The 63,727-nt window shown below is 43.4% G+C and overlaps 4 protein-coding genes and 1 non-coding gene across 6 annotated transcripts in view; 2 read left to right on the forward strand and 3 right to left on the reverse strand.

Moving 5' to 3' along the window:
* Positions 1–1,236, reverse strand: part of LOC124648969 (importin subunit alpha-1b) — a 4,054-nt gene extending 2,818 nt beyond the window's left edge. The window contains exons 1-3 of the mRNA XM_047188651.1: positions 942–1,236; positions 758–854; positions 89–180 (exon numbers count right to left, since the gene is read on the reverse strand). Of these exons, the coding sequence (XP_047044607.1) occupies positions 89–180; positions 758–854; positions 942–1,172 (420 nt within the window). The 5' untranslated portion in view covers positions 1,173–1,236. The remainder of the gene's footprint in view (positions 1–88; positions 181–757; positions 855–941) is intronic.
* Positions 1,237–25,342: 24,106 nt separating this feature from the next.
* On the reverse strand, positions 25,343–25,416 carry TRNAT-AGU. The gene has a single exon. It is a non-coding gene; the product is annotated as a tRNA-Thr (tRNA).
* A 98-nt stretch (positions 25,417–25,514) lies between these two features.
* LOC124707954 (heparan-alpha-glucosaminide N-acetyltransferase-like) lies at positions 25,515–31,321 on the forward strand. 2 transcript variants are annotated; one of them, XM_047239643.1, is made up of 13 exons: positions 25,515–25,737; positions 25,831–25,968; positions 27,813–27,894; positions 28,007–28,083; positions 28,178–28,284; positions 28,887–29,019; positions 29,645–29,761; positions 29,888–29,979; positions 30,146–30,212; positions 30,306–30,384; positions 30,462–30,553; positions 30,773–30,916; positions 31,100–31,321. In XM_047239643.1, the coding sequence occupies exons 1-13, from the start codon at positions 25,537–25,539 to the stop codon at positions 31,238–31,240; spliced, it is 1,470 nt and encodes a 489-aa protein (XP_047095599.1). In that variant the 5' UTR covers positions 25,515–25,536; the 3' UTR covers positions 31,241–31,321. The 2 variants fall into 2 exon arrangements, with proteins under 2 accessions (XP_047095599.1, XP_047095600.1); XM_047239644.1 differs by lacking the exons at positions 28,178–28,284; positions 28,887–29,019.
* Positions 31,322–33,982: 2,661 nt separating this feature from the next.
* Positions 33,983–36,638, forward strand: LOC124646651. The gene is made up of 3 exons (XM_047186744.1): positions 33,983–34,251; positions 34,585–34,682; positions 35,945–36,638. Exons 1-3 carry the CDS (start codon positions 34,096–34,098, stop codon positions 36,636–36,638), a joined length of 948 nt encoding a protein of 315 aa, XP_047042700.1. The 5' UTR covers positions 33,983–34,095.
* Positions 36,639–39,593: 2,955 nt separating this feature from the next.
* On the reverse strand, positions 39,594–43,487 carry LOC124708478 (protein disulfide isomerase-like 2-1). The gene is made up of 11 exons (XM_047240166.1): positions 43,289–43,487; positions 42,144–42,228; positions 41,909–42,006; positions 41,763–41,818; positions 41,165–41,282; positions 41,048–41,075; positions 40,842–40,933; positions 40,466–40,622; positions 40,261–40,385; positions 40,040–40,139; positions 39,594–39,955 (listed from the first exon to the last, which is right to left on the reverse strand). The coding sequence occupies exons 1-11, from the start codon at positions 43,462–43,464 to the stop codon at positions 39,884–39,886; spliced, it is 1,107 nt and encodes a 368-aa protein (XP_047096122.1). The 5' UTR covers positions 43,465–43,487; the 3' UTR covers positions 39,594–39,883.
* Between the last annotated feature and the right edge of the window lie 20,240 nt (positions 43,488–63,727).

Below are 63,727 nucleotides of genomic sequence, written 5' to 3' on the forward strand. Positions count from 1 at the left end.
AAGCAAACCAAAGTATTTTTAGTCAGTTTGAGTGATTGAATGTAACTACAGGCAAATTAGCCCAACTTCTCATTCGAGTTGTTCTCACCTGGAGTTGGGGATAGTCCTCACGTGTAAGGAACACAATGAAGCGAGGAACAACACCAGTGCTGATCACTTCCTCAATTGGAGGGCTCCGCTCTGCAAACATTGAGAAACATATCAGCATGTAAAACCTCTACAGTTTTGATGCGGGAGCGAAATTGATCACTGGAACAACTGGCTATCAAACTCTGTCCAAAAATATCCGTGAATCAAACCTAAGATAATCTACTGCTGGATGGTTTAACAGATGGCGTACAACGAAAGAAGCATGTGATGTCCGCCTAATTATTGAAATTCGAAGTATCGCAGGATTACTGAAACAAGTATTTCCTAGATCGAGTAAAAGTTGACCCAGAAGATCATCAGCGGAGTATTGAGGGGAAAAAGGCAGTTGCAGAATCGAAGCTCCAGATAATAAATTGAATTAAAGTATGAATTAAATTTTAATTTCCCAGCAGAGAACACGGGGAAGCAATAGATCTTGAACCTAAGATATTAACCTAATCCGCAAGTAAACTAAGACTCACGAAAAACAAATCTACAACCGACCAAGTTCTCACGCTATTAGTCCTGTACATAATTAACCCTAGAATCATCTTAATTTCATCCTGTATACTCCAACTAAGGCAAACAATATCGAGAGACGTCAGGTCGATGTAAATTAAAGTCTCACCGATGGATAGCAGCTTCCGGAACTGCGTGGTGGCCTCGAGCTGCACGGCCCCGTCGTCCGAGAGCACCGCCTGCACCATCGCGGGCAGGCCCTCGAGCTGCACGCGAACACAGATCCAAAACAGTCAGATCGAGAATCCCGCACCTGCGCCGAGACGAACATACCAGATCGAGAGAGCGCAAACCTTCTGCTGGAGCGCCGAGGAGTGGCCCATCTGCGGCGCGCCGCCGGCGAGGGAGGCGGCGGAGGCGGGGTAGCCGTCGCGGCGCTTCTTCTGGAGGCTGGCGTCGCGGCTGGCCTTGCGGATCAGCACCATCCCGTCCTCGCGCCGCCGCCGGCCGTCCTCCGCGTCGACGGAGGTCTTGTAGCCCTTGCGCCGGAAATCGGCCTTCTCGTCGGGCTTGAGCGACGACATCGCCGGAGAAGCTCGAAACCCTAGAGAGGGGCGTGCGGTTCGGCTGGATTCGAAAAGGGGGAACTACGGGAGGGTGGAGATGGGAGGCGAGGTGGGGGATTTTATAGTGGGGTGTGCGGGGCTGGGGTATGACGGTTGTTGAGCTGGATGCACACGGTTCCGCAGGGAAAGGAAATTGAGTAATTCAAATTTTGTAATCTTAGAATCCTTGGCTTGCAAGTTTGATGTGGTATACTCGGTATTTGCTCTCGCTTTTTTATGAATGGTTTAATTTAGTAAATAAAGTAAATAAACTGATTTTATTGATTTTTTAATAAGGTACTTCAAATGGAATAAATTAAAAATTACATGAACTACCAAAGACCCTTGGTACAAGTTACATCAAATATCTTTAAACCCGACGTTCTACCTTCACCTTTTGGAACTTACCATTTTTTCAAAAGTTAAGAACAAGTATAAGTGTGTGGTATTTGCGAGCCCTCTAGGGCTATCCATGATAGCACCTATCACGCTACGAGAAAACTCAGGGATGGACGAGCAAGAGAGACAAAAAGGCGGGGCAAGTAGGGAAAATGAGGGTCAAGCGGATTGGCCAAGGAGTTGCATTTCCTCCATCCGCACGCAACCTCCCCCAACCTTCCCTATCTCTCACGTCCAAGTGGCGGCTCCCCACGCCCTCCTATTTCCCAGGGCATGGCACCATCCGCACAAGGTGGACTTAATATCAAAGATTTTGAAGAGTAACTTAAGGCCTCACCCCATAATTTAGAAGATTGGATTGTTGAACTCGTTATAGTCGCAACACAGCCTTACACGACAGATTTTCAAACCGTTGATTCATCATGATACTATCCGGGCAGAAGTTTGTGAGAACCAAGAACATAACAAGAGGATGGTTAACACCATCACGATTGTTGTCAGCACTGCCCAAGTAGGTCAACGTATCGAACAATAAATGCCAAATGCGGAGCAATGATCACATGCTCTTCGATGTATACCATGTTGACCACAACGGTTCCACAAAAGGACAGAACTAGCATGTACTGATCGGTGTCAAAGTGACACCAACAATTTTTACTATTTCTCTGCAAATGAAGAAATAATATTGAATATATGAAGTGATGGTGCGTAAATCGGAGGAATGATGCCAATCATAATTTTCCCTAGTTTGGAATCTGGTTACACCAAGACCGTATAGAGTTGTGGGGCTTTTTATTCGTACCGTCATTGTTCTCACCATCAAAACATATCACAAAGGGAGAGACAAATATATCCCAATCAAAAATACTTAGAAGTAAGTCCAATTGTCTCCTCGTCTTCTGATGTCAAACATCCACGGGAGACGAGGGGAACCGAACTCGTGATGGGTCATGGTTTTCGCGGATGCTAGGTTTCCCTTAGCTCTTTTTGTTTGCATGCATTTTCTGGTGGAAGTTATTATTTAGTAATATGATAGGTGCGACACAATAACCTGGCATCTGGCGGTGAAAAAGAAAACTGTCAAAACATATTAAGATGGAATCTTATTTTGAAGTCATCGTTGAGGCGAAACTAGCAGTGAAGACAGATCATCAATTGAATTAACAATTTAAAATATAATTTAATTTAAAATTTCAAATATAGAAATATTCCTTGCATACATAGAGGCGTTAGTTCCTCCAGCCGAAGGCTCACTCAATGCATTGTAACTTTTGGGGCACGTTGCCCTCGCATAATGAACGATTAATGAATCGTTATCATCCAATCAAATCTAATCTAATGACTTGAAAGAGACATTTAGAAAGAAGGAAGCAAAACTAGTATCCTCTAAAACTGAAACAATGGCAATTCTAGCTTTGAAATGCCAATATAGTACCTTTGTTTTGATGAATAAGGCACACACATATTTTAAGGTGAACTTTGACCGAAAAATAAGCAACAAAATCTTACTTATATTTTACGTAATTAATATCACTGGATTTGTATTAAAAAAATACTTTCTAATGATGTTAATTTTATATCAGTAATCTTTATATAATCAAAGTAATTTTTAGCTAAAGAAAAAAACAAAAAATGAGGACGCATGGAGTAGGAAAGAAGAGACCGAATGGTTGTCGCTAAGATGAGTTGATGATGTTTTGAACGATTCTATACAACATGAAGCTGGCATAGTGTAAGGGTACATTGCCCCTATGTGTGGTTTTGGTAATTAATGACAACCCCTATGGACTAATGTTTTCATTGAGTTTATATGAAGGAATATTCCATAAGTACTACTTGTACTCCATGTGTTGGATTCAAGTACGGATGCCATGAAGATAAAGGTATATCTTGTGTATTGGCATCAAGATCATCGGTATGAAGATACATATGTGATATGATCAAGAAGAAGAAATGAAGATGGAGTTCTTATGTGGAACTCAATATTAGCCATGCTCTATCTTATGTGAGTATGAGAAGATACAAAGATTGAGTTGGGCAAGTTCAAGATGAGCATCTCAAGTGGATCACATGCTTGAAGCTTGCCGTCCATTTGGTGATAATGGACATGTGAAGATGTGCATCAATGGAGCTTTCCCATCATAGTGTATGGGGGAGTATTTGTGAGTCTTCACGAAGCAACATTGATCAAGTGAGGCATTCCGGCTTGTGTAGAGCTTGAAGAGTTATCATCAAGATCAAGCGGAATGCGCAAGGCAAAGGTATGGCCTTGCTAGGTTTTCCTTTTACCGGTCTCAAGGTGGATGTTGGGAGACCGGATTATAGGATAGATAGCCGCACTATTAAGAGGGGCTTTCGGTTGAGTAACTTGATCACATCGTCTTAGGGAGCTCAATCATTTGCATAGTTTGCATATCCTTATTGCTTCTTGGTGTTTCTCTGTGTGAGGTTCTTGTGCTTGTTGCTAGCTTTACAACAAGCCCAAGTTCATCGAAAACGGAATCCGCATGCATCTTCTATTGCGTTTTCGAGTTTGGACGTCTTCACCGTTTCTTGACGGTGGGAGACTCCCTCTCTAAAATCATCTAAAAATGTTATGTGAGGAGTCTCCATATTTCCAGTTTTTGTTGGGGTTCTATTCGTCGTTACCTTTCCAACAAAATTGGTTTCATGTCATTCGGGGTTCGGGAGCAATAGTTATTAAAGAAAAAGGAAAAAGGAAATGGAGAAAAGAATAAAAGAAAAAAAAAGGGAATGGGGCAGCCGGCCGGACCCGGTCGAAGACCGGCCCTGGCACCGGTGCCATCCGGCCGGGATCCAGGGGCATTTGGCCTGTGACCGGCCTCAGGCCCGGTCCGCAACCGGCCTACCCGGCGCTGCCCCCGGCCCAACCGGGCGCGCGGCCCGCTCGCCTATGCGCCGCCCACGCGCCGCGCGGCGCGGCCTGCTCGCCCGGCGAGGCCCGCTCCGCCCGCGCGGCCCACTCGCGTGGCATGCTCCCCCGCGCGGCCTGGCTCCGCGCCGCCCGTACGCTGCTGGGCCGCCGCCGGCCCACGCGGCCTGGCTGCCCCCGCGCGGCCTGAAGGATTTTGGCCGCCCAGCGCACTATCTGCAGCGCCCGGTCGGTGGGCCGGTCCGACCGGGCAGGCCACCGGCCTCTCCGGCCCAGGCTCCGGTCGGCCGGCCTGCTGACCGGCTGGGCTCTTTTTTAGCTCGTTTTTTATCCGTTTTTCACCTGGTTTTTTCCCCAACGGTTATTTTTCTTCCTAGACTATAAATAGCTCTTCTTCCACCTTGAGCAACTACTTCTTCCCTTTCTCTCACCTCCATTGTTGCATTTGAAGAAGTTGCTCTCTCTCTTGTTCCCCCCTATGATTCTTGCTCATTCTTGAGGGATCTAAGAGAGGAGATCTAGATCTACACTTCCACCAAACCAATTCTTCTCTAAGTGAGAGAATCTCTTGGGATCTAGATCTTGGAGTCTTTGGTTGACTTTCCCCTTTGTTCTTCCTCTCCAATCTCATCCTAGCATTCGTTGCTTTGGTGGGATTTGAGTGTGAAGGACTTGAACACCTCCGGTGTTCTTGCTTTGCATCATTGCATAGTGTTGAGCTCTCCACCACGATTTGTTCGAGTGAGAGACCGTGAGCTTGTTACTCTTGGAGGGTGACCTCCTAGTTGGCTTGGTGATTGGTGCTCCGGTGATCTCTTCAAGAAGATTGTGAAGAGGCCCGGGCTTCTCCTTCGTGGAGCTTGTGAAGTGGTTGTGGAGCTTGCCATCTCCGGAGCGGAGGAAAAGCTAACCATAAGGAAAGGGCCATTATCCTTCGTGGGTGTGGTTCGGAGAATAGGGTGAGCCTTCGTGGCGCGGGGAATCCTTCGTGGGACCTCCACTCCTCCAAACGTGACGTACCTTGTTGCAAAGCAAGGGAACACGGGAATACATCCTCGTCTCCGCGTGCCTCGGTTATTTCTATACCCGAGCTCTCTTTCCTTGTGATAGCCATCGTGCTTGAAGTACATATATCTTGCTATCACTTGTGCTACATATATCTTGTGCCTATCTTGCTTAGCTCTAGTTGCTATTGTTACACTTAGTTGAGCTTAGCATATTTAGGGTTTGTGCTTGTAAACTAAACGATAGTTTAATTCCGCATTCATACAAAACAAATCCGCAAGAGTTTGTAATTGCCTATTCACCCCCCCACTCTAGGCGACAGCTCGATCTTTCACATAGATATAGACAATAGAGAAAATGAAGGGATTAAACTATTATTGTTGAATTTGTATTAAAATATCTTCTAATTATGCTAATTTTATATCAATAATTTCAATATATTTAGAGTAATTTTTAGCTAAAGAAAAAAACATGAAAAATAAGGACGCATGGAGTATTTTTTTTAGAGAAACAAAAGATTTATGCTGTGAGACTTTATTAATTATCAATAATAATTAAATCATCCAGAAGTTTGCTAAGAATAAAGCTAGGAGGCTCATCGACCCTATTACAAAGAAACTTTATTTGCAAAACACTGTCTAGCTAGCTCATGAGCAACTTCTTTGGCTTCTCTTGGAAAATGCTTGAACTTGACGCATCCTATAAGAGACACCAAATCAATACAATCTGCAAAGATAGCCGAGGCGTCACCCCACCACACTTCGTCGCCTGAACATGCTTCGACGATTTTAGTCGAATCCGATTCCATCAACATGTTGTTGTATCCTAGACGGTTAGCGAGGGCTAACCCCTCCCACGCCGCCAAGGCTTTAGCCGTCGACACAAATGCTATACTTGTAATATAAATAGTTGATGCCGCTACAAAGTTTCCCAATGTGTCCCTCAAAACGGCTGTAGTGACCCTGCATACCACTGCATGTTGTAGTATGCTGGCCGTAGATATAACATGCGCGAAGTACCAATCCGCAAATATCACATCCCTCAGAGTGGTACAACAGAAACATAGCTGGTCCAAATTTACTCACTTAATATTATTACAATCCAGAAATGTACATCATAAGGAAGCTTCTCTTGGGTCCGCAGAGGATAACTCGGGAGTTTCTGTCGAACTCCACTAAGCCTACGAACGATAGGTACGACTAGACTTAGAACCATGACTACTACTATAGTAATCTACTAAATTATGCCTCCTCTTCAGTCTCTTCGGCTCCGAACTCGATCAGGTAGTCCTCTCCTTCAACGCCTCTCGATAGATCTGGCTCCTCGTAGTAGACGCCCTCCGCATAGTCTGCCTCCTCGGGATTCCCCCATGTGCTGTTCTGGTAATCTAAGCATGGGATTTAAAGAGGGATGAATACGAGTGTACTCAACAAGTTCATTATAGGAAAGAAGTGTTTTATGCACTAGCTACGACCATGGACCAGAAAGTCCAAGGCAATGCAGGTTTTTGTAAATCTTTCTTCAAAAGGTTGCTTTTATTCTTAAGAGCTATGTCCGTCAACCTTCACCAGTTGATAGAACTTCATGGAGTTCTTTTCCAGCAGCGTTCGCAGTTCCAATCCCGGAACAGGGAGTGACAAGCCACAATTTGATACACTATGCAGAGGTGTGTTACTGTACTCATAAGAGAACTTAACCTTGTTACCAGCCGAGTCTAGTTCTCGTCCACACTTCCTTGGTGTGAGGCCAGGTATAAGTCATAGACTCATAGCCAATCACTGGGCCTTCCCGCGACCCCGCATACCCACCCTTTTGTAATCCACTGGCCTCGATCGACTCTATGAGCAATCCCTGGGTCAGCCCGTTACAATCCATCATAGGTACATCCCGCAGTAGAAGCAATGGGCTTTGTCCCTCGGGGATTCCTCCCTGCCTAAGCATATTCTGGCTGGCCACCTGCGGTTGTACCCGTTGATATGCGAGAGGAAAAAAGAACAGCTGACTACTCTGTCCCACTCCGGATTTTATGGTAAACACGGTTATTACGGCGCAAGAATCACTGAACGATAATTGTTGTTAATCCTATGTGAATATACACTCATTTTCAATGGAACCTCCACCGAACTCATACCATGGTTCCATTGCCCACCACATAGTCATATTCATAATTATGAAAATAATCTTTTGTTTTTTATGCAAGAGTGATAAGTATAGTACTTTGCAAGTAATTTGATAAAAATACTCAAGGTGACATGAACAGGCGATGAACTTGCCTGAAGACTGCAAGGTATTGCAGTTGGATGGTGTGGAATGACCCTTGTCCTCGGTTTCTAAAAGATGACATCATTGTCCGATAAGGGCAATGGTTAAAGATCCAATTGATGCATGCTTTTGGTGTTTTTATGTTGGCCCCCCCCCCCCAGCTGGTGTTTTAATTTAGTTCTCAGAGTTTTGGAATAAGAACTATTAATTTTTTCTCCTTAAGAGTAAAAATAATTCTTGGAGTGTTTGTCGGAAATAAGTGACCGGATGTTTGTCGCCAGGGGCGGAGCTCCCCTTTGGGCAAGGTATGGCAGCTGCCCTACCTTGATTTTTTGCAAAAAATCGCATATATATATATATATATGCATCTATAGACATACAATCAGTTTTGTACAAGTTATGTTTGTTTCCACTGCTGCTATGTTGTTGTCGATAGAAAATGGGCACAATGGACTATCTCTGCTGCCATGTAGCGAGCTGGGCTACATGTACGTGTATACCGAATGGGCTGCATGTGCGTGTATACCGAATGGGCGTGGCCAGGTCCTAGGACGATCGAAGGGATGGGCAGGGATCGTATACGTATATGGAACGGAGTCGCGATCGCGTGCTCCAAGAAAACCACCTGCGCCCGCTTGCCTGTTCATCTTGGACGCGATCGCGGCAGTGCGCGACGCTGCGACGGGATACGACACTCCGGCCTCATCGTCTTTCACTGCGCCGCGCTGCCGCCCGACGTCTTGCCCTGGTGGCTTCCTCCGAAGTGGATCCCTCCAAATTTCCCTGCCCGCCAGCACGTCCCTAGCCCTGTCCTGTAGGCTGCAGATCACCTGCCGCCGGTCTAGGTTATCTACCAGATGAATAAGAAAGAGAAGAACGCTGCAGTTAAAAGGGAAGGTAGGGATCATACTTTCACTAGTGGACACTCTCAACATTGATCACATAACAGAATAAATAGATAGATGCTAGACTCTACACCCTCTTGTTGGATGATGAACACCACTAACTGTGTAGGATTACACGAACCCTCAATGCCGGAGTTAACAAGCTCCACAATATTCAATGTTCATATTTAAATAACCTTAGAGTGCATAACGGATCAACATAACCAAACCAAGTACTAACATAGCATGCACACTGTCACCTTCACACTACGAAAGGAGGAATAGATCACATCAATACTATCATAGCAATAGTTAACTTCATAATCTACAAGAGATCACAATCATAGCCTACGCCAAGTACTACACGATGCACACAATGTCACCATTACACCGTGCAGGAGGAATAAACTACTTTAATAACATCACTAGAGTAGCACACAGATAAATTGTGATACAAAACACATTGCAATCATAAAGAGATATAAATAAGCACTTCACTATGCCATTCATAACAACGAATAAGTATTCTCGTGAAATATAGCCTAAGAGACCCACACGGTGCACACACTCGTCACCTTTACACACGTGGGACAAGGAGTCTCCGGAGATCACATAAGTAAAATCCACTTAACTAGCATAATGACATCTAGATTACAAGCATCATCATATGAATCTCAATCATGTAAGGCAGCTCATGAGATTATTGTATTGAAGTACATAGGAGAGAGATTAACCACATAGCTACCGGTACGACCCGAGCCTCGATGGAGAACTACTCCCTCCTCATGGGAGACAACAGCGTTGGTGAAGATGGCGGTGGTGTCGATGGAGAAGCCTTCCGGGGGCACTTCCCCGTCCCGGTGGCGTGCCGGAACAGAGACTCATGTCCCCCAGATCTTGGCTTCGCGATGGCGGTGGCTCTGGAAGGTTTCTCGTACCGTGGCTTTTCCGTATCGATGTTTTAGGTCAGGGACCTTTATATAGGCGAAGAGGCGGAGTCGGAAGGTCGACGAGGCGGTGACACAACAGGGGGGCGCGGCCCAGGCCCTGGCCGCGCCGCCCTATCATCTGGGCCCACCAGGGCTCCCCTCTGGTGGCTCTCGGGTGTTCTGGAAGCTTCGTGGAAAAATAGGATGTTGGGCATTGATTTCGTCTGATTCCGAGAATATTTCCTTACTAGGATTTACGAAACCAAAAACAGCAGAAAACAGCAAGCGGCCCTTCGGCATCTCGTCAATAGGTTAGTTTCGGAAAACGCATAAATATGACATAAAGTATGCATAAAACATGTAGATATCATCAATAATGTGGCATGGAACATAAGAAATTATCGATACGTCGGAGACGTATCAGCATCCCCAAGCTTAGTTCTCGCTCGTCCCGAGCAGTAAACGATAACAAAGATAATTTCTGGAGTGACATGCCATCATAACCTTGATCATACTATTGTAAGCATATGTAATGAATGCAGCGATCAAAACAATGGTAATGACATGAGTAAACAAATGAATCATAAAGCAAAGACTTTTCATGAATAGTACTTCAAGACAAGCATCAATAAGTCTTGCATAAGAGTTAACTCATAAAGCAATAATTCAAAGTAAAGGTATTGAAGCAACACAAAGGAAGATTAAGTTTCAGCGGTTGCTTTCAACTTATAACATGTATATCTCATGGATAGTGTCAATGTAAAGTTATATAACAAGTGCAATATGCAAGTATGTAGGAATCAATGCACAGTTCACACAAGTGTTTGCTTCTTGAGGTGGAGAGAAATAGGTGAACTGACTCAACATAAAAGTAAAAGAAAGGTCCTTCAAAGAGGAAAGCATCGATTGCTATATTTGTGCTAGAGCTTTTATTTTGAAAACATGAAACAATTTTGTCAACGGTAGTAATAAAGCATATGTATCATGTAAATTATATCTTACAAGTTGCAAGCCTCATGCATAGTATACTAATAGTGCCCGCACCTTGTCCTAATTAGCTTGGATTAACACGGATTATCATTGCATAACATATGTTTCAACCAAGTGTCACAAAGGGGTACCTCTATGCCGCCTGTACAAGGGTCTAAGGAGAAAGTTCGCATTGGATTTCTCGCTTTTGATCATTCTTCAACTTAGACACCCATACCGGGACAACATAGACAACGGATAATGGACTCCTCTTTTAATGCTTAAGCATTCAACAGGTTAATATTCTCATAAGAGATTGAGGTTTTATGTCCAAGCTGAAACTTCCACCATGATTCATGGCTTTAGTTAGCGGCCCAATGTTCTTCTCTAACAATATGCATACTCAAACCATTTGATTGTGAAAACCGCCCTTACTTCAGACAAGACGAACATGCATAGCAACTTACATGATATTCAACAAAGGTAAAAAGTTGATGGCGTCCCCAGAAAACATGGTTACCGCACAACAAGCAACTTAATAAGAGATAAAGTGCATAAGTACATATTCAATACCACAATAGTTTTTAAGGCTATTTTGTCCCATGAGCTATATATTGCAAAGGCGAATGATGGAAATTTAAAGGTAGCACTCAAGCAATTTACTTTGGAATGGCGGAGAAATAACATGTAGTAGGTAGGTATGGTGGACACAAATGGCATAGTGGTTGGCTCAAGGATTTTGGATGCATGAGAAGTATTCCCTCTCGATACAAGGTTTAGGCTAGCAAGGTTATTTGAAACAAACACAAGGATGAACCGGTGCAGCAAAACTTACATAAAAGACATATTGTAAACATTATAAGACTCTACACCGTCTTCCTTGTTGTTCAAAACTCAATACTAGAAATTATCTAGACTTTAGAGAGACCAAACATACAAACCAAATTTTAGCAAGCTCTATGTATTTCTTCATTAATGGGTGCAAAGTATATGATGCAAGAGCTTAAACATGAGCACAACAATTGCCAAGTATCAAATTATTCAAGACATTTTAGAATTACTACATGTAGCATTTCCCGATTCCAACCATATAACAATTTAACGAAGAAGATTCAACCTTCGCCATGAATACTATGAGTAAAGCCTAAGGACATATTTGTCCATATGCAACAGCGGAGCGTGTCTCTCTCCCACACAATGAATGCTAGGATCCATTTTATTCAAACAAAAACAAAAACAAAAACAAACCGACGCTCCAAGCAAAGCACGTAAGATGTGATGGAATAAAAATATAGTTTCAGGGGAGGAACCTGATAAGTTGTCGATGAAGAAGGGGATTGATGTCTACGTTCCCCCTCCTTTCCTGTAGACAGTGTTGGGCCTCCAAGAGCAGAGGTTTGTAGAACAGCAGCAAGTTTCCCTTAAGTGGATACCCAAGGTTTATCGAACTCAGGGAGGAAGAGGTCAAAGATATCCCTCTCATGCAACCCTGCAACCACAAAGCAAGAAGTCTCTTGTGTCCCCAACACACCTAATAGGTGCACTAGTTCGGCGAAGAGATAGTGAAATACAGGTGGTATGAATATATATGAGCAGTAGCAACGGTGCCAGAAAAGTGCTTGGCGCGTAATTGATGGTGGTAGTATTGCAGCAGTAGTAACGCGAGTAAAACATAGAACAAGCGAGTAGTAACTCAGCGAGTAGTAACGCAGCAGTAGTAAACAAGCAAGTAGTAACTCGAGCAGTATTTAGGAACAAGGCCTAGGGATTACACTTTCACTAGTGGACACTCTCAACATTGATCACATAACGGAATAGATAAATGCATACTCTACACTTTTGTTGGATGATGAACACATTGCGTAGGATTACACGAACCCTCAATGCCGGAGTTAACAAGCTCCACAATAATGCTCATGTTTAAGTAACCTTTAGTGTAAGATAGATCAACGCTACTAAACCAAGTACTAGCATAGCATGCACACTCTGTCACCTTCATGCATATGTAGGAGGAATAGATCACATCAATATTATCATAGCAATAGTTAACTCCATAATCTACAAGAGATCATAATCATAGCATAAACCAAGTACTAACACGGTGCACGCATCGTCACCTTTGCACACATGCAGGAGGAATAAAACTACTTTAATAACACATCACTAGAGTAGCACATAGATAAATGGTGATACAACATGCTGCAATCATAAAGAGATATAAATAAGCACCTCACTATGCCATTCAATGAGTAAGTATTCTGTGAAATCTAGCCTAAGAGACCCACACGGTGCACACACTTGTCACCTTTACACACGTGGGACGAGGAGTCTCCGGAGATCACATAAGTAAAACTCACTTGACTAGCATAATGACATCTAGATTACAAGCATCATCATATGAATCTCAATCATGTAAGGCAGCTCATGAGATTATTGTATTGAACTACATAGGAGAGAGATGAACCACATAGCTACCGGTACATGCCCCGAGCCTCGATGGAGAACTACTCCCTCTTCATGGGAGCAACAGCGGTGATGAAGATGGCGGTGGAGATGGCAGCGGTGTCGATGGAGAAGCCTTCCGGGGCACTTCCCCGCTCCGGCAGGGTGCCGGAACGGAGATCCTGTCCCCCGCATCTTGGCTTCGCGATGGCGGCGGCTCCGGAAGGTTTCCGTGGGTTTCGTCAATTGCGTCGATGTTTTCGATCCGGGGGCTTTTTATAGGCGAAGAGGCGGCGCCGGGGGTCGAAGGGCTGGCCAAACCCTAGGGGGCGCGGGCCCCCCTAGGCCGCGCCGAGGTATGGTGTGGTGGGCCCGTGCCCCCCTCCGGTCCCTCTCGTGTGTTCCGGATGCTTCCGGGGATTCTAAGATCTTTGGCGTTGATTTCGTCCGATTCCGAGAATATTTCGTTACTAGGATTTCGAAACCAAAAACAGCGAGAAAACAGAACCGGCACTTCGGCATCTTGTTAATAGGTTAGTTCCGTGAAAATGCACGAATATGACATAAAGTGTGCATAAAACATGTAGATAACATCAATAATGTGGCATGGAACACAAGAAATTATCGATACGTTGGAGACGTATCGGCATCCCCAAGCTTAGTTCTGCTCGTCCCGAGCGGGTAAAACGATAACAAAGATAATTTCCGGAGTGACATGCCATCATAAACTTGATCATACTATTTGTAAAGCATATGTAGAGAATGCAGCGATCAAAACAATGTGTATGACATGAGTAAACAAGTGAATCATAAAGCAAAGACTTTTCATGAATAGCACTTCAAGACAAGCATCAATAAGTCTTGCATAAGAGTTAACTCATAAAGCAATAATTCAAAGTAAAGGTATTGAAGCAACACAAAAGAAGATTAAGTTTCAGCGGTTGCTTTCAACTTGTAACATGTATATCTCATGGATATTGTCAACATAGAGTAATATAATAAGTGCAATATGCAAGCATGTAAGAATCAATGCACAGTTCACACAAGTGTTTGCTTCTTGAGGTGGAGAGAAATAGGTGAACTGACTCAACATTGAAAGTAAAAGAATGGTCCTCATAGAGGAAAAGCATCGATTGCTATATTTGTGCTAGAGCTTTGATTTTGAAAACATGAAACAATTTTGTCAACGGTAGTAATAAAGCATATGCATCATGTAAATTATATCTTATAAGTTTCAAGCCTCATGCATAGTGTACCAATAGTGCCCGCACCTTGTCCTAATTAGCTTGGACTACCTGGATTATCACCGCAATACATATGCTTTAACCAAGTTTCACAAAGGGGTACCTCTATGCCGCCTGTACAAAGGTCTAAGGAGAAAGCTCGCATTTGGATTTCTCGCTTTTGATTATTCTCAACTTAGACATCCATACCGGGACAACATAGACAACGAGATAATGGACTCCTCTTTTAATGCTTTAAGCATTTGACAACAATTAATTCTTTTCTCATTAGAGATTTGAGGATATTTGCCCAAAACTGAAACTTCCACCATGAATCATGGCTTTAGTTAGCGGCCCAATGTTCTTCTCTCACAATATGCATGCTCAAACCATTCAACTCGGTGTAGATCGCCCTTACTTCGGACAAGACGAACATGCATAGCAACTCACATGAAATTCAACAATGAGTTGATGGCGTTCCCCGATAAACATGGTTATCGCACAACAAGCAACTTAATAAGAGATAAAGTGCATAATTACATATTCAATACCACAATAGTTTTTAAGCTATTTGTCCCATGAGCTATATATTGCAAAGGTGAATGATGGAATTTTAAAGGTAGCACTCAAGCAATTTACTTTGGAATGGCGGGAAAATACCATGTAGTATAGGTAGGTATGGTGGACACAAATGGCATAGTGGTTGGCTCAAGTATTTTGGATGCATGAGAAGTATTCCCTCTCGATACAAGGTTTAGGCTAGCGAGGCTTATTTGAAACAAACACAAGGATGAACCGGTGCAGCAAAACTCACATAAAAGACATATTGAAAGCATTATAAGACTCTACACCGTCTTCCTTGTTGTTCAAACTCAAAACTAGAAATTATCTAGACCTTAGAGAAACCAAATATGCAAACCAAATTTTAGCATGCTCTATGTATTTCTTCATTAATGGGTGCAAAGCATATGATGCAAGAGCTTAAACATGAGCACAACAATTGCCAAGTATCACATTACCCAAGACATTTATAGCAATTACTACATGTATCATTTTCCAATTCCAACCATATAACAATTTAATGAAGAGGAAACTTCGCCATGAATATTATGAGCTAAGAACACATGTGTTCATATGAACCAGCGGAGCGTGTCTCTCTCCCACACAAGCATGATGTAATCCAATTTATTCAAACACAAATAAAAACAAAAGCACACAGACGCTCCAAGTAAAGCACATAAGATGTGACCGAATAAAAATATAGTTTCAAGAGAAGGAACCTGATAATTTATCGATGAAGAAGGGGATGCCTTGGGCATCCCCAAGCTTAGACGCTTGAGTCTTCTTGATATATGCAGGGATGAACCACCGGGGCATCCCCAAGCTTAGACTTTTCACTCTTCTTGATCGTAGTATATCATCCTCCTCTCTTGACCCTTGAAAACTTCCTCCACACCAAACTCGAAACAACTCATTAGAGGGTTAGTGGACAATAAAAATTAACATGTTCAGAGGTGACACAATCATTCTTAACACTTCCGGACATTGCATAAAGCTACTGGACATTAATGGATCAAAGAAATTCATCCAACATAGCAAAAGAGGCAATGCGAAATAAAAGGCAGAATCTGTCAAAACGAACGATCCGTAAAGATGGATTTTATTAGGCCACCAGACTTGCTCAAATGAAAATGCTCAAATTGAATGAAAGTTGCGTACATATCTGAGGATCACTCACGTAAATTGGCATAATTTTCTGAGTTACCTACAGAGAATTAGACCCAGATTCGTGACAACGAAAGAAATCTGTTTCTCGCGCAGTAATCCAAATCTAGTACTTACTTTACTATCAAAGACTTTACTTGGCACAACAAAACACAAAACTAAGATAAGGAGAGGTTGCTACAGTAGTAAACAACTTCCAAGACACAAATATAAAACAAAGTACTGTAGCAAAATAACACATGGGTTATCTCCCAAGAAGTTCTTTCTTTTTAGCCATTAAGATGGGCTCAAGCAGTTTTAATGATGCACTCGCAAGAAATAGTATGTGAAGCAAAAGAGAGCATCAAGAGGCAAATTAAAAACACATTTAAGTCTAACATGCTTCCTATGCATAGGAATCTTGTAAATAAACAAGTTCATGAAGAGCAAAGTAACAAGCATAGGAAGATAAAACAAGTGTAGCTTCAAAAATTTCAAGCACATAGAGAGGTGTTTTAGTAACATGAAAACTTCTACAACCATATTTTCCTCTCTCATAATAACTTTCAGTAGCAACATGAGCAAACTCAACAATATAACTATCACATAAAGCATTCTTATCATGAGTCTCATGCATAAAATTATTACTCTCCACATAGGCATAATCAATTTTATTAGTTGTAGCGGGAGCAAATTCAACAAAGTAGCTATCATTATTATTTTCATCAAGTGTAGGAGGCATATTGTAATCACAACAAAATTTACTCTCCATAGTAGGTGGCACAAAAATACCACTATCATTATCATCATCAGAAATAGGAGGCAAAGTATCATCAAAGAAAATTTTCTCCTCAATGCTTGGGGGACTAAAAATATCATGAAAACCAGCTTCCCCAAGCTTAGAACTTTCTATATCATTATCAACAATGGTGTTCAAAGCGTTCATACTAATATTACTACCAAGCATGCAAAGAAGATTTCATAGGTTTTTTAATTTTCGCATCAAACAATCCATGTTTTAAATCAGGAAATAGAATAAGAAGCTCACTCTTGTACATTATGCCAAACTAGTGTAAACAAGAAACAAAAAGATGCAATTGCAGGATCTAAAGGAAATAGCTTTGAGCACACACACAACGGCGCCGTAAAAATACTTTACCCGAGACCGTAGTATGAGTGCCTTTTACCTTTCCTCCCGGCAACGGCGCCGGAAAAGTGGCTAGTTGCCGGGGTTGCCGTGTGTGTGTGCCGTTTACCTTTCCTCCCCGGCAACGGCGCCGGAAAAGTGCTTGATGTCTACGTTCCCCTCCTTTCCCGTAGACGGTGTTGGGCCTCCAAGAGCGAGAGGTTTGTAGAACATCAAGCAAGTTTCCCTTAAGTGGATACCCAAGGTTTATCGAACTCGGGGAGGAAGAGGTCAAAGATATCCCTCTCATGCAACCCCGCAACCACAAAGCAAGAAGTCTCTTGTGTCCCCAACACACCTAATAGGTGCACTAGTTCGGCGAAGAGATAGTGAAATACGAGGTGGTATGAATATATATGAGCGAGTAGCAACGGTGCCGGAAAAGTGCTTGGCGCGTAATTGATGGTGGTAGTATTGCAGCAAGTAGTAACGCATAGAAACAATAAACAAGCAAGTAGTAACTCAGCAAGTAGTAACACGACAGTAGTAAACAAGCAAGTAGTAACTCGAGCAGTATTTAGGAACAAGGCCTAGGGATTACACTTTCACTAGTGGACACTCTCAACATTGATCACATAACAGAATAGATAAATGCATACTCTACACTTTTGTTGGATGATGAACACATTGCGTAGGATTACACGAACCCTCAATGCCTGGAGTTAACAAGCTCCACAATAATGCTCATGTTTAAGTAACCTTTAGTGTAAGATAGATCAACGCTACTAAACCAAGTACTAGCATAGCATGCACACTCGTCACCTTCATGCATATGTAGGAGGAATAGATCACATCAATATTATCATAGCAATAGTTAACTCCATAATCTACAAGAGATCATAATCATAGCATAAACCAAGTACTAACACGGTGCACGCATTGTCACCTTTGCACACATGCAGGGAGGAATAAAACTACTTTAATAACACATCACTAGAGTAGCACATAGATAAATGGTGATACAACATGCTGCAATCATAAAGAGATATAAATAAGCACCTCACTATGCCATTCAATGAGTAAGTATTCCGTGAAATCTAGCCTAAGAGACCCACACGGTGCACACACTCGTCACCTTTACACACGTGGGACGAGGAGTCTCCGGAGATCACATAAGTAAAACTCACTTGACTAGCATAATGACATCTAGATTACAAGCATCATCATATGAATCTCAATCATGTAAGGCAGCTCATGAGATTATTGTATTGAACTACATAGGAGAGAGATGAACCACATAGCTACCGAGTACAGCCCCGAGCCTCGATGGAGAACTACTCCCTCTTCATGGGAGCAGCAGCGGTGATGAAGATGGCGGTGGAGATGGCAGCGGTGTCGATGGAGAAGCCTTCCGGGGGCACTTCCCCGCTCCGGCAGGGTGCCGGAACAGAGATCCTGTCCCCCAGATCTTGGCTTCGCGATGGCGGCGGCTCTGGAAGGTTTCTGTGGGTTTCGTCAATTGCGTCGATGTTTTCGATCCAGGGGCTTTTTATAGGCGAAGAGGCGGCGCCAGGGGGTCGAAGGGCTGGCCAAACCCTAGGGGGGCGCGGGCCCCCCCTAGGCCGCGCCAGGGTATGGTGTGGTGGGCCTGTGCCCCCCCCCGGTCCCTCTCGTGTGTTCGGATGCTTCCGGGGATTCTAAGATCTTTGGCGTTGATTTCGTCCGATTCCGAGAATATTTCGTTACTAGGATTTCGAAACCAAAAACAGCAGAAAACGGAACTGGCACTTCGGCATCTTGTTAATAGGTTAGTTCCAGAAAATGCACGAATATGACATAAAGTGTGCATAAAACATGTAGATAACATCAATAATGTGGCATGGAACACAAGAAATTATCGATACGTTGGAGACGTATCAGGGATGCCTTGGGCATCCCCAAGCTTAGATGCTTGAGTCTCCTTGAAATATGCAGGGATGAACCACCGGGGCATCCCCAAGCTTAGACTCTTCACTCTTCTTGATCATAGTATATCATCCTCCTCTCTTGACCCTTGAAAACTTTCTCCACGCCAAACTCGAAACAAACTCATTAGAGGGTTAGTGCATAATTAAAAATTCACTTGTTCAGAGGTGACACAATCATTCTTAACACTTCTGGACATTGCCCAAAGCTACTGGAAGTCAATGGAACAAAGAAATCCATCCAACACAGCAAAAAGGCAATGCGAAATAAAAGGTAGAATCTGTCAAAACAGAACAGTCCGTAAAGACGAATTTTAAAGTGGCACCAGACTTGCTCAGATGAAAATGCCCAAATTGAATGAAAGTTGCGTACATATCTGAGGATCACGCACGTAAATTGGCAGATTTTTCTGAGTTACCTACAGAGAATTCTGCCCAGATTCGTGACAGACAGAAATCTGTTTCTGCGCAGTAATCCAAATCTAGTATTGACTTTAGTATCAAAGACTTTACTTGGCACAACAATGCAATAAAATAAAGATAAGGAGAGGTTGCTACAGTAGTAACAACTTCCAAGACACAAATATAAAACAAAGTACTGTAGTAAAATAAAACATGGGTTATCTCCCAAGAAGTTGTTTCTTTATAGTCATTAAGATGGGCTCATCAATTTTAATGATGCACTCGCAAGAAATAAGAGTTGAAGCAAAAGATAGCATCAAGAAGCAAATTCAAAACACATTTAAGCCTAACATGCTTCCTATGCATAGGAATCTTGTAAATAAACAAGTTCATGAAGAGCAAAGTAACAAGCATAGGAAGATAAAACCAGTGTAACTTCAAAAATTTCAGCATATAGAGAGGTGTTTTAGTAACATGAAAATTTCTACAACCATATTTTCCTCTCTCATAATAATTTTCAGTAGCATCATGAACAAACTCAACAATATAAGTATCACATAAAGCATTCTTATTCACATGCATAAAAGTATCATTACTCTCCACATAAGCATAATCAATTTTATTAGTTGTAGTGGGAGCAAATTCAACAAAGTAGCTATCATTATTATTCTCATCATCAAATATAGGAGGCATATTGTAATCATAATCAAATTTATCCTCCACAACAGGCGGTACTAAAAGACTACTATCATTATAATCATCATAAATAGGAGGCAAAGTATCATCAAAGTAAATTTTCTCCTCAATGCTTGGGTGACTAAAAAGATCATGCTCATCAGAACCAGCTTCCCCAAGCTTAGAATTTTCTATATCATTAGCAACAATGGTATTCAAAGTGTTCATACTAATATGTTCCATGGGTTTTTTTAATTTTCGCATCAAACCATCCATGTCTTAAATCAGGAAATAGAATAAGAAGCTCATTGTTGTCCATTATGCCAAACTAGTGTAAACAAGAAACAAAAAGATGCAATTGCGGGATCTAAAGAAAATAGCTTCGAGCACACACACAATGGCGCCGGAAAAGTACTTTACTCGGGACCGGAGTATGAGTGCCTTGTACCTTTCCTCCCGGCAACGGCGCCGGAAAAGTGCTCGATGTCTACGGGTGCTTCTATTCTTGTAGACGAGTGTTGGGCCTCCAAGAGCGAGAGGTTTGTAGAACAAGCAGCAAGTTTTCCTTAAGTGGATCACCCAAGGTTTATCGAACTCGGGGAGGAAGAGGTCAAAGATATCCCTCTCATGCAACCCCGCAACCACAAAGCAAGAAGTCTCTTGTGTCCCCAACACACCTAATAGGTGCACTAGTTCAGCGAAGAGATAGTGAAATACAAGTGGTATGAATGAATATGAGCAAGTAGTACGTCGCTGGAAAAGTGCTTGCCGGCGTGCGGTTGATGGTAGTAATATTGCGAGCAGTATAAATGCGAGTAAAACAATAAACAAGCAGCGATAGCGATATTTAGGAACAAGGCCTAGGATCATACTTTCACTAGTGGACACTCTCAACATTGATCACATAACGAGAATAAATAGATAGATGCTAGACTCTACACCCTCTTGTTGGATGATGAACACCACTAACTCGTGTAGGATTACACGAACCCTCAATGCCGGAGTTAACAAGCTCCACAATATTCAATGTTCATATTTAAATAACCTTAGAGTGCATAACAGATCAACATAACCAAACCAAGTACTAACATAGCATGCACACTGTCACCTTCACACTACGAAAGGAGGAATAGATCACACCAATACTATCATAGCAATAGTTAACTTCATAATCTACAAGAGATCACAATCATAGTCTACGCCAAGTACTATACGATGCACACACTGTCACCATTACACCGTGCAGGAGGAATAAACTACTTTAATAACATCACTAGAGTAGCACACAGATAAATTATGATACAAAACACATTGCAATCATAAAGGGATATAAATAAGCACTTCACTATGCCATTCATAACGGTGAATAAGTATTCTGTGAAATATAGCCTAAGAGACCCACACGGTGCACACACTGTCACCTTTACACACGTGGGACAAGGAGTCTCCGGAGATCACATAAGTAAAATCCACTTGACTAGCATAATGACATCTAGATTACAAGCATCATCATATGAATCTCAATCATGTAAGGCAGCTCATGAGATTATTATATTGAAGTACATAGGAGAGAGATGAACCACATAGCTACCGGTACAGCCCCGAGCCTCGATGGAGAACTACTCCCTCCTCATGGGAGACAACAGCGTCGATGAAGATGGCGGTGGTGTCGATGGAGAAGCCTTCCGGGGGCACTTCCCCGTCCCGGCGGCGTGCCGGAACAGAGACTCCTGTCCCCCAGATCTTGGCTTCGCGATGGCGGCGGCTCTGGAAGGTTTCTCGTACCGTGACTTTTCCGTATCGATGTTTTAGGTCAGGGACCTTTATATAGGCGAAGAGGCGGAGTCGGAAGGTCGACGAGGCGGTGACACAACAGGGGGGCGCGGCCCAGGCCCTGGCCGCGCCGCCCTATCATCTAGGCCCACCAGGGCTCCCCTCTGGTGGCTCTCGGGTGTTCTGGAAGTTTCGTGGAAAAATAGGATGCTGGGCATTGATTTCGTCCGATTCCGAGAATATTTCCTTACTAGGATTTCTGAAACCAAAAACAGCAGAAAACAGCAACTGGCCCTTCGGCATCTCGTCAATAGGTTAGTTCCGGAAAATGCATAAATATGACATAAAGTATGCATAAAATATGTAGATATCATCAATAATGTGGCATGGAACATAAGAAATTATCGATACGTCGGAGACGTATCAGTAGTCTGGCCGTAGTATGTGGTTAAACAATGCTTGATTTGTGTGCCTTGTGTGAGCCATATGCAGCAGATTCAGTTTATGAGTATCAAATAAATATGTGGCTAAACAATGATTGTGTCAAATGGATTACAGTTTTTCCATCAGGTTTGAAAGCTCCCATAGAAGCATCATATTTCAGCAAGTCTTTGTAAATTGACATGAATCATCCATTGCAGCTTAGTTTTCAGTTCTTACTCGAGTGAAGACACTGCAAAATGTCCCTGAACAATTTACTTAAGTACTTGTTTAATAAGTACTGCAAAAGCATGTCACTATATACCGGAGTTTTTGTTTAATATAAGTACTGCAAAATGTTTCTGAACACTTTACCAAAGCATGTCTATCTTTTTGTTTTAAGGATCTCCTGATCGATTCATATAGAATCTGCTGCATTTGGCCATTTTTGTGGCATTTCTATTGATATAATCTTATTGGGTCTGTACCCGGAAACGTCAGTGAAACTAGTGCGTAATTTTGCTTACAGAAGTGTGTGAACTTAAATTGAATGAATTCATCTACGGAGTATCATTTTTTGGGTAGTTTCAAGTGAACATCTATGACACGATTCATAAAATAGAACATAGCTGTTGTCTGTTAACATACCAGCTTGTTACATATAGAACTATAGAAGCTTCTTACATAGAAGCAGCAGTCCAGACCTCACAATTCAAAAAGAGAACTTTATTTATGAACAACATGAATGTGATTGCAATCACTTAACATCCCCTGTTTCTAGTATACACCACTAACTCGATGACTTGAACTTCCGGAAGTACATCGCAGATTAACCTATTTTCTATGTCAATGGTAGTACATTATCTAGAAACATCGAGGCCTTTTTCGGGATTGATGACACCGCGGTAGCACAATCAGACTCAAGAATCACTGGACTATTTGCCAAGCCAGACCAAGTTGTAAACATACGAGGGAGAGGTAAAACCATCCAACAATCAAACTATCCAACAACCCATTGCCTTTGCTTCCTCGGCGCCGGAACAATCTTCCAGAACTGAGCTAGAATAGACCATCAGATGACCAACATCGATCATCACAATCTGCAGTTTAATTGGTACAAAAATTCCGTTAAATACCACACATGCAGAAGCAATGCTGCCCAATTCGAGGTCGTCACCTGCAGCACCGACGGTATGCCGCTGGGTCTGAAGTCTAGCTTGGCGACATGTCGCTCCATCGCGTGCACCCTCCACCGGATAACCTTGCCTTGGATCTTCGGCTCCCTGCAGCAGCGGAGGTACTTGCAGAAAATGTCTGGAGGCGTCGTCCTGGAAGTCGCGCGCGCAGACGAACTTGAGGAGAACGGCGGCGGGCGGCCGTGGTCTCCTCGCCCTTGGTCGGCTGGGGAAAACGAGGCCATGACCCCAAGATCTGGAGCACGGCTGGGGTTTCGGAGATTAAGAGATAGGGGGTATTTTGCAAAAGAGACGTTGGTTAAAGCTAGAAGCGGGCATGTAAATGTAAATTTACTTTTGACTCGACGTGAGCCACATGATTTTAATCATTGGACTAGATTGCAGGGATGCAGGGATACACGAATGTCACGGATTCATAAGATACGACCCCCGTGAGGTAAGAAACCGTTTAAAATATCTTCAATTCATAAGATACGACGCCTAATTATAGTTTCCTGCTAGAAAGTAGAACAAAAGCCTAATTATAGTTTCCTGCTAAAAGTACTCCCTCCGGTCGATTTTAATCGACGCGGGAGGTAGAGGCGAGCACGCGAGAGTTAGACGAGATCACGCGTCAATTAAATCCGACCTGAGGTAGTAGAACAAAAGTAAAATGCTCGATAAGATGAGTTGAAGATATTTTAAACGGTTTCGTACATCACGAACCTGGCACATATTGAGAAGGGAGAAAATAAACGGATTACTAAAAAGTAGAACCAAAACGAAATGCTAAAAACGAGGCCATGACCCCAAGATCTGGAGCACGGCTGGGGTTTCGGAGATTAAGAGATAGGGGGTATTTTGCAAAAGAGACGTTGGTTAAAGCTAGAAGCGGGCATGTAAATGTAAATTTACTTTTGGCTCGACGTGAGCCACATGATTTTAATCATTGGACTAGATTGCAGGGATGCAGGGATACACGAATGTCACAGATTCATAAGATACGACCCCCGTGAGGTAAGAAACCGTTTAAAATATCTTCAATTCATAAGATACGACGCCTAATTATAGTTTCCTGCTAGAAAGTAGAACAAAAGCCTAATTATAGTTTCCTGCTAAAAAGTACTCCCTCCGGTCGATTTTAATCGACGCGGGAGGTAGAGGCGAGCACGCGAGAGTTAGACGAGATCACGCGTCAATTAAATCCGACCTGAGGTAGTAGAACAAAAGTAAAATGCTCGATAAGATGAGTTGAAGATATTTTAAACGGTTTCGTACATCACGAACCTAGCACATATTGAGAAGGGAGAAAATAAATTACTAAAAAGTAGAACCAAAACGAAATGCTAAAAACGAGGCCATGACCCCAAGATCTGGAGCACGGCTGGGGTTTCGGAGATTAAGAGATAGGGGTATTTTGCAAAAGAGACGTTGGTTAAAGCTAGAAGCGGGCATGTAAATGTAAATTTACTTTTGACTCGACGTGAGCCACATGATTTTAATCATTGGACTAGATTGCAGGGATGCAGGGATACACAAATGTCACGGATTCATAAGATACGACCCCCGTGAGGTAAGAAACCGTTTAAAATATCTTCAATTCATAAGATACGACGCCTAATTATAGTTTCCTGCTAGAAAGTAGAACAAAAGCCTAATTATAGTTTCCTGCTAAAAAGTACTCCTTCCGGTCAATTTTAATCGACGCGGGAGGTAGAGGCGAGCACGCGAGAGTTAGACGAGATCACGCGTCAATTAAATCCGACCTGAGGTAGTAGAACAAAAGTAAAATGCTCGATAAGATGAGTTGAAGATATTTTAAACGGTTTCGTACATCACGAACCTGGCACATATTGAGAAGGGAGAAAATAAACGGATTACTAAAAAGTAGAACCAAAACGAAATGCTCTCGTTGAGAGTTGAACTCAAGACCTCCCGCTTACTAACCGGGTGCTCTAACCAACTGAGCTACGAGAGCTGCTACGATTTCAAATTGCTTACAGTTTATATAGAACATGAATAATACAAATTATTCCGGCCTCTGCCGTCTTGCACACACTCTGTACTCCGCGCACGACAGCAACAGAAGATCCCCAAAATGGACGCCTACGTCGTCGCCATCGCCGGCGATGGAGACGAGGTCGAACGCCGACGACCCCTCCTCGCACCCACCAACGAGATTCACCCCTACCCCGAACCCCCCTTACCGCCGCAGCCGCCAGGGACGGACGCGAAGCCCGAGCAGCAGAAGCCGCAGCGGGTGGCCTCGCTCGACGTGTTCCGCGGCCTCACCGTCGCCGTCAGTAGAATCCTAGCCTCCTCCCACAGCTGTTGTCTCCGTCTCTTCGAGTTTTCGCGCCAATCGTGACTGCTGCTGTTTGCACTTGCGCAGATGATGATACTCGTGGACGACGCCGGCGGGGCGTGGCCGGGGATAAACCACGCGCCGTGGTTCGGGGTGACCGTGGCGGACTTCGTCATGCCCGCCTTCCTCTTCATCATCGGCGTCTCCGCGGCCCTCGTCTTCAAGGTATACCGAAAATCTCTGCGACGATCTGCAGAATTTGGCATGCTTCAGAATCCAAAATAGTATTTGTTGCTCTTGGTCAAGCCCACAATTAGGAACTTATTTTATGCTGCTTGGAAATTCATATGGTCAAATGGCACTCGTGAGATACTTAAGGTGCTGGATGATATTAAATTAAAAATAGGATGAATGATTAGATTGTTAACTGAAATAGGAACAGTTATCCCTTTTGCTGTAATACCTTGGAATGTGACTGAGAACCCATTACGGTAAAGGGCAGATACAAAGCATGATTAAGAAACAAAGCTAGATCAGTGGTCAATTGGCCCAATAGTCGAAGAAATAGCATGGCTGGTTGAAGATGTACGCAGCAGTTGAAGAAACAGTAAGGGGGTAAATTTGTGTTAAACTACAAATCTATAAGTAACCTAGCACACTATATTGTTCTGTATGAAATTATGATTATCGCATAATTAAATGTATAACCCAAGAAATTATGTGGAAACAATGCAAAACGTCAATTTACATATAGGATCTGTAATTGGTCTTACTGAATTTCTTGAACCAGCGGTTTTGTTGACCCTTGAATACAATATGGTCGCTACTTGCAATGCTCAAAACAATACTGCCAGTTTATAACGACACTATATCTGATGAAGACCAATGCGTTCTACTAATCTTTATTGGAACAAGTACATGACATAAGCGGACAAGGAATATGATGAAGAGAATGGTAACGAATCAGGGTTACAGCAATTACTGACTGATACTCCCTCCATCCCAAAATATAAGGCACACTTTTTTTGCACGGTCTTTGATGCACAACTTTGACCATTAGTATGTACAAAATTATACTGTTCCAGAATGTATAAATGATGTTGTTGCATTCATCTTGGAAATCTCTTCCATTTCATATATATTTATATAAATTTTTGGGACATGTTATAAGCACAAACTGTAGTCAAAGTTACAAGTTGTCGAACAGCGAAATATAAGGGCGTTTTGGAGATGAAATGTTGAACAGCAAAATTAAAAGTTGTAAACATTTCCAAAATAAACTTACCCATCGAATCTTGCTACCAGTCCCCACCAAAATTTTCTGAACCTTCCCATTCCCAGGTTCTGTGCCAGCTATTTTTTGTCGTCAGATGCTATGGTTTAATGGTGGGAAACTATGAATTAATGGTTCGTCGTAATATCTGCAGTAGTGAGATAGGTCATATTCATATGGCCAATAGATTGTCATAAACCTCCGTAACACAATCTTTTAAATTTCCCCACCATTTCGTTCTGAAATTTGTTGAAAATCTTCATTCCTAGGTTCTTCACCAACCATTCCATCATCAGATACCCAGGATTTTATAGCGGGGTATACACAAAGGAGATATTCCTTGGTGTATGCTCTTTGCTGATGATGTGATGCTAGTAGATGAAACCAGGGTCGGCGTAAATAGGAAGTTAGAGCTATGGAGGCAGACTTTGGAATCCGAGGGGTTTAGATTTAGTAGGACCAAGACCGAGTACATGAGATGCGACTTCAGTGGTGTTGGTTTCCTTATGTGGTTTCTACTGGTTTTCATATCTAACCTAGCCCAACTTGTTTGTGAAAAAGGCTTCGATGTTGATGTTGTTGTGCTTTAAACGTTAAACTATGTTATGGCATTTACACCTGAGACTGGACACTTCAGTTGGTAAGAACAAATTTAGTCCCTGTGTCTGTTATGCTCGGCTCCTTAGGATACATCTGATTTGTATACTTCCCCTGGATGTTCTTACTCATTCTGCAATTTGACCACTGCCCAACTTTTGTTAGAATAACATCTGACAATATTGATGGTGCACTACAGAAAACACCAAACAAGATAGCGACATCTAAGAAGGCTGCATATAGGGCTATCAAGCTTTTCATCTTGGGCATAATTTTGCAAGGTTATACTTATCTTTATTACTTTGCCAGCCAGACTGTGATCATTTAACCCCATGTTATGTCATTTATTTGGGCTGTAGTTTTATGTTTTTATATTATTTTTTTAAATTGTAGGAGGATACATTCATGGACGACACAATTTAACTTATGGCGTTGATTTGGATCATATTCGATGGCTAGGTGTGTTACAGGTAATGTATATACTACATCTTTTTTTCGCACATTTCTATTCTTTTATTTCTGTTTACTGCTATTTCAACATTTTTACTTGTTATTTTTTCATAGAGAATAGCTATTGGGTACTTTCTAGCAGCAATAGCTGAGATTTGGCTCGTGAACAATACTTTGGTGGATTCACCAGTATCATACATGAAGAAATACTACATGGAGTGGTTAGTCAATAAAGGCAAAATTTTACTATGGAAATATTCATTTTTGTAGTCCTTGAATTCCTCTTGTGTTGGTACTGAGTATTTTGTACATGTCAACAAGGGTTACATTTTATTATGGAAATATTCATTTTTGTAGTCTTTAAATTCCTCTTGAGTCGGTAGTAAGTAGTTTGGGCGTATGTAATCCAATCCTTGTGCTTACGCTCTAGATGTCCTGTGATTTCCATAAATTGAGCTCCACCTACACATAACTTTTTCAATGATTATTTTGAGGCAGTGTAATATTTTTAGTGGCAAAAATAAGATGTTTAGTTGTCTATTTCAGAACGTTGTCTTCATATTTTATAAGGCCCTTTATATGGATTTTTTTTCTCAAAAGCAGGAACCAGAAGGCCCTTTATTTGAAATTTTGGCTCCTTTGTTCTGTCTGTTGAACTTCTAGATGTGGTTACATAACTCATTGCTGTATACTAATGAAATATAGAAATCTAGTAGTCTGGGTGTACTTCAGAGATCAGTTATGTAGATTATTAAGAATTATTTTAACACAAAGCACTGCACATGTATCTGTACCAGTACTTACATCTGTTTATCTTCTGAAGGATCATGGCCATAATGATTTCAGCTCTTTATATCGGCTTAGTATTTGGCCTTTATGTTTCAAATTGGGAATTTAAAGTTCAAACTAGCAATTCAACCTTTTCAAATCCAAGCAATGAAGTAGGATTCAAAACGGTAAGATGATAACCCTCTACTAATACCTAATTACCTTGTTGTATGATCTCAAGGCTTTAAGAACATGACAATTGTTTATATGTGCTACATGTTTGAACAGATGACACTTCTCAAACACTATTGCCGTACAATTTTTCTCACTTGGTGTGTCTCCACTAAATATGCTTTGACAGAACCGATTTTCTTTGTAATTAAAATTGAAAACTTTTAATATGATTTCAAGATTCAGATCGCAGCATTCATCATCTTGTCCACATTGTTTTGTTCTTGCATTTTCCATGGAATTGGTACTGTAGGAAACAAATTCTGAACCTTGCCCCCATTCTTCCCGCACCTACACTTAAACTGAGGGTATAATCAAAAAAGAGTTTCTCAGATGGTTACAATGGGGACCCAGGAATTCAATTTTGGTTCTTTTCCCAAATTAATAAATGTCAACTGCCTTTCTAAGTCCGTTCCTACCAGCATTTATGGGAGTTTACCAGTTACTGGTCGGATTTGAAACCCTGATACTGACAAGTGTTTACAATTTCTCTCCCTGTTGGTGCCTTTAGAACACCTTTAAATTACTGTTTAACAAGTAATCATCATATCTATTTTGTTCACTTCTTTTGTGAACTTGCAGATCCACTGTGACGTTAGAGGTAGTCTTGGACCCCCTTGCAATGCAGTTGGCTTCGTTGATCGATTTTTGCTCGGTGAAAATCACCTGTACAAGAACCCTGTCTACAAAAGGACTAAGGTTATTGTTCAAGACATAGTCTGCTACTGTTTTGTTCTCCATGACTTCAACACCAAAGAGTAAGGCAACTTCTCTATATGATACAACATATCTTAATGGTCAATTTTTTTTTTCATTCATCCATAGGAATGCAGCCTTAACTCCCCTGATTATGGACCACTTCCTCCAAATGCCCCAGACTGGTGTCTTGCTCCATTTGATCCCGAGGGTTTACTAAGGTAGTTATATATATTGTTTATTTCCCAATTAATTGCCAACTGAATGCCTATTCATACCATACTTGTTTATTGTTCCACCCAGTGTTAACCCAATAGGAGTATTGACATGTTTTGTAGAAAATTTGAACATAACCCCCCTCACCGCCTTTCCCTTTTGGATTTACAGTACGTTGATGGCTGCAGTGAGTTGCTTTGTTGGGTTGCATTTCGGGCATGTTTTGATTCATTGCAAGGTACACTGCAAGAAATGCGTTGCATCTTGAACCATTTGACTGTCTGTTCGAACCGAACATTTCGAAACTTCCATAACCTTGCTTTTGCTGCAGAATCATTCACAGCGAATGATGTCATGGCTGGTGGCTTCAACAGTGTTAACAGTCTCAGGGTTTTTACTACAACTATTAGGTAACACAACATTCTGCAAGAGTGCAACATGCAACAGTTCATGATTTGAGTTAGACGTTCTGCTTGTTGGTTTGTAGGTGTGCCTTTCAGCAAACCTCTCTATACAGTGAGCTACATGTTGCTCAGTGGTGGAGTGTCTGGATTCCTTCTGTTGGTGCTGTACTACGTAGTAAGTTCAGTATTCTTTGGTTCTGACTGTTGTTTGTAACGTTGTTACTATAGGTCAGTTCCGGAACCACCAAAAGAATAGTACGTTCGTCCTGATATCACCTTATTTCTGTAACACCTTCGACAGTCGCTGCCCATCCTAATCCAAGAAACTAGACTGTCATGAATGCAATTTCTGCTGCTGCTTCTGCTGCTGTCTGAGAGCCTGTATGTCATGCAGGTCGATGTTATGCATATCAAGAAGCCATTAGTTCTGTTCCAGTGGATGGGCATGAATGCGCTTATAGTCTATGTCCTGGCAGCTTGCGAGCTCTTCCCTACACTTATTCAGGGATTCTACTGGCAGTCGCCTGAGAACAACCTGGTACGTGTTTTCTGCATCTCCATCACCTGCCATATTTCTTGTAGATTATGTATAGAGCTCATAACAAGTTGTCGCGCACACAAAGTATCATGCTGCTCACATGTTTTATCGGCTTGGAAAATTATCCGCCGAAGCTGTTACCCCTGACTGAGAACCCCGTGATAGAAAATAAAAGCCTTTCAGGTGGATGCAACCGAGTCTCTGCTCCAGATCATCTTCCATTCGGAACGTTGGGGAACACTGGCGTTCGTCCTCGTGGAGATAATTTTCTGGTGTCTGGCCGCCTGCTTCCTCCACATGAAAGGCATATACCTGAAACTGTAGACACATTTACGCCCTTGTGTAATATTGGATTGACACCCTCTTTCGCCCTTTGACCTAGTGTTGATAGAGCTACTGGTTAATGTGTTTGAACATGGTCCATTGTATGATGCAAGTGGGATCCCACCAAGATCCCACTTATAGTTCATTTTGTGATTTCTGCAGTTCAAATTGTGGCCAAAATTTTGAACTAGAAATCACAAAATGAAGTATAAGTGAGATTTTCGCGGGATCCCACTTGACACCTTAGTTGTATCGCATTTGTACATAGGAAGTTGTCAATGATGGGCAAGTTTGGTTGGTTGCTCCACAGTTTGCCATGTCGGTTAACCAAATCATGAATGAATCAAAACTGTAGAGTTAGCCAAATCATCTGAAAGAGAAAAGGCAAGAGTTGCCAAATCAAGTTCACTTGAAAAACGGTAAATCACGTAGTTTCGACATGTACTAGCGATGGTGAAAGAGTACTCATGGTGAAACCAGGCAAAATAGAAGAATAAACCGGAAGATCATACTGAACAAAGAAAGGTTGCCTGCTCCGTGATTGGGTTTAGAAATTTCTTCACCTAGTGTGTACGGTATAGCTAACTTCTACCGGCTCGGAGTAAGTTCAATGGCCGTGAAGCGACAGAAAGTACAGAGTCGGTATTGTGGATAAGGACGGCCTGAAATTATCAACTCAAACGTTGGAACGCGGCAGTGAAAATGTCAGAAGTCGTTGATGCAGTTAATATTCGAACTTAAGCGAATGGCCATGTTGGTCCGAGTCCGAGTGTCAGAATTCTTTTACGGATGTTGATCACCAGGTACCTGCGGATTTTGCTGATTTTCTCCTTATGCATGTAGAAATCTGTGACACACAAAGGCAGATCACCAACTGCAAACTGATTCCATAGAGAATATGTGGAGGCTCAAATGAGAGTCATCGTTTTTGTTGAAATGTTTTGTATTGTTCAATGTTTCTTTTAACGCTAGGATTCTATTCGTAAAAAAAAGTGATGGCGGCTTGATCAAATTGAATTTCAAATTATTTAATTTGTTATTATTTTATTTCCATTTACAAACAATATTGTAAAATGATTTATCTGTGTGCTTAAATTGGTTTTGGGTTAGAAATTGAAAAATGATAAATAAAAAATTGTATGGCGATGTGTTTGAACGGTCTAATTAAGAATAGACGCGCACCAAAATCAAAATACGGCAACATAAGGCTTTCCCCCATATTGGACGCTTCTGCTTAACTTCTTGGGACGCGAGAGCGGAGCATATGCTCCCGGTTTTTAAATTTTGTTTTAAATACATATTTAAAATATTGAAAATTTTAGATACAAAATTTAATAGGTACATCTCGAAATTCTACACACTTACAAAGTCGTTTCACGGAAAATCAACATTTTTAGTGTCATGCACAAAAAAGAAAAATTTTGGTGTAAAGAAGGGTTGTCTATTTTTGTCCTTTTCACACAAGTTATAAAAAATGTCGGTTTTTTTGCAAAATTTGATGTGCCCACATAGAATGTCGATGTGTAAGCGCGAAAGTTTCCGTTCAATTTTTTTTTGATATTTCTAAATGTTTTTCCCGGTGATAGGAGCATATCCTTCCATGTGCCGAATTGAATTTCTGCTCTAAATTTGTCAAAATGACCCGGCGTGCTATTGCGATTTGAGAATTTTTGTGCTGAGACTCGGAACAACACAACATGAGGGCATTTTCAGCCTGCTAAACACATTTTTCATGTCCTGTATCCGCCATTTTGCGAGGGGGTATGCTTGCGAGGGGTATGCTAGAGATGCTATTAGGCGTGAGAGAACGGAAGAAAGTTGTATGACGCCTACCAAACAAACTTTTTTTGGAGAAGACAACCGCCGCCAATGTAAAAAAAGCTTTAGCCGTCTCCACTTCAGCCTCTGCCATAGATCGGTCCTCCTCCTCTAACCGACTTCACTGGTGTCGGAAGGAGCGGGGAACCCGATCTATGCGTGAAGTTTTTAATAAAAGTAGTATTTTCAGCTGTTAGGGTTTGGTAGCCGTCTTCTTGTTGGTTTCCCCGTAATAGAGATGGTGTTGTTTGCAATACGTGATCTTTGGCCTTTCGTTCGACGACGATATCTTCTTCCATCGTCAATGGTGGTGTTGGAAGATTACAATTTTCTAGGTATGGCCTTCAGATATTGCTTCGCCAGATCGATTTTGGATCTTTTCTCATGGTTGCCGCGAGGAGGATTATCCTCGCAGTTTTTGTCCCGGCTGCTTCGTCCTCGACAATGGTGATTCGTACTCTCAGCTCTCTAGCGATGTCGATAAGGCTTGTCGGTTGTTATCCTATAACATACTGATATTGGTACTCTTGGCGATGTTGTTGACTACTTTAATGGTTGCGCGCGTGCACACAGTATTGACATTGCGGATCAAATTAAAATTATGGGAGAACCTTCGTCGGTATTTACAAATCTATGGGTTGTTATTCATTTTTGGCTGCCTTCAGAAAAATACAAGATTATATCTTGAAAGAAGAAAGAGTTTGAAGATCTCGAAGATTTGCTAGTATCTTTTAGACTTTATTTTGTAAGGCGTTGGAGACAGCTTTTAGAGTTTAAATATATGTGATATTGGTTGTAAAAAAAAAAGGTTGTATGACGCCTCAAATACCGATGAAGTGTCATTTGTGTTTCTGATCTTTCACCGAAACGACCCTTCATGCTATTACTGTGAGTTGGGACCTTCTGCTCTGAGGCTGGGAACACCGACGACAGAAAAAGCTTCTCCCCTCCTCGCTTCCCCTTCGACTCTTTCCCAGCTCCCCCGCCTCCAAGAACCAGCCAATCCCAGCACCACCTCGTGCCGCTGCCCCGTGCGGATGGTGGGCGGCAGCGGCGAGGGGGCGGCAATGTCGTCGCCTGGCTCCTCCCCCGGCGGCGGCAGCGGCAGCGGCGGCGGTGCAAAGCGCGGTAGGGATCCGGAAGAGGACGTGTACGTCGACAACCTCAACTCCCACAAGCGGTACCTCAGCGAGGTGGGTCTCCCTTCAGTCTCCACGGCTGCGTCCCTCCGGTTCTTGGTTTGGGCTCGAATTGGTCGGGGGAAACGGCTTCCCTGTTTCAGATTCCAGGCGGTTTCTCGCTTCCTTGAAAACGGACAGAGCGAGTTCTTCCTTGATCCGTGATTCTTCCAGTAGGGGAGAGTTAGGCTTCTTTAGTTTCTCGATTAGTGATCTCTAACTCTGATTGTTTTCCAAATTTTGTGTGCTATCCCCCTTTCTGCATCTTCCTCTCTTTATTCAAGAGTCTCTCTATTTTCCCCTGAATATTATTGCTCTATCTGCTGACAATTGGGCGTGCTACTGCAGATAATGGCGTCCAGCCTGAATGGGCTGTCTGTTGGGGATTCACTCGCTGACAATATAATGGAGTCCCCTGCCAGGTCGGAGAGCCCCTCCTGCGTCAGGTTTGCGTGCTCTAATTCAGTGCACATTTCCTGGCAACACTTCATCCATGCTTGTTCATGTGTGATGATCACTTGTTAAAAAGCGGGTTTCGGGAGATAGAGATGTCATGTTAACCCTTTCAAACTCATATACTTCAGTAGGATTTGCTTTATTCACCAAATTCAATAGTTAATGTAATATATGTGAGAGGAGGAACAACATATATTTGCTGCTCCATATTTATTTCAGTTATAGTATGCTTATGATCTGCCAAAAAAGAGAAATATATATTGTTCCGTCTTATCCATAAACTTCTACTCCCTCCGATCGATATTTATTGTCGCAAATATGGATGTATCTAGAAGTAAACACCCATATTAGAGACGAGTAATATGGATCAGACGGAGTATATAGGATTGTAAACACCCTAATTTCCTATTTAATCTTTGGAGAAATGCGGTTAATTTGATTGGACTTATGACAACAGCGGATATCAATGTCACCTAATTTCTAATATTTTCAGTAATTACTGGACCCCCCCCCCCCTAAAAAGTGATTTGGAGATAGTTGCTTCATTGTTGTTTCTTAATAAATTTAGAATATTAGGGATGTCAATGCCTAGCTTGTCTGAAAGTACGAATAGTTTAGTTTGTCAGGATTCCTTACGAACTTCATGCTTATTTTCTTGCTATGAAGTATCTAGGGATTATATTAAATGTAAAGGTGTGTTGGTTCTAATGGTTCTGTAATACACATCATGAACAGTGAATAATCTGGACAAAGTCTTCCATCTCTATACTTTATGAGTTATGAGCTTCTGGACATGATCTGATCCTACATTTGATTGCTTCAATGATTGCATCCACATGAAAGCATTGAACTTGTCGAATCATTATAAGCATGTTATAGAACATGTCAAGCATGATATAGTATAATTAAGAATATTACTTAAGGATGCCTAGGAAAGTTGTTGTCCACAATGTCTTCTCACCAGTTGGTTATGCGTGTAGTAACCGTGATCGTAAGCACTCTTTTTGATGTTAAAATACCTAATACAACTATATGTGTTTTGTTTGTCTGGATACACTTGGTACCTTCAATGATCACATGTTTTTTGTTATTTTTTTGCCAGACCTTTTCCTTTTTTGGTTTCATCTCTTTGTATTTCATACAACTGGTTTCATGCTTACTCAGTTGATATAGTATTACTGCTTCTCAGCAATCGAATTGTAGTGTACTTGTGGTACACATGTCAATGTATCTTCGTATTTCTCTCTTTCAGGGACGAAATAATCTCCCAATACTCACCAATGTCCGAAGACTCAGATGACTACCGGTACTACGACACGCAATTAAACCCTAATGGGAGTCAAGGCGATGCAATGGTCAGCCCTTCAACTAGTCCAATGTCATCTCCTCACCGGTTCCAGAAGCCACAAGCTGGTTTCCTACCATCAACCCCATCATACTCTCTCCCCAGCTGCTCTCTCTCATCTGTGGCCTGCTCTCACCCTCGCCGTGGCTCCGAAAACGAAGGCCGGTTCCCATCTTCCCCAAATGACATGTGCCACGGTGCAGACCTCAGACGAACAGCGCTCCTGAGGTCGGTGCATATGAGGGTGCATGGTCCCCACGCATATGATATGTCATTCAGCGGCCGACAAGAGCAAGAACATGTCCATGAGCATGAAGATGAACATGGTCATGAACATCACGTTCATGTGCATGAAGATGAACATGGTCATGAACATCTGGTGGATTTGGACAGGTCAGACAGACCATCTTGCAGGAAATCAATCGACCATGAAGCTACTGGCTACCAGGGTGCTGAAAACAGCTACGGGCGACAGGAGCACGATATAGATTACATTGACCGCTGCACATCTGATGATGTCCTGAATAGTCTCAAGTTCAAGGAAGATGGTACCCAAGGTAATTCTGATGATTCTGATGCCAGCATGGATAAAAATAGATAGATATCACTTATCAGGGGAAACACTGCGCTATTGTCTTGTTAATTAGGGGCTATGTGAGATTGCGTCTCATGCTTATTGTAATTTCCTATGCTTTTAGATTCGCTGTAATCTGACTTCTTGGCCTAATGGTGAAATTGTAACATTTACCTGTATTGGTGGCCAGCTTTTTTTTTTTTGAAACAAATTCTATTAAAGGACAATAGGCCGCCTCATTAAAAACCTTCCAGCCCCATTCGGTACCCTGGAAGGAAAAGAGTGCGTCTGGTACCTGTTGCCCGCCATCACAGAACAGTTACACCATTCACGAGCTTGCTAAGAATAAACCTAGGGGGCTCATCGACTCAAGTACAAGAATTACTAGAACTAAAAGCTACTCTAGCAAGCTCATGTGCTACCTGATTAGCTTCCTTTTTACAGTGCTCAATAGACACATTACCAAAACCACTCCAAAGGATAATACAGTCATCATAAATCGCAGCCGACGATGTTGCTGAAAACCCTCCATTCTTCATTGTCTCTACCACCTGGACACAATCTAATTGGACTACAAAATTTTGAGCTCCAATTTGTTGTGCCAACATCAGTCCATCCCGCAGAGCGTAGGCTTCAGCCATCTGAATATCGACCACATGCGGTAGAAAAGTTTGCAAAGCTGCAATGCAGCTCCCTGTATAGTCTCTGATAGCCACACCTGTAGCACCTCTACCCGAGTCCAACTCAAAAGCTGCATCAATATTTATCATTAACATTCCCTCCAAACGTTTCTTCCATCTTTCCTTAGAATTTTTCTCTTGTTGTTTTAACACCTTCATATAATTCATAGCTAGCACCCTAATGGACATAGCTGAGCGGAATGTTGTTTGTACCTTCTCCCCATGCACTATCTGTCTTCTTTCCCACCAGATGTACCAACATGCAATGAGGACAATTTCTGCAAAGCCAATATTTTCAATCGCCTCCACTCTGCCTCCTCTTCTAATAATTTCCTCAATCACAACAGAACCCGATCTGTCAACTTTCATGACACTTTCTATCAATTCTGACAGCCCAAGGTCACTCCAAATCTGTTTTGCTCTTGCACAAGAAAACAATAAGTGTTTTATATCTTCGCAGTCTGACAAACAGATCGGACATCCACCTAAATTCCCTATATGCCGGTTAGCTAAAACCCCCCGACATGGAATCATGGCATGTAACACTCTCCAGCCGAAGATCTTAATCTTACTTGGAATTTCAAGGTTCCAGAGCTTTTCCCACACCTCATTATTTGCACCTTCCGCAATATTTATGTTTCTATTATTTCGACCAAACTTGTGATCCCACTGACAGTAATATGCTGATCGGACTGAGAATAAACCAAGTTTGTTATGGTGCCACGCCACCAGGTCCTCTCTATTCGGTGTCAATGGGATTTGAAGAATTCTGTGAGCATCCACCGGCCAAAAAATATCTTGAATAATATCCTCATCCCATAAGCCATCGATCGGGTTAATCAAATCAGCCACACTAGTCAGAATATTTGTTCCTCTGGGAGTCATAATTTTCAGATTGTGACTTGATGGAATCCAGTTGTCTTCCCAAATATTAATTTGACTACCATCTCCTACTCTCCAAATGCACCCCTTCTTGAAACATTCAAGACCTGCAAGAATACTTTGCCACGTAAAGGAGCTTCCACTCTTCAGTGTCGCTTTAAGAAGAAGACACCCATCCGGGTAGTATTTTGCTCTCAACACTTTTGCACACAAAGACTCAGGTTCACACAATAATCTCCAGACCTACTTTGCTAGAGCCTCGTAACACCAATAAACTGTTGACACAATCGAGAGATTAAAACCAAAACCCTTCACTAGCTCCGGCCGGTACGGGCACAGAGGTACAGCTCGATGTCATCACTAGATTCTCCAAAGCGATGATCCTCATCCGAGGTAAGATTTGCATGTTACCACTTTCCTTTTTTTGAGAGCATATTTCATTAATCGAAAACCAAGTTACATGAAGCAATACATGTGAAAATTAAAAGACAAATCGGGATAAAATGATTATCCTGAATTTGCAGATAAAATCCTAAAAGATCGAGAAATATAAAAACGATCCCTAGGGTTTCCTGCAACCACCCTAGCCAGCGGCCGCCGTCCAATTCCAATGCCGCCGAGACGAACGCAAGAAGAGACGCCGAACCTCCACCGTTGCAAGATCCAAAAAAAGCACCATCGCCAACGAAGCTTTGTGAGTCGATGCTGCAGGCAGCGAGACACATGTCGCTGTAGCACGTCGACCGGGGGACGTCCCCGTGTTGTCTTGGACCAAGATACGTCGCCTCCCATCGACGAAGTCGGAGAAGAACGGCATATGGTGCCTCCAGACCAACATCTTCGCTCCAGAAGAACCACCTCGCCCCGTCCCCAGCGCCGTCGTGGACAACGACAAACGCCAATGACATATCGAGAAATAGATCTCGCCAGATCTGAAGAACGGCGGAAAGACCAAGCTGCCGACCTGAAAGATCGACAAGCACACGTTCCCAACAACTCCGAGAAGCCGCCATGAAGGTCGCCGCCGATGTGGGAGTGGAGTTGTGACGGATTTATTTGCCGAGCGCCGCTCCCACCACCCCAATAACGCACCATAGAAGATAAAAACTCACCTAACTACTAGGCCAAGGAACGATGTTCCCCTTCCTCATACCGCCGCCAGAGAGAGGAAACCAGACCCAACACGGTTCGGTTGTTGTGTTACGTCAGCCACTTGATTGCTTAATGGAAATCGTGTGGTCCATCTAAACAAAGTCTTAACACTGAAGCACAAGACTGATGCCTATGCGCTTATGCAGCATGGACTGTATTGTGAACCCAAGATCCAAAAAAAAGTCAACACTTAAGCACAAGGCATTGTGGACTCAAGACAAAAATTTCTCATTTAAGAGATAAGAACAATGCAAAATAGGCCAAATTATAACTGAAATGTCAACTTTATTGTATCACAAAACAAATGTCATCATAACATGGCTACAAGAACTTTGTCTGTTCTTAAGTAAACTCTTTTGAGTGCTAACTCAATCCCATAAAAGTAAATGGCAGAGAAAAAAGAGATTGCATGTTGTTCAACAGTATCCTATCACCGCTAAACTTCCGTTGCCAGCTCTCTGATCTACCGTCGTTTTTGGGTTCCTCTTGTGGCAGGTGGGAGTTGCACTACTGAGTATACCCCCAATGGCAGGGATGGGGCACGTGGGGGCATCACCACTAAGAGGAGAAGATCGAGAGAATGTTCTTCTTGATGGCAAATTCATCAGCTTTGGAAGGACTGATGGAGGACTGTCATGTTATGAAATCGGGAATTAGTTCATACATTTAGTAGATTAAGTATAATATGTTAACAATAGACTTTTTGTTGCTCACCTTCTCCAATATGCGATGAAGCCTCTCAGTTTCCTTCTTCGTATAGTCGGAGCCTTTCTGCACAATCTTCTTTGCAATGTTCACATATATCTTTCCATGCCTGGTTTAGAAAATATGATGTTGAAGTTATGAACAGGCAATGACATTGCTTGAATAAAATTAGAATTTGCAAACAGTTTGATAACTTGTAAACATAGTAGAGGAGAGGTGGAAGTTAATACTTGGCAGCAGAACCACTGAGCTTTGCAGCCTCCTCTTCCAGTTTAGAGAGGGCTTCCTTCCGCTTGTCATCTGCGGCATTGTGGAAATCTTTGACTAGAGATTCCAAACTTGCCACAAGCCCAGCCTACAAGAAACCAACGGCTTCTGATCAGATTACAAATTCATAAAACTTAATTTCCTAGGGTGCTTTTATGTGTAACCAACCTCTGAAGTAAGTTGACCCTTTGAGTCACGGCTAGTTCCACTTTTCTCATTGATGAACTTGACAAAGTCATCCAAGTCCCGCCCGCCCTCATACTCTTCACCAGCTTTGCTGCTCTTCGGGAAGAACTTCAAAGTGGGAAAACCAGAAACTCCATACCTGAAAGTGATATACATGATTTAAACTCCTCTATGTACAAGGTGTTACATATCATAAAAAAAAATCATCAGGCAAGTCATCACCAGATAATACATGTATAAGATTTAACACAGCTAGGTACGCAAACACAACTTTTCCTCAGAATGAACGTAATATAAAATAAAGAGGGGAACAATATATATATAATAACACTTAGAACAGACAATTCAGAGTGCATACTTCTCAGCCAATTTTGTGTATTTGTCAGCATCAAGGTTGGCAATCACAACACCCTCATCGTGCTTGAAAACAGATGCCACCTTCTCATATATCTAAATAATACAAACTTGAGTTAGAAAATTAGAAAATGAAGATACATGCCACTTCTTGTAACAGAAAACTCTGTTGTTCTAGAAGTTTCCAAGTTAGTGAGATCTACTACTAACCGGAGCAAGACTCTTGCAATGACCACACCTGTAACAAAAAAAGGGCATCCCATCAAATTATGTTTCTTACAATCAGCATAGATCTTGGTGCATGGCAAGCTGATGACAATAACCTACCATGGGGCATAGAACTCAACAAGGACATCTTTGGTTTCATCAAGGACAACCGAGTCAAAGGTGTCCTCAGTCAGAATCACCACACTTGAAGGAGTTGCTGCTATCTTTACATTGGTGGCTGACAGACAGGTGGCAGAAAGATTAGAAACTATGTTACAACTCATGGTTCGAAAAAAAAAACTATTTTACCGCTGTGAAAGTTATGATGCAAGGTTGGGTTGCTAATGACTTAGTCATCCACTAATAGCACCCAACATGATTCAAATGAAAATGAGAGATGCGAATATATATACATATAACCAAGCTACACAAGTAACTCTGGCAGCTTTTGTGGTAATAACCAAAGATGAATGGTACCAACAGCATATCTGCACATGTAAGTGACAAGGACCAAAGGCTCATCGGAAGTAACTCCACACTGCTACAAAGCTAATTGTCTAATTTAATACTTCTGTGCTGCTTATAGCTACCGATGTAGTATTCCTTGTGGTGAAAACTTAAATGCTCTACATTGTTTGTTAACTGGTCATAAAGAGCCCAACTGATTTGATACCCACCAAGACAGCATTGTTGCAAAATGAGTTAAACACAAGTTTACCTGCTTCAGAGTTAACATATTCCGCAAGGGCTTCAGCAGTACGTTGACCTTCATACCTAAACAATGAGTTCAACATTAAGTTTACAGATTTTATCTTACACAAGAATTCATCACCAATTAATCAGCAATAAAGTATATATTCTCACTTCTTGGGCTCCAAGGAACCTTTGGGAAACCATTGGATTGTTGGGTAGCCAGAAACTCCGTACTTGCTGCACACACTCTTGTGCTCATCGCAGTCAACCTGGACAGAGGGAACTTAGTAAATTGACCATAGAGGACATTATGCAGTTCAGAGGCTGATAACAATATGCTACACAATTGTTTGCGAAAACTGATGTTAGTTTTCATGCACCAAAAATTTCCAAAAGCAGGAGTTACCTTCGCAATCAATACTGATTTAGCTTTCTTAAAACTTGCAGCAAGCTGCTCGTATTCTGGAGCAAGCTTCTTGCAGTGTCCACACCTATAAAACAGAAAACAATCATCAATTAATGAACCAAAGAGTAAAAAACACAGCCATCCTCAGAAAGAACTACTTCATACAGACAAGACCATAAATATGAGACTAATAGAAACAGCAGACAGGACTTCTGCCCATCCAACCAATTAGGTTTGGTTCCTAATTGCTAGTATTTCCTAACTCCTAAGCAATTATGAAAAAGTGCTTGGGTCACTTGATCTGCTGTGCAACACCCATGAACTGGTGGCTTGGCAAAAGATTTTCATCACCACAATAGATTTTTCTTGTCATTCTCTAAATGAATTGTTACTATTGAGTATGATTAACCGCAAAGTTCACCCATAAGCCTAAGCTCATATTGAAAGGTGTGTATTGAGCTTGGGCTTTGATACCAGATTCAGTTAGATCCAGCAACTTATTCACCCGTAAGCTTACACTCATGAGGAATAGCGCTTCAGCACTTCCTGGAACAACCCAAGTAGTACAAAACTAAAGTTCATCCTGACACACAAGGCCAATATGCATTAAATAGTTCCAATATGATCCAGGACACCCACTCGATTATCTAACAAAGTCAGCGATAAAAATTAACATGGATGCTTAAGGCAATGCACATCTAGGTATCACTCTTATTTCTTGCAAAAAGAATCAATCACTTCATGAGGTGCCAAAGATCAGTAAGATCACCATAACATAAGACTCGATACCAATACCGTTCCTACTCTCCTGCCAGAATTTCAAACAAATCTGAGATCCAAAGGTTGGGATCCAAATTGCGGACAAACCCTCGTAAGGCCAAGACCAGTTTTGGCACTTGTCCAAAAAGATCTAAACAGTTAAGGCTGCGATGGGAACCAAGCAGATCGTTCGTTTCCGGCTACAATTTCCCACCGATCCATTACATCGGCAAACCTGGACAAGATCCCATTAGAGATCCGAGCTACGCGACCACAGGAGAAAGCAAAGCACACACGGATCTTGCCCCTAACGGCGCGCGACAAGGTCAAACTACACAAGGACGAAGTGATACGAGGAGGTAGGAAGGATGTGGGAAGACACGGACCAGGGAGCGTAGAACTCGACGAGCGCTCCGCGGTCCTGGCCGACCTCCTTCTCGAAGGTTGACTCGGTGAGGGCCAGCACCTCGTCTCCATCGGCGGCGGCCGGCGAGAGCGCCGCGGCGGCGAGGAGGAGGAGGACGGGGAGGAGGGTTCCGCGGGAGATCTGAGGGATCGCCATGGGATCTGCTTGATGTCAGCTCTAGCGAGGAAGAGGCAACGGTGTGGTCAGGTTTATATGGTTTGCAAACTACTCTTGTATACTTGTACCCGGTGGGCCCGTTTGGGTAGACGGGATTTTTTTTTCATAATCTGTTCTTAATGAAAGTATTTAATGTCAGATAAGATACATATTTCCTCCTATCAATAACATTTACTACCCCCATCTCAAAGCTTGACTTATATTTTAAGTCAAACCAAATAAAATTTAATCATACTTTTAGAAAAATCTATAAATAAATATGATATTTTGTATATACCATATGAAAATATATTTCATTATGTATCTGATGATATTGATTTTGTATTTTTAATGTTAATATTTTTTGGTAAAAACTTAGTCAAATTTGAGATAGTTTGACTTTCTAAAGATAATATAAGGCTTAATCTTTTGGATGGAGGTAGTACAAAGTTGTACTACTATATCTCCAAAAATTATTATGGACGAGAGAAAATAGTATATTTAGTTGTAGAAAAAACTCTAGTAAAGAACGTCTTTTATTTCCTAAAAAGAACGGGTAGTTTAGAAGATGGAGAAAAAATCGCACAAAAGTAGAGGAACCTCTATACGATGTTTTAGTCATTTTTCTTTTACAAAAGATTTACAAGCTTCAAACGATTCAACAATGGAATAACTCCATTCTTGATGTGATTTACCTACTTCATTGTGGGGAACAACTGGATATCTGCATGTACATGTAACAACACACCCAGCTGTTTAATATCAGGAATGTATATGGAGAGGCATGTACATTTAATCTCACAAATTATGTTCTAAAGTTGCTTGTGAGCTATTGCATGATAGATAAAACATTGGATTAGTTTGCTGCCATGAGGGCATTATTGTTTTAATCATTTCAAGAGCATTTTCCAGCTTTGGGATACTTTCTAAGGTTTTAACTGCGTAGATAAACACGCCCCTGGGGGCTATCTGTTTGTTTAAAATGTCTGGTGTTTCCCTCATCAGAATTCTGATGTACTGAAGTTGACATGATTATGTCTATATATTTCTGTTGACATGAGTATTGACATTGTAATTTGTTTAAAGTGTCTGGTGTTTCCCTCATAAGAATTTTGTTGTACTGAAATTGATATGATTATGTCTATTTCTGCAGGCATTGTACTGATCCAGACATTGCAAATGCGAATCTTGCCTACAAGATCATGACTATGATTTGCTCTTCAATCTGAAGTTCAGTTTATTCTTGAAAGTTAAAGGATCTCCATGTAGGTGACTTTTTCCGCTTTACTAAGTTGCATCATGCTTATCTCATCATGTTGTGTGATGCACATAAACAAGTCAATAGCATGATACATTAGATGCATATCTTGCTTGGCTCTAGATTTTATTGTTTTTCTGTAAGCTCTTTGTGTGGGACATGTCCTTAAATAAAATCCCAAAATGATCATATTATCATTTGATCTCATTTTTTTTTAAAAGTTTGGTTTTAAGAGGAAGAAACCCAAAGCGCTGTTTTTTTTTACTAGAAGTGATTGTGTGTACGACACCAAATTGCGAGTGCGGAGACTCGAACCTGGGCGGGCGGGGATGCATCAACCCATCCCAATCACCGGGCTATGCCTCGGTTCACTATCTCATATATTTGCACCGTCAGAATATGAGAAAACTAAGTATCATATATGCATTGCTGATCCCCCTCCTCCACTTTATTGCCTCCCCTGGTCGGCCATTTGCGCGGAGGGACAGGAAGGAAAGCAATCGGAGTAGAACTGTTCCTTTCATGTATATTTGCAGCCCGTGTTAATTAATTGATAGTTTTATAGCTATTTCGTCTAATTGAGTTTACCACTTGTGAAGTCCAGCACCATGAGTCCCCTAGTTAGAAACTAGGGTTTCTGTCCTCCGGCGGCTCCTTCCGCCGTGAGTTTTGGGGAGTCCCGATCGGATCGCCGCTGACATTTGTGGGGCCTGATCCTGCGACGAAGATGGAGGAGACTGCGGCATCATCAAGCTCGGTGCCAGGAGGAAAGGAAGACGTAGATAAGCTTCTGGAGAGATTGAATCTTCATGAAGAGGCAGATGAAGGATTCGTTTGGGAAGATGAGGCGCCGGATCCTCAGATGAAGGCGAAGTGGCTCGCGGTGGCCAAAGTTCACACGGATAGGGGTTTTAGCCCTAGTGCCCTGTATGCCGACATGCGATCGGCTTGGAACCCTGCGAAGGAAGTAGTCTGGAGAAAGCTGGAAGACAATTTGTTCTCGATCCAGTTTGGTTGTCTCGCAGATTGGGACAAAGCAATGAATATGGGACCCTGGCTTTTCAGGAATAACTATGCCTTGATGATGGAGGAATACGATGGGTTCCAGAACCCTAGAACTATAGTGTTGGACAAAATTGTGGTCTGGGCGAGAGTGCTTCAGTTGCCTGATAATTATTTGAAGGAACCTGTGATTCGTGGGATGTGCAGACCGGTGGGTGAGGTCAAGGAGGTACGGATCAAACTACCAGCGGGCTTTATTGGTGAATTTGCCAGAGTAAGGCTGAAGCTAGATGTATCGAAGAAGTTGTCACAGTTTGTATCAATAACAAAGGACAAGAAGAAGGATTGGTACCAGCTGGAATATGAGAAATTACCGCTGTTCTGTGGTGCTTGTGGCTTGCTAGGGAATTGGTATCAAGAATGTGGGACGGGAGAGCATGATGTGAAGAAATTGGAGTGGGGTGATTTCATGCTAGCGGACGGAGGTCGTGGTCGGGGTAGAGGATGGAGTGCTGGGCGTGATTCATCTGGAGGAAGAGGAATGAGAGGGGGACGCGATCAGAGTGGTGGGAGAGTTCCTATGGGGAGAGGAAGAGGCCGTTCTGTTTCCTCTACAGAAACTTCTATTCAACCTTGGGTAGTGGAGGTTGTAAACAGAGATGAGGAGATGGCCGATATTATAAATGGAAGGAAACGGGATAATACAGAGGGAAGTACCGTTGGTGGCATGGGGGATCTGAGTAAAAATCCAATGGTGGCTGGAATTATTAATCAGTTGGAACCAGGGAAGACTTTGGCAGTGTTGGGATCTCCTGAGAAGGTCCAACCTCCAAAACGTTCGAGGAAGGGAGAAGAACCACAAAACCAAAATTTACCGGTGACCTCTGGTTCGGAGGTTGTCCGGGAGCAATGAAACTATTAAGTTATAACGGCCGTGGGCTTCAAAAAACCACGGCTGTGACGAAGCTTGTGAAAGTTCAAAAGCACCAAGATGCAGATATTATCTTTCTGATGGAAACTCATTTGGATGAATGGCCAGCTGAGTGTTTAAAAAGGAGATTGAGTATGTATCATAAGGAAGTGGTGTGCAGTGATGGCGGAAAGGGGGGTCTACTTCTGAAAGTTCATAGATGGTAAACCTAGAGGGGGGTGAATAGGTTTCTACAAATTTTAATTCTTTCTTTGCAATATTAGGCTTTGCAGAATATAAAGATGAGCCTAATGCAAACTAGGTGAAACAACCTATATGAGGATACAAGTAACTCAAGCACGAAGGCTCTCATAGGCAGTTATATCACAAGTAAGGAGTTTGGTTAGAGATAACCGATAGCACGCGGAGACGAGGATGTATTCCCGTGTTCCCTTCCTTTGCAATAAGGTACGTCACGTTTGGAGGAGTGGAGGTCCCACGAAGGATTCCCCGCGCCACGAAGGCTCACCCTATTCTCCGGAGCCTATCCCACGAAGGAATAGCTCACTCACTTGTGGTAGACTTTGAGGTAGCCTCCAAACCGTCACAATCTTGTCAGGAGCAAATCCACAGCCCGGATGCTTCCGGACCTCTCTTGCCCACCTAGGGATTCCAATGAACCCTAGAGAGCAAGTTTCTTGATGAATACAGGGGGAATAAGATTTGGCTTGGTAGAACAGTAGATCGGGTCCTCCTCTATCGTTTCCCGGAGGGATTTGAGTTTGGGTGGAGGAGGGAGATCTGAGGCTCTTGGTGTTTCTAGCAATGGAGTATGAGAGAGAGAGAGCTCAAGAACAGCTTGTAGTGTAGTGCCTACCCCTTCAGAGGTAGAAGAAGGGGTATTTATAGTGTCACTTGAAATATGGCCGTTGCTCACTTGCCAACTCAGCTTTCTCCCGAGAATCCCGGTCAACCGGACCACTGACCGGAGCATTCGGCGCAGGGCCCGGTCGGACCGGGCCAGGGACCGGACCCACCGGTCCTAACCGGGCGGCAGACCGGACCCCGACCGGAGCCTCGAAATGTCGCGCAGAACTCCCTCCGGTTGCAGTCAGCGTAGAGCCCGGTTGGCGCCGGGGAGCCCGGTCGGACCGGGCCAGGGACCGGACCCGCCGGTCCAAACCGGGCGGCAGACCGGACCCCGACCGGGGGCAACTCCGTGTATTCCAGTACGTCTCCCGGAAGGCATCAGCGCAGGGGCCGGTTGGCGCCGGAGCGCCCGGCCGTGCGCCCGGTCGACCGGGCGGCAGACTGGAGCCTGCCGGCGCACGGGCCGGTCCAACCGGGCTTATGACCGACAGCCTGCTGTAGATCGCTTTTTGATTGTTGTCGAAGTGGGGGGTCTCCTTCAGCCTGCTTGTTCCTTTGATACACCATTTATGCCTCTTTGGCTAATACCTGGGATTATCCTTACAAACATGTATTAGGCCAAATACTCTAGCACGATGTCATTGTTACCAAAATAATGGATAAGGGTAAAATACCCTTACAATCTCCCCCTTTTTGGTATACGATGACAAACCGAGCTAGAGTCACATATAGATATTATGATAAGCTCTAAACCTTGATTCCATATAAGATATTACGACAGCTCCCCCATAATGTGTGCACTTGGAGAATTTGCGTTTGAATGCAAAGTGCACCATTTGTGGAATATGAGAAGCTCCCCCAATATCTTTAGGAAACAAGCATGGTATGGACAAGTATATCAAGATATATAAGCATAAAGCATGATCATCCTAATAGAGTGATTAAGCATACAAATAGTCGTCCATACATGAATTATTCAAAGTAGCAAATGGTTCTTGAGAAAGCAAAGCAAATAAGCACAAGCCATATAAGAATCAAATAAAGCAACACCCATGGCTTGTGACAACCAAAGAACCCCGTGGTCCTAGACTCTACTCTCTTCTCCCCCTTTGGCATCGGAACACCAAAAAGGAGAAGAAAATAGGAGAGATGCTAGCGCTCCCATCAGTAGAACTCATGCCCAGGGGAATATGAGCCCTCGCCATCATCATCCTCATCCTCATCCTCATCACCTTCATCCTCTTCAGCATCATCATCAGCAGCAGCAGGGGCACGAGCAGGCCTAGGAGGAAGACCACCATGAGCATACATGGAGAGGTCGAAGTTCTGGTAATGGGAGGCATCTCCCAAGTAGGTGCAACCACAGGCTCCATCTTAGGTCCAGAAGGGGGAACAGGGACATGCCTTGCAGCCATGAACTCATTCTGTCGCCTCCGGGTCTCCTGGTTCAAAGCAAGACTTTGATGTGCAACATCATTGGTATTCTTGCACATTTGCCACAAGCTGGAGAAGAAGCGAGAGGCACCGCGCTTGGGGCGCCTAGAGTAGCTGGAGCTAGCTGCATGATCATGTCGTTCCTTGGAACAACGCTCAGAGGGCATCATGGCAGGGACTTCCGGACGAGTGTCCTGAGCGGGGAACTTGAATGGTTCCGTTGTGATCCTTTGATCTAGCGTGTTGTTGGGAGGAGGTACCATCTTGTTGATGAGCCGTTGAACGTACTGAGCATAGTTGGGAGTCATGCGGCCCAGAACAGAACGCTTCAGTTCACAATGAATGAGATCACAACCATCAATTTTCCTTATGTTGTCAGGATGGCAATAGTACATCAGATTCAGGTGGTAGTTCCTGACTTCACTTGAGTCGCCTGACTTGCTGATGAGACTCTCACGGAACATCTTGGCAAGTACAAGATAAGAGTAGTACATCCCATAGATAGTGGGAGGACCAGCTGTAGGGTTCAGGGGATAGCAAAAGGAGATGTCACCTTTAACGAGCTTAAGCCGAGAATGAAGCTTGAACCCTTGAGCACGGCCACCACCAAAACCCATGGCTTCACAGAACTCAGTATAGGTGCATGAGTACTTCTCTTTGCCAGTCATCCAAGTCATAGTGCGATCCTCATCATCATGGAAGAATACGGTGCAATGGAATTGACGGACAAGAAGGGGACAATAGGTGCCTTCTCTTTGGTCATCATCGGGCTTCAGGCACACAAGATCATATAGTCCCAAACCCTTCAAGGTATCAACCACAAAGCGGTATTTTGTGGCTTCATGCAAGGCAAGCTCTTCAGTGTTGATGGCCTTGGGCATCACAATGGCACCATTCTTCATACACTCTCTAGTGTTGTAGAAATCTTCCCATAGGCTTGCTTGAGTCTTGGTCCAGAAGAACCTGTCCCCACCAGTGTAAGTCCGTTGCACAAAGCGATACGGATTTTCCTTCCTCACACTTTGCCAATCACCAAGATGTGTTGTGCCCACATTGTAATCTAGCACTATTTCATCCTCATCTTGGGCTGCCTGTTTATCTTTCATCCTAGTGCCAACTGTCTTGCTTGTTCCCTGAGTGGAGCTGCCAGTGCCAGTAGTCTGAGGTGCTTTAGAAGGCATGCGGCCGCTAGAACGGCGTGCTAGAGGCACCGTAGGCCTTCCTCTCTTGGCAAGATTGCCACGTTCTTCACCACTCCAACTATCTGTGAATGAGCAAATAGAGCGAGGATAGCACTGGGGTAAGTGTACATGTCATCTGTAAATAGGGAGGCCAAAAAGCATAGTATATATTCAAGTGTTTTGACGGAGTTGTGCGAAAACTGGGGTACCCGGCGTATGGTCCGGTCCAACCGGACGAGAGACCGGGCTGTCTGGTTTCCCATCCGGTTGACCGGGCCACCTGCCGGACCGGCCGGTTGAGAGGCCGGTTGACCGGGCCTATGACCGGGTCTGTCGAATTGTGAGGTGTTGCCCAGAATTTCTACCACAAAATCATGCAAAAACTCATAAACTTGAACATAGACTATAGCAATAGAGTGGAATATGTGCATAGTGTTGTGAGACACTCTAATGGCATGAGGACTTACAAACCCTAACCCTAGCCCTAGGTTTCTCAACTTTTCCTCAAGAAAAATGCAATGTGTTAGGGGAACTTAGAGAAAGAGGGAAAGGGAGAACAATTTACCCGAAGACATGATCCTCCTTGCTCAAGGGAACAAGAAGAACACCTAGGTAGGGCTTTGATACGTCTCAAACGTTTCTATAATTTCTTATGTTCCATGCTACTTTTATAATGATACTCACATGTTTTATACACACTTTATGTCATTATTATGCATTTTCTGGCACTAATCTATTGACGAGATGCCGAAGAGCCGATTCTGTTGTTTTCTGCTGTTTTTGGTTTCAGAAATCCTACAAAGGAAATATTCTCGGAATTGGACGAAATCAACCCCGAGGGTCTTATTTTTCCACGAAGCTTCCAGAAGACCGAAAGGATTACGAAGTGGGGCGACGAGGCGTCGACACCACAGGCCCACGCCGCGCCGCCCTATGGTGTGGGGCCCTCGCGCCGCCTCCAACCCTACCCTTCCGCCTACTTAAAGCCTTCGTCGCATAAACCCCAGTACCGAGAGCCACGATACGGAAAACCTTCCAGAGCCGCCGCCGCCGCCAATCCCATCTCGGGGGATTCAGGAGATCGCCTCCGGCACCATGCCGGAGAGGGGAATCGTCTCCCGGAGGACTCTTCATCACCATGATCGCCTCCGGATTGATGTGTGAGTAGTTCACCCCTGGACTATGGGTCCATAGCAGTAGCTAGATGGTTGTCTTATCCTCATTGTGCCATCATGTTAGATCTTGTGAGCTGCCTATCATGATCAAGATCGTCTAATTGTAATGCTACATGTTGTGTTTGTTGGGATCCGATGAATATGGAATACTATGTCAAGTTGATTATCAATCTATCATATATATGTTGTTTATGTTCTTGCATGCTCTCCGTTGCTAGTAGAGGCTCCGGCCAAGTTGATACTTGTGACTCCAAGAGGGAGTATTTATGCTCGATAGTGGGTTCATGCCTCCATTGAATGCGGGACGGTGACGAGAAAGTTCTAAGGTTGTGGATGTGCTTGTTGCCACTAGGGATAAACATCAATGCTTTGTCTAAGGATATTTGTGTTGATTACATTACGCACCATACTTAATGCAATTGTACTGTTGTTTGCAACTTAATACTGGAAGGGGTTCGGATGATAACCTGAAGGTGGACTTTTTAGGCATAGATGCATGCTGGATAGCGGTCTATGTACTTTGTCGTAATGCACTGATTAAATCTCATAGTAGTCATCGTGATATGTATGTGCATTGTTATGCCCTCTCTATTTGTCAATTGCCCAACTGTAATTTGTTCACCCAACATGCTATTTATCTTATGGGAGAGACACCACTAGTGAACTGTGGACCCCGGTCCATTCTTTACATCTGAAATACAATCTATCGCAAACTCTGTTCTTTCTTGTTCTTCGCAAACAAACATCATCTTCCACACTATACATTTAATCCTTTGTTACAGCAAGCCGGTGAGATTGACAACCTCACTGTTACGTTGGGGCAAAGTACTTTGATTGTGTTGTGCAGGTTCCACGTCGGCGCCGGAATCCCTGGTGTTGCGCCGCACTACACTCCGCCACCAACAACCTTCACGTGTTCCTTGACTCCTACTGGTTCGATAACCTTGGTTTCTTACTGAGGGAAAACTTGCTGCTGTGCGCATCACACCTTCCTCTTGGGATTCCCAACGGATGTGTGTCTTACACGCCATCAGGCTTGAGAGCCAAATCCCCAAGATCTCCCAAAGTAGCTTGAGAGGGACCAAATCCCTTGGTGGAGATGATGCAAAGGGCCCGAACTATGATTTGGTGAAGTTTGAGAGGTTTCTAGTGGTGGGAAGGCCCTAGGAAGAGGTGGGGATGGTGGAGGCGGCGGCAATGGTGTGTATGGTGGAGGGGGGAAGTGAGGAATAAGACCCCAATTAAGGGGTAACCTCCTCCAAACATAACCAGCCGCACGGCCGGTTTGCCGCCCGGTCGACCGGCCCTGGCGCCGGTGCAGAGGCCGGTCCAACCGGGACAGAGACCGGCCAGGGTTATTCTGCCCAGTTTTGTCTTGTTTTCCCTCGTTTTGCCCCTATTCTTTGTGTAAATGTGTATGAATGCTCAGATGATGACATGTACATATAGATAGATAGATGATGATGAGATGAGCATAGACATGGGGTTGGAAACACAAAGTTCTCTAGACATACCCATTGGAGTGAAAATCCAAACAAGATGTAAATAGCAACAATGGGCATGATTCGAAATATATATAAAGAATCATAAGTCATTTTTAAGTGATTTTTGCAATAAGATCATTTAGCCTTATATAGTCAAATCAAGTTGCAATTGAGGCTTAATGAGGGGCGGGGGATTACTCCCCCTATGTGAAAGCGCAAATGTCATGAGACCTCGAAGAGACATGCTTGGGTCCATATAATGACATTGGGTCTATTTATGTTGCACACATATGTATGCATCATACCTACACATGGTAAGATGACTATCCCCATATGTGTTGTGCCTCTAAGCTAGATAGCAAGATAAATGCAAGAATATAGTGCAAGAAGTTATTCAATCTAAGTTTTTAGGATCAAGAATACCAAATTCTCCTCTCAAGTTAACAAACCGGGCTTCATCCAAAGGCTTAGTGAAAATATCCGCCAATTGGTATGTTGTCCCCACATGAGTGAGATCAATGTCCCCATTGGCAACATAGTCATGTAGGAAGTGATGGCGAATGTCAATGTGTTTGGTGCGACAATGTTGAACCGGGTTATTGGCGATCTTTATTGCACTTTCATTGTCACATAGAAGAGGCACCATACCAAGAGAAACACCATAGTCTTTCAAGGTTTGATTCATCCATAACAATTGAGTGCAACAAGATGCCACGGATATATATTCGGCTTCGGCGGTGGATAAAGCGGTGGAGTTTTGTTTCTTGGATGACCAAGTCACCAATGACCGGCCAATAAATTGGCAAGCCCCGGAGGTAGACTTCCGGTCAACCTTATCACCGGCCCAATCGGAATCCGAGTAGCCAATGAGTTCAAAGGTTGACCCCTTTGGATACCATAGCCCGAGAGTAGGAGTGAGAACAAGGTATCTTAGAATCCGTTTGACCGCCATCAAATGGCTCTCCTTAGGAGCGGATTGAAAACGAGCACACATCCCCACACTTAGCATGATATCTGGCCTAGAGGCACAAAGGTAGAGCAAGGATCCTATCATGGAGCGGTATACCTTTATATCCACATCCTTCTCACCGTCACATGAGCCAAGTTGCCCCTTTACGGTCATGGGTGTCTTCATTGGGCTTGCATTGGTCATGTCGAATTTCTTGAGCATGTCCTTTACATACTTTTCTTGAGAGATGAAGGTGCCTTTTGCAAGTTGCCTCACTTGGAAGCCTAGGAAGAACTTCAACTCTCCCATCATGGACATCTCAAATTTCCTAGTCATCAATAGCTCAAAAGCTTTGTTATGATTGGGGTTAGTTCCACCAAAGATAATATCATCAACATATATTTGACATATAAATAAGCCACCCCCTTTAACCCGTTTGGTGAAAAGGGTGGAATCGAACGTACCCATGCAAAACCCATCATGTAGTAAGAAATCCCTAAGGAACTCATACCAAGCATGTGGAGCTTGCTTGAGACCGCAGAGTGCCTTCTGGAGTAAATACACGTGGTTGGGTCGGCGTGGGTCTTCGAAACCCGGGGGTTGAGCCACATATGCGGTTTCTTTTAGGGGACCATTCAAAAATGCACTTTTCACATCCATTTGAAATAGTTTGAAACTGTGGAAAGATGCAAATGCAAGCAAAAGACGAATAGCTTCAAGACGGGCTACCGGCGCAAAGGTATCCACAAAATCCATACCTTCTATTTGGGCAAACCCTTGCGCCACTAACCTTGATTTGTTTCGTATGACAATGCCATTCTCATCTTGCTTGTTCTTGAATACCCATTTGGTCCCAATAACATTGATGTGATGATCCTTGGGTCTCTCAACTAGAGACCATACTTCATTACGAGTGAAACATTCCAATTCTTCTTGCATGGCAATTACCCAATCCGGATCAACCAAGGCTTCATGTACCTTGAGTGGTTCAAAACTAGACACAAAAGCATGGTGTTGACAATAAGTGATAAGTAGTGCATGGTGTCTACGAGTTACCACTCCTTTTGAGATGCTACCAAGGACTTGATCTACTTTCATGTCACTTGCCCTTGTAGCGGCCTTGATCTTCCGAATGGTTCCTTCATGATCGATGAACTCATCTCTTGCTAGTACTTGATCATGAGGGACCACTTGAGCTTGATCATGAGTTGAGGATGTATCTTGATCATCATCATGGTCTTGCTCAGTGGAATGAGGACTTTCTTCTTGTTCCTCGGAATGTGACTCATCTTGAGTGGAGGATGGTTCTTGAGTTGCACTTGATGGTTCGGCTTGAGTTGAGCTAGGCTCCACTTGAGCCGTGCTTGATACTTCTACTCCATCACTTCGATCATTAGTATGAACTTCTGTGGGCCGGATGTGTCCAATGCCCATAAGCTTGATGGCATTAGAAGGATCATCATCGGTACCTGCAACACATGGAACAACTTGCTCCACTTGGGAGCCATTATCCTCCAAGAACACCACGTCACAAGATACTTCAATAGCCCTAGCGGACTTGTTGTACTATCTATAGGCGTGGGAGTTCTCCGCATATCCAACAAATGTGCCCTCAATGGTTCTAGTTTCAAATTTACCGAGCTTCCCTTTGTTGTTCTTAACAAGACATTTGCATCCAAAGACACGAATGTACATGATGTTAGGCTTGTTACCTGTGAGAAGCTCGTATGGAGTTTTGTTGTGGAGGGGGCGGAGGAAGAGCCGGTTGGAGTAGTGGACAGCCGTAGAGATGGCTGATACGTCCCAAACGTATCTATAATTTCTTATGTTCCATGCTACTTTTATGATGATACTCACATGTTTTATACACATTTTATGTCATTATTATGCATTTTCCGGCACTAACCTATTGACGAGATGCCGAAGAGCCAGTTGTTGTTTTCTGCTGTTTTTGGTTTCAGAAATCCTACAAAGGAAATATTCTCGGAATTGGACGAAATCAACCCCGAGGGTCTTATTTTTCCACGAAGCTTCCAGAAGACCGAAAGGATTACGAAGTGGGGCGACGAGGCGTCGACACCACAGGGCCGCGCGGCCAGGGTGGGCCCCGCGCCGCCCTATGGTGTGGGGCCCTCGTGCCTCCACCAACCCTACCCTTCCGCCTACTTAAAGCATTCGTCGCATAAACCCCAGTACCGAGAGCCACGATACGGAAAACCTTCCAGAGACGCCGCCGCCGCCAATCCCATCTCGGGGGATTTAGGAGATCGCCTCCGGCACCCTGCCGGAGAGGGGAATCGTCTCCCGGAGGACTCTTCATCACCATGATCGCCTCCGGATTGATGTGTGAGTAGTTCACCCCTGGACTATGGGTCCATAGCAGTAGCTAGATGGTTGTCTTCTCCTCATTGTGCCATCATGTTAGATCTTGTGAGCTGCCTATCATGATCAAGATCGTCTATTTGTAATGCTACATGTTGTGTTTGTTGGGATCCGATGAATATGGAATACTATGTCAAGTTGATTATCAATCTATCATATATATGTTGTTTATGTTCTTGCATGCTCTCCGTTTCTAGTAGAGGCTCCGGCCAAGTTGATACTTGTAACTCCAAGAGGGAGTATTTGTGCTCGATAGTGGGTTCATGCCTCCATTGAATGCGGGACGGTGACGAGAAAGTTCTAAGGTTGTGGATGTGATGTTGCCACTAGGGATAAAACATCAATGCTTTGTCTAAGGATATTTGTGTTGATTACATTACGCACCATACTTAATGCAATTGTCTGTTGTTTGCAACTTAATACTTGGAAGGGGTTCGGATGATAACCTGAAGGTGGAATTTTTAGGCACGGATGCATGCTTGGATAGCGGTCTATGTACTTTGTCGTAATGCCCCGATTAAATCTCATAGTACTCATCGTGATATATGTATGTGCATTGTTATGCCTTCTTTATTTGCCAATTGCCCAAGCTGTAATTTGTTCACCCAACATGCTATTTATCTTATGGGAGAGACACCACTAGTGAACTGTGGACCCCGGTCCATTCTTTACATCTGAAATACAATCTACTGCAATTCCTGTTCTTTACTGTTCTTCGCAAACAAACATCATCTTCCACACTATACATGTAATCCTTTGTTTATAGCAAGCCGGTGAGATTGACAACCTCACTGTTTCGTTGGGGCAAAGTACTTTGATTGTGTTGTGCAGGTTCCACGTTGGCGCCGGAATCTCTGGTGTTGCGTCGCACTACACTCCGCCACCAACTACCTTCACGTGTTCCTTGACTCCTACTGGTTCGATAACCTTGGTTTCTTACTGAGGGAAAACTTGCTGCTGTGCGCATCACACCTTCCTCTTGGGGTTCCCAACGGATGTGTGTCTTACACGCCATCAAGCTCTTTTTCTGGCGCCGTTGCCGGGGAGATCAAGACACGCTGCAAGGGGAGTCTCCCACATCCAATCTCTTTACTTTGTTTTTGTCTTGCTTTACTTTACTTTATTTACTGCTTTGTTTGTTCTCTATATCAAAAATACAAAAAAAATAGTTGCTACATTTACTTTATTTACTGTCTTGTTTGCGTTCTCTATATTAAAAATACAAAAAATTAGTTACTTGCATTTACTTTATTTAGTTTGTTTTGTTTACTACTGCTAAAATGAATACTCCTGAAAATACTAAGTAGTGTGACTTCACTAGCACAAATAATAATGATTTCCTATGCACACCTATTGCTCCACCTGCTACTACAGCATAATTTTTTGAAATTAAACCTGCTTTACTAAATCTTGTTATGAGAGAGCAATTTTCTGGTGTGTTAGTTCTGATGATGTTGCTGCCCATCTGACATAGGCATCCCCAATGGGCCTGCCAAAGATGGTACCCGGGGTTTATTGAAGGCCCACGACCCGAAGGATAAGGAGAATTCGGAAGCCCAACTTGCTAGTTAAGGAAAGCTAGAGTTGTATTAGGAGAGAACACTTGTAATATTACGGGAGGAGTTGGAAAGCTTCCCGGACTCTGTAACTTGTACATCACAAATCCCTCGGCTCCACCTCCTATATAAGGGGGAGTCGAGGGACAAAGAAAGCATCGAATCATTGTCTCACAAACCCTAGTTTTTATATCGTCGAGTACTTTTCGGCTGAAACCTTCGAGATCTACTTGCCCTCTACATCCAACGAAACCCTAGTCTACAACTTGTAGGCATTGACAAGTTAATCCCTTGTCAATTGGCACCATCCGTGGGGTCTAGAGGCGACAAGGAGTTGATCTCGATGGCACGTTCAAGATCGTCGACTTCGTCGGTAGCAAGCAACACCATGGACAGAGGTAAACAGGTCGAAACTGATCTCGTTGATTTTGTTCCTCACCCGCCCTCCCGTTTGGATGCATATGCGTATTTGGAGGAGCCCATGGAGATGATGTTTGGAAAGTTCCACTTCCGCGTCGAGAAAGAAGGAGCGTATCGTCTCGAAATTCCGATCTCGTCGGGATTATCGGCGGTCGATCTTGACTTTTCGAGCTCAGCATCATCAGTCGGGTCAGGCGATGAGGAAATTTCATCGCCATGCTTCATCAGCACTAGGGCGAGCGAAAAACTCGTCAAGATCTTCAGCGACATGTCCTTCGAGTCATCTGCGGACTCCTATATAAGCAATGACTCGAGCGACACCGACAGCTTCAACTTCATCGACAAATCCATCATTGTTGGAAAGGTCTTCACCAATCTTTATGATGGTGTCACCAAGCTCGACAAAATTCAAAATCCAAAATATCATCAGATTTATGCAATTGGAGAGCCAAGCCGGGCAGAACCAGCGACGTCTGAGGCTTTCGATGATGCGGAAAATCCGTACGTCGATCCCGCTGATCTCACGCGAGGTTTGGGGACAAAATATATCGGACCAGGAACACGAGAGATGGTGCGATTTCCGCAGGCGGTGTGGGATCGAGTCGCAAGAGCTATTGATGGTACAGAACCAATGACCATTACGGCGACACCTGAGGAGCTACAAGCGTATCAGTATAGACTCGCACGTACCAGGAGGGAGCTCGAGAAACAGAAAATCGAGTTGGATAGAAGACAGGAAGCAGCCTCTGCATCAAGCAGGCGAAGAGCGGAGTTAAGTCGACAATCAGGAACTTTGGGCAATAGTCACAGAGAAGCTCGAAGGAGAGCAAGATCTCGCCTGCAAAACATACCTGAAGCAGAGAGAGAAAACCTAGTTCAAAACATCGACATGTCTTTTATGTCAATCGACACGAGAGGAAACATTATTCCTAAGACACCAGAAGCTGGGTACATGGCGACGCAAGCATTCATCCTTGCATCCAAGCCACCTCCTGGAGATCCACGAGAAGCATTGTACAATATGGCCATGGCAGGAGTCGGGGCCATGGGAACGACATTTATAACAACGCCTCCCGAAGGTTCAGCAAGGCAAAATAGTCCACGACCCGCGGTAGCAGCGCTAGGTCCCGAGAGAACAAGTGGAGCACGAGACACAGCAGCGCAAGCGCGAGTAGACAGAGCACGACAAAATAGAAGAGACCATCGACACTCCCCGGAGTTAGACGATGAGGATATGTGTGGGCTGCCGTGCTTTACAAGGAGGGTCCGAAAAACTCGAGTTCCTTCGGGGTTCAAACTACCCGATAACTTCAAAAAATTCGACGGCCTGCAAGATCCAGATGATTGGCTAGTTGATTATCTTGAGACGGTAAAGTTGATAGGAGGAACCAGAGCAACAGCCATGCAGAGCATCCAAGTACATCTGAGTGGAGCCGCAAGATCGTGGATAAAGAAGCTTCCCCGGGCTCCATCGACGAGCTGGGACAGTTTTGAGGACGTGTTTGTCAAGAACTTCCGATCAACTCCGCAAAAAGCCGGTGACACTAGAGGAGTTGAGATCATGTCGACAAAAGCATGATGAATCAATGAGGAAGTACATCCAAAGGTGGAACATCATTAAAAACTCGGCAGAAAATATATCTGACGAGAGAGCGATAGATGCGTTTGTAGCAGGAGTTCGACGAGGAGATTTTGTGGAAGACTTGGGAAGAACCAACCCAAGAACAATATCAGCATTAATGGAAATAGCAAACAGATGGGCAGATGGCGAAGATGTTGTACATAATAAACGACACAGGTCACCAGAAGAGGACCGCAGTCGAAATTTTCAAAATAGACGATGATTTCCTCGACAATTTTCGAGCTACGATGCCCCTGGCCAAATAACGGCTGGGTTTCGGGGAAACAATGGAGGAAACAATAGAGCTGACTATCAAAGGAGTAATGAGCAGCAAGGCGACAATAGAGATGACTCTCGGAATAGCAGGCAAAATAGCGGGTCAAGGTTTCAAAGACCTTTTGTAACTCCCGAAGATATGATGAACGGGCCATGCCAGATGCATTTTTATCTCGATAACAATGGGAAAAGACAGTCAGGACATCTGCAGAAGGACTGCCGCAATTTTCAAGCAATGCTGCGGGTTGCAGGGATAGCCAATGCTCAAACAGCAAATAGAAACCCCCAGGGGCCCAGGAGTGAGATCCACTTGCCACCTCCTCCCGCGATCACGGACGAAAATCGACATCAGCTCAGAATAGCGGCAGCACCACACCCACCTCCATATGTCGATCCTAACTCCAATGGTGCGGTCTCGATGATTTAGAAAGCTAGGCCATCTAATAGGGCTCAGAAGGTAATTTCGCGACAAGTGTTCATGGCGGATAAGATGCCTCCACCAACGGTTGAGTACCTAAATTGTTCAGGGCCAGACATTGGCTTCACAATAGCGGATCACCCACAGCAAGTTCCTCGACCAGGGCAATCAGCACTCATCTTACCAGCAGTAATTGCAGGATTCGACGTATCTCGAGTGTTTATAGATGGCGGCAACAGTTTAAACCTTATGTACGCAGATACGCTAAGGAAGATGAACATCTCCCTAGCAAATTTGAAACCAACCGACACACGTTTTCATGGCATCACACCAGAGAAGCCAAGCTACCCACTGGGGAGAATCAATCTCGACGTTCAGTTTGGGACCCGAGAAAACTACATGATAGAAAGGTTGGATTTCGAAGTTGTGGATTTCCCGTCGCAATATCACGCTTTGTTGGGACGACCAGCATATGCCAGGTTTATGGCAGTTCCACATTATACGTACTTATTATGGAGGCTACCTGGGCCTAAGGGACCAATCACAGTCAAAGGAAGCTTCGCGCTAGCCGATAAATGTGACAAGGATTTTCATCGACTGTCAGAAACTTTCGGGATGCAAGCAGAATACATGGCGTCAAGGCTTACAACTGATTATGACGTGCTGCCAAATGTAGGGAGGCCTAACAAGGAATCAACCTTCAACACCGCAAAAGATTCCAAGTAGGTGCAGATTCACCCGACAGATCCGAAGAAAACGACGTCCATCGCGACAAACATGGACCTCGCATAGGAAAGCGCGCTCGTCGAGTTCCTCCGTGAGCACTGGAAAGTCTTCGCATGGTGTCCAGATGACATGCCAGGAGTACCCAGGGAACATGCCGAGCACCACCTAAACTTGGATCCAATAGCTTGACCAATCAAGCAACCTTTGCGGCGTTTTTCGGAGCCAAACCGCAAAGCTATGCTGTCATAAATTGATCGACTAAGAGAAGCTGGTTTTATTAAGGAACTGCACACAGAGGCCACATGGGTAGCAAACCCAGTACTGGTCCCGAAGAAAAACACTAAAGTTCTTCGCATGTGTGTCGACTTTACGTGTCTCAATAAACACTGTCCAAAGGATCACTTTCCCCTACCAAGGATCGATCAAATCATCGACTCTACGGCAGGATGTGAACGTCTTTCCTTCTTGGATGCTTATTCTGGTTATAACCAGATCAGATTAAAAGAAGAAGCCGAAGTCAAAGCAGCGTTCATTACACCTTACGGCGTGTTTTGCTATAGAACAATGCCTTTTGGTATGAAAAACGCGGGAGCAACATATCAGCGGATGATGCAGAAGTGCTTAGCAACACAGATTGGGAAAAACTTACAAGTATACATTGACGATGCCATCATAACATCAAAAAAGGGGGCAACGTTAATCGAGGACTTGAAGGAAACCTTCGACAACCTCGACAAGTTTTGTCTCAAGTTGAATCCGACGAAGTGTTCTTTCGGCGTCCCTGCAGGAGAACTTCTCGGGTTCCTAGTCTCAGCAAGAGGGATCGAAGCTAATCCCGAAAAAATCCAAGCTATCGTAACAATGAGGAAGCCAACAAAGTTGAAAGAAATACAACAGTTAACTGGGCGAGTCGCAGCTTTAAGCAGATTCGTCGCCAGACTGGGAGAAAAGGCGTTACCGTTCTACGCCCTAATCAAACAAGGAGAGAAGTTCCAGTGAAACGAAGAGGCATATAGAGCTTTCGAGGATCTTAAACACACAATTTCAACACCACCAATCTTGGTGGCGCCAAAAGAGAAGGAACCCCTCCTGCTATACATTGCGGCTACACCCCAGGTGGTTAGCACGGCGTTAGTTGTCGAAAGAGAAGAAGAAGGAAAACTCCATGGAGTGCAGAGGCCAGTATATTTCATTAGTGAAGTATTATCGCCTTCAAAACAGAGGTACCCACAGTACCAAAAGCTAGCATACGGAGTGTTCACAACCGCAAGAAAATTGCGCCACTATTTTTCGGCGCATCCGATAATAGTGGCCAATGAGGCGCCTTTATCCAATATACTAAAAAATCCAGAAGCTACAGGTCGTGTCTCCCTTTGAGGAATAGAACTTTCTCCTCGGGACATCACGTATGAAAAAAGAAAAGCAATAAAGTCACAAATTTTGCCAGATTTCATCGCAGAGTGGATGGAATTGCAAAATACAGGACCCCCAGATTTATCGAGAACTTGGACTATGAACTTTGACGGGTCCAAGAGGGTAGAAGGAGCCGGTGCAGGCGTGATACTTATATCACCTGAAGGCGACAAACTGAAGTATGTCCTACGGATGACGTTCCCAAATGCGTCTAACAATGAGGCAGAATATGAAGCTCTTATACACGGGATGAAGATGGCGAAAGCCTGCGGCGCAACTCGACTAAAAATCTTTGGCGACTCACAATTGGTGGCTCAGCAAGTCATGAACCAATGTGATGCAGTCAATGATAGCATGGTGGCATACAAAGAAGTGTACAATGAGCTCGAGAAACTATTTGATGGATGCGAGGTAAATCACATCAGCAGGCTAAGCAATGATGAAGCCGATGTTCTTGCAAACATCGGGTCGCAGTGTCTCGCGATTCCTCCGGGCGTGTTCTGGGAGGAGATAACAGAGAGATCCACAAAGTCGAAGAAATCAAAAAAGAAGGAGAAGGATGAGAAATCCTCGGGGGCTACGAAAGAAACATTGGAAGAAGAGGAACAGGATCTAGTACTGATGATGCAAATTCCATGGATGCAGGCGTACATATCATACATCTTAAGGAAAACGACACCCGACGATCCAGTTGAAGCAAGACGAGTTATTAGACGATCAAAAGCTTTCACGGTGGTCAAAGGGGAGTTATACAAGCGAAGTATTTCGGGTGTGTTACAAAGGTGCGTTACACCCGAAGAAGGAAGGATAATCTTGAAGGACGTGCACGAAGGAATATGTGGTCATCACGCGAGCGAGTCGAGCTATTGCAGCCAAGGTTTTCCGAGCTGGATTTTACTCGGTTGACGAGCAATTGAGGACGCGAAGGAGATAGTACGAACTTGTGACGCGTGCCAGAGATTCGCCGCAAAGCCTCACTCTCCGGCAGCAGAGTTGATGCCAATACCCTTATCTTGGCCCTTTGCTCAGTGGGGTCTCGATATGGTGGGAAAGTTACACAAAGCTTCGCCAGGAGGATACGAGTACATGCTCGTCGCTCGTCGACAAATTCACAAAGTGGATAGAAGCAAAGCCGATAAATTCACCGGACGCAACATCAGCAATAAAGTTCGTGAAAAGCATTGTTTT

Source organism: Lolium rigidum, chromosome 4, assembly GCF_022539505.1.
Source record: "Lolium rigidum isolate FL_2022 chromosome 4, APGP_CSIRO_Lrig_0.1, whole genome shotgun sequence".
NCBI lineage: Eukaryota > Viridiplantae > Streptophyta > Magnoliopsida > Poales > Poaceae > Lolium > Lolium rigidum.

Coding starts and splice junctions, on each gene's coding strand:
- LOC124708478 (XM_047240166.1), bottom strand. CDS start 43,464: ATGGCGATCCCTCAGATCTCCCGCGGAACCCTCCTCCCCGTCCTCCTC. Junction 42,007..42,143: donor AATCAGTATTGATTGCGAAG/GTAACTCCTGCT, acceptor CCCTCTGTCCAG/GTTGACTGCGATGAGCACAA. Junction 41,283..41,762: donor ATATGTTAACTCTGAAGCAG/GTAAACTTGTGT, acceptor CCTGTCTGTCAG/CCACCAATGTAAAGATAGCA.
- LOC124707954 (XM_047239643.1), top strand. CDS start 25,537: ATGGACGCCTACGTCGTCGCCATCGCCGGCGATGGAGACGAGGTCGAA. Junction 27,895..28,006: donor CTTGGGCATAATTTTGCAAG/GTTATACTTATC, acceptor TTTAAATTGTAG/GAGGATACATTCATGGACGA. Junction 28,285..28,886: donor AAGAAATACTACATGGAGTG/GTTAGTCAATAA, acceptor TATCTTCTGAAG/GATCATGGCCATAATGATTT.
- LOC124646651 (XM_047186744.1), top strand. CDS start 34,096: ATGGTGGGCGGCAGCGGCGAGGGGGCGGCAATGTCGTCGCCTGGCTCC. Junction 34,252..34,584: donor ACAAGCGGTACCTCAGCGAG/GTGGGTCTCCCT, acceptor GTGCTACTGCAG/ATAATGGCGTCCAGCCTGAA. Junction 34,683..35,944: donor GAGAGCCCCTCCTGCGTCAG/GTTTGCGTGCTC, acceptor TCTCTCTTTCAG/GGACGAAATAATCTCCCAAT.